Source organism: Triturus cristatus, chromosome 8 (assembly GCF_964204655.1).
Source record: "Triturus cristatus chromosome 8, aTriCri1.1, whole genome shotgun sequence".
NCBI classification, from domain to species: Eukaryota; Metazoa; Chordata; class Amphibia; order Caudata; family Salamandridae; genus Triturus; species Triturus cristatus.
The window spans coordinates 1,236,497,806-1,236,569,894 of NC_140591.1; positions in this window are offsets into that span (position 1 = coordinate 1,236,497,806).

A 72,089-nucleotide genomic window follows, 5' to 3' on the forward strand; every position below is an offset into this window, starting at 1 on the left:
AAGTACCCACATGAAGTAATATTCACAATCTCTGTCAGGGTGAAGCACTGAAGTCCCCAAATAAAACTGAGCCCAACCCCCGGTAGCTTTGGCACAGAGCAGAAGCGCTTAATTTAGAGGCAATGTGTAAAGTATGAATTCAGCACCAAAGCAGTAATGAAGTCAAGAGCCAAACAATAAAAATCCCAATCAAATTTCAGAAAACAAGAGTAAAAATTTATAAACAAAATGGCATCAAAATGATAAAAATCCAATACGTTTTTAAGCAGGAATAGCACCAAAAAGCATGAAGTGCCAATGATAGACTGGGGCCTAAGTGCAATTTGAGGCTGCCCATAATGGTTGGATACACCAACCAGGTTCGTCTTGGCCAAATATTTTACCTTTTGACTTAGGGCTTGATTTAACCATTGACTGTAGGGCTACTCCATCGCAACAGCCTTTAGTCAGGCCCTTAGTCTTTTAAATCACAATCCACTACTTATGTACACTTCTAAAGCTCCCGGGAGCTCAGCGGAGACACTTAGAGACTTACACAGTGTCAGGCAGGGCCCAACAGCAGGGTCCAGTCTAAGTCCAGTTGCCTCAGGTCTACTTAGTGCTCTCAAGAAAAAGCCTCTTGCAGCTTGTTATCTCCCTGTAGCCACACAAGAGATTACCCAACTGACCCTTGGCCTCCACATCCTTGCCCTGGTTACAAGAGTGAGCAAATCCAGTCATTCAGAGACCCTCTCAGGTCACAGACACCAGGCCCAGTACTCTACTGCTCTTCAGCATGTCCAGAAAGTGTTCAGAAGTGGGTGCCTGGATGTGCCAGATTGATGCCTGGCACGAGGTAGTAGGTGGGGACGACTCCTGGCCCTTCCATGACAAATGTGATTAACCCTACCCATTTTTTAATTAGTTCCTGTTTGGCTCACTCCTAATAGGCCCAAAATGCTGTATGCCATGACATTTTCAAGGAGGCGAAAGTCCTCGGCCACTCTGTACCTTAGTTTTGAAGGCAGGATGTGTGGGGGGAGTGTACTATGGTATTCCTGGTGACCTCCCACATCAAAACTCAAATCTAGTTTGAGGCAGACACTGTGCCGACAACAAACTCAGAGACTGAAATTTGGTAGGTCAAAAGCAGGATCCTCTGGCAACAAGACCAGGTACACAAGAATTGTCTTGCCATCCTGTTCTCTCCCTTGAAAGTCCACCCTATGTTTTACACACCTGTCGAGCAGCATTTGACACTGTGTTCCCAAAAGCAGACCCACAGCACCCACCCTGCATATTCTGTGAACTTCAGGGGAGTCATCACTGTTCATTCAGCTCAGCCTATTCTTTGCTCCTGGGATGCATATCATACCTTTTTCACACCTACTGAAGGCTGAAAGACTGAGAGCTTGCAGAGACTTATGCTAATTAGTTCTCCGACAGTTCAGGCAGGTAAAGGGTTACTTTCTAAAGGCTACCTTTCTTATTGTTCACCATTAAAAATACTAGTTTAATAACTTTTGTATGCCAAACACACAAAAGGGGATGGGAGAAATGCTTGCAATTTGTCTAAAGACTGTCAATCGCTTGGGTTAGCCTTCTAACCCATTGTTCTTTTACTCACTAGGCCACCTCAGTTTGGACTTAGCCATATCCAAATCACTTAAGCAAGGGTATGCTCAGACATAGGTCCCATGTTCACTGTGCCACTGGAACTAAGCTCCACCCAATTGACGAGCCCCAATCAGGGCGAAAAAAGGTCTTGGGTTCCTCGCATTCCGCTTCTGGGAGCGCCTGGCATGGCATGTCAGGTTGGACTGCTTCTATTGGAGTAATGTCAAGACTTATTTGCATATGGCTGGGTCCAAACAGAGGCGGCATGGTGGGTAAAGGAACAATGTATTGGAATGCTACCCCAGGCAAATGCCAGTGGTTAGGAAAATTGAAAGCATTCCTCCCATCATCATTTGTGTGTTTGATTTAATTATTTTTCTAGCTGTTTGTTCTCTCAAGATACAATATTGATATTTCTTTTTGATAAACAAGTTTTATTGGAGATTTTAAAAACACAGCAAAAGAAAACATTGCGCCTGACAAACCACCACTGTACAATCACACAGAGTGAGATCACACCCCCTTCCTCCCCACCCGAAGCCCCGTCCCCCGCCCCTTCCCCCCCAAAGCGCCCAATCAAAATACATTGCCCAACCATTTCCCCCATACCCTACGATATTTCTTGGGGCAGCCCCTCGCCAGATAGAGAGTTCGTTCCTGGGCCGCACACCAGTCCACACCAGCACTCCATTTGGCCAAAGTAGGCGGTCGTGGGTGCTTCCATGCCGCTGCAATGTCTCTTTTTGCCACCATAAACGCTGTCATAAGAAACAGCTTCTCTGCGCGGGTGCCATGCAGACCATCTGTGATGCCCAGCAGGGCGTGTCTAGGGTTGTGTGGTACCTCCCAGCCCAACACCTCCGTGAGGTCAGCCTCTATGCCCTTCCAGTAATCTCCTAGGTCCGGACAGGACCACACCATATGGATAAAGTCGGCCGGTGCAAAGCCACAGCGGGGGCAGGATGCGTCAACAGAGAGGCCCGCGCAGTGTAGACGCGCCGGTGTGAGGTATGCAGTGTGGAGATAGTATATTTGAATCAGCCGCAACTTGGCGGAGGCCGTCACCAGCCGGGGGGCCATAAGGGCGTCCCTCCAATCCACCTCATCCAAGGGCCCCACCCAACCCTCCCATCGTTCCCTCAGGCCGTCCTGAACCGCGGGAGTATTGTTAATAAGAGAGCGGTGTATACGGGAAATACCCCCCCTCTCCAGGTTACCCAGCAAGACCTGAGCTTCCGGGGGACTGTGGTCTGGCAATCGAACATCTAGAGGAGTATAGGTGCGAATGGCATGGCGCAGCTGGAGGTACTTATAAAATTGTGACGAGTGAAGGGAGAAGCGTACATGCGCCCCCCCCGCCAGACGTCCCGCAGCTGGGAGATGCCGAGCAGGTCCCATGACCGAAAGCCCTCCTAGGCAGTAACGTCCCGCAACCGCGCCCCGTGCCAAAGGGGAGTGGCGCGAGTCAGCCGTCCGGTCCACCGGGTATGGCGAAGCGCCGCCCGCCAGGCCAAAAAGACCGCCCTAGTGATTCCGGGGCAGGAAGCGGGATGGGAGCCCCGTATAGGCGATCCAAAATGCAGGGGAAACCCAAATCAGCTAGTTCCACCCTGTAGGCCGGGTCAGACCATCCCCCGCCGAACCAATCGTGAATGACGAGAAGGCGAGTGGCCAAGTAGTAGAGGTAGAGGTTGGTCATACCGAACCCTCCATCAAAGGTGGGTAGACGACACGTCGACAAAGCCAGCCGCGGCCTCCCACCGCCCCAGAGGAATCGAGTCGCCAACCCGTCCATCTCGCGGAACCAAGGCCTTGGAAAGGACACGGGGGTATTTTGTAATATATAGAGGAACCGGGGGAGGATCATCATTTTGTAGAGTGCCACCCTCCCCAGCGGATTGAGTGGGAGCGGTTGCCAGCGCGCCAGGTCAGCCTTGGCCTTTTTGACCAGGGGAGCCACGTTAAGGGCCCAGCTCAGTTTCGGGAGCAGGGAGACCCAGATACCGAGGTATTTAAAAGACAGCCGGCGGAGGGGAATCCTGTCCTGCCAGTCAAAGCATTCCCGAGAGGGGTGCAGAGGCACAAGGACCGATTTATGCGGGTTTAAATAGAGGCCAGACGCACGGCCAAAAAGGCCCAAGAGATGGAGGGCGCGGGGACCAGATCGCGCCGGGTCGCCAAGGTACAGCAACACGTCGTCTGCATAGAGGGCTATCCTGTCGGGCGCAAGGCCCGGCCACTCCCAGCCCCGAAGAAGAGGGTCCGCGCGGACCAGGGCAGCAAGGGGTTCCATGGCGAGGGCAAAGAGGAGAGGCGACAATGGGCACCCCTGCCGCGTCCCCCGGCCGATCCGAAACGGCTTCGACAACGCCCCGTTAACTAGCACTCGGGTACGAGGACGCGAGTAGAGGACCCGCACCATTCCGACAAATTTGGGGCCGAAACCCATATGAGTCAAGACCTCAAATAGATAGGGCCACCCAACCGAATCAAACGCCTTTTCGAAGTCGGCGAGTAGGAGCGTGAGATATGGGGATATGCGGTGGCGATGAGCCAGGGCCACGTGAAGTCGACGGAGGCAGTGGCGGGTACCGCGGTCCGGCATGAAGCCACATTGGTCCGGATGCACCAGGCTGGACAGAAAGGGCCGAAGCCTCTGTGCCAGGACCGCCGCGTAGAGTTTGATGTCTGTATTGATGAGGGAGATCGGCCGGTAAGCTGACCTGTCACAAGAGGGCGGCGCGGACTTGGGCAGAACCACAATCGTGGCCACGTCGGCCTCTGGGCGGAAGGAGCCGCACTCAACCGCCTCAGCATAAAGGGCGCTCAACCGAGGGGTCAGAAGGTCCTTGTAGGCGGCGTAAAACTCTTGCGGGAATCCGTCCGGTCCCGGGGTCTTCCCCGCCGATGTGCGCCCGATCGCCTCCCCAATCTCCTCCAGAGAGATGGGCACCTCCAGACTCTCCCAGTCACTGGACCGAAGACAAGGAAGTTGTACATTGTGAGCTGCAAGCAGCGAAGCTAGGGATAAGTCCGACGCCCGGGCCCGGTACAGCCGAGCGTAGTATTGAGCGAAGGCGTTTGCCATGGCCACGGAGGTGGACTGAAGCTGGCCGTGTGAGTCGGTGACCGCCGGGATGATGCGTGACGCCCCGGGGTAGGTGACCAGCCGGTGCAGCAGAGGCCCATTCTTGTCACCCCACCCGTAGACCCTCGCCACCGAGGATTGCCAAAGAAGCTTAGCCGCATCCATTGACTGCTGGCGAATCTCTTCCCGCAGAAGCCGCAGCTGACGATCCACGGGCGGATCCCCGTCCGCGGATAGAGATTGCTCCAGAAGCAACGCCCGGGCCTCGCAGGCAGTGAGTCGCTGAAGCTGCGTCCGGCGGTGTCGCACCACCAACGCCTTGGCGGCCCCCCTGATGGTGGCCTTACCCGCCTCCCAGAGGGTGCCCGCCGAGGAGACTGACCCATCGTTGTCACCAAAGTACTGCGCCAGCGTGGACCCTACCTCCTTGCAGAGTCTTTTATCCCGGAGAAACCAGGCGTTGAAGCGCCACATCTGACGGGCCCCTTGGGGCGGGGGCCCCAGACCCAGGAGGACAGGGGAATGATCGGATATCCCTCTGGGAAGAATGCGAACATCTTGGATGCCCGCACACTCGGTGGACGGGACAAAGATTGCGTCAATCCGCGCATGAGTGTGGTGGGCGGCCGAAGTGTGGGTGTATTGCCGCGCGCGCGGATGCCAGACACGCCAGGCGTCACACAGGCCCTGGGCCTCCGCCCACCCCACCAGCTGTCTAGCCCGTGCGGCGCGTGACGTCGAAACCGGGCCCGAAGAATCAAGCAGCGGGGCAGAGACAGCGTTGAATTCCCCACCCAGAACAACAGCACCCGGCGGGAGAGCAGCCAGCAGGGACGCGGCATGGGATAATGCTTGGGCCAGCCCGATGGGCGGCGCGTATAACAACAGAAAAGTAAGCGGCTGACCTTCCAGCGTGCCACTGACGGCGATCCCCGTCCCCTGGGGGTCACGGGCCACCCGGGTAAAGACAAAGGGTGCAGAACGGCGCAGCAGGACGGCGACCCCCCGAGACCCGCGAGAGAATCCCGAGTGCCACACCCGGTCGTACCCGTATCTGGCCAGGAAGGGACACCTCTCACCCAGCAGGTGGGTCTCCTGAAGAAGAAGCACGTTGATCTCGTTGCGTTGAGCATATTTAAGGACTGCAGTGCGCTTGAGTCTATCCAGTAGACCATTCACGTTCCATGACAAAATGCGCATATGAGCCTTGGAGGGGAGATCAGCCATGGGAGCGATAGGAGTAGAGCACGCCAGAGAGGAAGCGGCCAGAAGAAGCCAGGACCACAGGTCCTGCACCAGGGAGGGGCACTGGACCGCGCATGAGGGCAGGCGGCGGCGGGGCCCGCACGGGTGAGCGCAGGGAGGGCACAGCAGTGTATCAAGTGTGGTGCAGTAACAGACGCTCAGATAAAACCAAATCCAACCCAAACAAAGAAATCCCCCAGGAAGAAACAGCCAACAGGCCCCCAACCCCAGACCCCCACCCCCCACCCTACACTTCAAAATGGAAGCATCTGTCGCTTGAACAACCCAACAGTTACAAGACCCCAAGCCTAGATGCTCAGGTGTAAAGAGCGTAGTGGACCCCTCCAGAAATACGGATTTCAGTGAAACGTCCTAGGTGTTTGCAAGAAAGTGTAGGAGCGCAGAGCCCCTCCTCCCTTCCCTCAAAGAAGGTTGTCACCTCTCCCCGTGGAAACTTGGGTCAGACAACAAGTTACATGGCGGGACTACGGGAGAGGTCAATCAAGTCAGACTGTATAGTGAGGGGGGCGGGAGATCCCCTCGGCCTGGGTGACAGGCAGCGCCGGGGTTCCCCAGCCACATGAGACGATGCCCCAGAGGAGGCCGAGGAGTCTCTCACACGTCTCTCAGGAGCATTGGCAGACCGGGTCCGGGTCGTCGCCCCTCCGTGGCGCAGCCGGGATTGCGTGCGTTTCCTGCGCCGTGGTCGTCGGGTGCCAAGTACCTTCTTGCCCCGGGCCCCCGCAGTGGATGACAGCGCCACGGTTTGGCGCAGAGGCTTTTCCTCCGTGAGCCAGGTCCAGGCTGCCCGAGGGGTATCAAAGAACAAAGTCTTGTCCTGGAAGACAACACGAAGGCGGGCCGGGAATTGGAGCTGGTACTGAAGACCCAGGGAGCGCAGCTTTTGCTTCACCTCTGTGTAGGTGCGGCGCTTCTCCTGGACCTCCCGGGTGTAATCCGGAAAGACCATGATGGTGTGGTTGTTAAAGGTCAAGGGGCCACGCACTCGCGCCTCCCGCAGGATAGCGTCTCTGTCCCTAAAGTTGAGGATCCGCAGGATAAACGGGTGCGGGGGAGCCCCGACAGGAGGCCTGGCCGCTAGAGACCGATGCGCCCTCTCCACCACAAACCAGGTTGACAACCCGGTCTCCGGCATCCAGGACTTGAACCATTGCTCGAGGATGTCGTCGGCGCGGCCAGATTCCACTCCCTCCGGAAAGCCCACCAGGCGAATGTTGTTGCGACGGGCACGATTTTCGGCGTCCTCCGCCCGCCTGTGCAGTTCTTTAGAATGGGTTGTGAGTTCTCTGACCTGGTCCTGCAGCAGGTGAATGTCGTCCTCCGCCATGGATATCCGGGACTCTGCCTCCGTAATGCGGGCCGTGGCGTTGCGGAGATCCTGCCGCAGGAGCGCAACATCGACCTTCACCTCGCCAACCATCCCCTCCAGGGAGGTACGGGAGGCATCAATGGCCTGAAGGATGACGGCCAAGTCTTTGTTTGGGGCCGGAGCCCCCCCCCCCGGAGGGTCCGAGCTGGCAAACTGGTCGATCCTCGTCTGATGGGACGTACCCGGCAGCTTGGGGCCTTTCTCCTTGCCCATGGCGAACCGAGGGAGTATAGGCCCGATCCGTGAGGGGGCCCCGGAGGGCAGCAGGCGACTCCCGCTCTGTGAACGGCGCACTTCCCCGCACCAGGTCAACAAGGGATGAGGTCGAGGATATGGGCACGGGCACCACCCAGCCGCTTCGTCGGGACCGGACCAGGGCGCCGTCGCCGCGGCGGGAGCACCAAGCCAGAACGCCCACCCGGAGTCCAACGATTAGCCGCGGGGGGCCACCGAGGCGTCGTCCGGTCAGGACAGCAGGAGACTTCAGCCCCCCCCCAGATCCAGGGGCAAGATGCGGCACCGGAGAGGGCGCGACGGGGGGGCCCTCTCTCCGCCGGCAATGGTCCCAGGGCAGTGACCCGGGGCCGCGGGGGGTCACCACAGCAGTCCGCACAGGTTGGCACCAAAGAGAGATGAGTGCTCCAAGCACTGCACCCCCCGGTCACCCCACCGGGAGTCCGCCAACAGGGGGGGCCAACAGGGGGGTTCCCACGCAGGCGACCACAACGCGACAGCTCCGTCCCACCAGCCTGGGTCTCTCTGCGCGGGCCGGCCTGCGCGCCGACGAGGGCCTCGCCACCCCCAAGAAGCGCCTCTCCGGCTTCACCCGTCCCAGCTCACCTCGAAATCGCCGCCATCTGGGGCCCGGATCACAGGTCCTCCGGGCGTGGGGCAGCCAACGACAGCTCCTCTCTCCCGTGTCACCCCCGGACTCCGGCAGTCAGGGACTCAGCAGGGGGGCACAGCGGAGCGGTCAGGGCGGTCCACCTCCCAAGAGGTGACAGCAGGGCCAAGCGGCCGAAGATAACGGGGACCAGCAGGCACCGACCCCCAGACGGCCCAGCGCCGCCGATGCGAATGCGGGTCGACCTCCCCGCCGAATAGAGCCCCTCCTCCGCCAGGCGAGCGCCGGTGATCCTCAGCGTGGGCAGGGCAGCCAGCGACAAGCATGGGGCCTGCGCCCCTCGGGTGCGCCGGGGCCTCACGCAGCGGACAGCGCCGCACACAGAACCGGAGGGGACACAGCCAGGCGCCGGCGCGGCTCACGGGCCGTCTAACTCCACCGCGGAGGTGCCGGATTCAGTGAAACTCGGGCTGGGGGTAGGGCTTCGGTTCCCCCACCCGTGCCGGTCTGCAGATGGGACCTAGGACGGCATCCACGGGTAAGGATCAGCGCTGAGGGGTCCGGCAGCCAAGAGCCTCACTCTGTTGCGGCCATCTTGGCCAGCGCCACCTAGCGCTCACAATATTGATATTTTAAACTATACTTTGGTTTTCTACATAGAACAGCTAGGCCTGACACAGTGAAAGTAGCTTTTAGGGCTGATGTAGCAAGGGCTTTGTCACTGTAGGGACATGGTAATGTAAATTTTCTAGTGTCCCACCTTTAAATACCTTTAAATACCTTTAAATACCTTTAAATACCATACACCCTACCTTGTGGGCTACAAGACTCACATAGGGGTGACTTGTTGATATTTAAAAGGGTGTTTTACCTGTCAAAAGGCCTATTTTAACAAGTTGTATGCAGATTTCAACTGCAGCAGGCAGACTACAACGGTAGGCCCATCTTCGTCGCAATAGTAGATGGCACAAAAAGTGCAGCAGTCCACTAGTGGCATTTAACTTCCGGGCCCTAGATACATATTGTACCATATACCTGGGACTTATAAGCAAGGTAAATATGCCAATTTAGGAGTATTCAAATTTGACCATGTTCAAAGGAGGCGCACAGGCACTTTCCTACCGACTAGCTGGTCTAACTCAGCTACGAGCAGACGCCACGCCTGTTCCTGCTCCTGTTTCAAGTTTCTTGCTTTCCTGCCACGGCCGTGCTTCACATCAGCTCCGCACCCAGATTGTTCTCGGGAATCACGGGCGCTAGCGTCTCCAGTCGCGGACGTGCGGCATACGGCTTCATACAGGTCCTAAAACTGGATTGTTCTGGGGGGTGTGGGGGGGCAATTTAGGATAATTCAAGCCGCCAGCCTGCCATAGCCCAATGGCGTGGCGAGTCGTCCACTGTCACTGCTTAGCACTAGCACCCAGCACTGGCCTGGATGTGGAGGCCGAATTGTGAGGAGGCATCGGCTCACCACGGAGAGAATCCAGCAGCAACAAAGCAATGTGCAGCAATGTGGCAGGTTACTGTTGCGGCCACTGCTCTGCCACTGGTAAGAGACGGCCTCCACAATCAAGTAAGCCAAAGCAGCTCATTAATTTTTTACAATACCGCCTACCCTTGTCTCCCCCCACAGCCAGTTTATATTCTTTAGCCCCACGCCAGCACACCTATCCTGCCTAAGACAGCCTGGAGGCTTTCATTTTTTACAAAGGAGGGGAGGAGGGAAGACTGCTCACTGAATCAACCGACCCTCCTCCTGGAGGGTCTACTCAGCGCCTGGAGGTAAAGAGCTAGGAGTGGCGAGGAGGCAAGCAGTGGGGGACTTAGCAGGTACAGGGGAAGGGTCGCACCTAGCCCCTCAAAGTCTGAACCCCACCTTTCGTGGAAGCGGCCCAGCCTGGTCTGGGTGCGGCTAGCTGGAGGGCGTGGTGCGCCGCCACCTACCCAGCCTGTTCTTCCTCGCCTAGCCAACTCAGTCCTACACTGACCTAGCATAATTGTCAACACCTAGCAAATCCGTACGTAATCCGGACCATAAAACCTACAAACTCACAATCTCACAAGCCACAACTTTAAACACAGGGCTAGAAATAACCAAATAAGACACCCTCCCGAGTGCATTCTTGGTACACCAAAACAAAAAAAAATAATAATAAAGGAAAAAAGCGGGAGCGGGGTAGCTCCTTCCCCACAAAACAGGGGGTTCATGAAGATTGCCAGGAGAACACTGCAAGATCACTACAAAGTTGGATGCCTTCGCCCAAAGCCCAGCCCACCCTGGGGAGCCTCTCTCGCCGCTGGGCTACAAAGGCACCAAAGCGGGGCACAATCAGAAGAGCAAACCCTTACCTTCAGGGGGGATACTACCACACAGACTATTCCATCAGCGACGTGCTAACGCCATGGCAAAAAGAAGAAGTCAAAAACCACAAACTCAAGGCTGAGGAAAAAAGTGCACAAAACAGCCGCTGCCTTCATGGCTATCGAGGAGAACCCACAAACACCCCAATTCCAAAGCAACAAAAACATAAACACCTTCAGTGTCGGCCACTGTGCATCCGGGGCCACTGGCCCTGTGCGACTCGAGTCATACCCCCTTGTGGTTCAGACATTGCATGTCTGAGTGCCTGATGACTGTTGGTGTAGTTGCCAGAACCAGCTACTCCCTGAGGACTGGCTTACACTCACCCCACACACAGCCAGCACAGGTGTCACTAAATTTGTGGGCCTGCCATCCCATCCTGCCGAACCAAGTATTGACTCTTTTCTCCTTGCAGTGTCACAGGTGATCAAGGATATACACTCTGCCCTTGGATGATGACACACCTCCGGGACCCAAACACACCCGTCCAGAGGCAGTACAATGCAGCCCAAATACGCACCAGGGGCATCGTTGAACGCACATTTGGCGTGTTGAAGTCACGTTTCAGGTGCCTGGACGGCACAGGTGGAAAGCTCCTGTACAGCTTGGACATCGTGTGCAAGATGATCGTTGCATGTTGTGTGTTGCACAATATCTGTGTTCGCACCAGGGTCCCATGGATCCCAGTTCCAGAGGTACCGGACGATGATGATGATGATGGGGCTGGTGGCCCACATCCCACTGCAGCTGCGGCAAGAATGGCCCGTAGGGACTACATCATTGACACCCACTTCTCATGAGCACGTCACATTGTGTCCGTCCGTGGCAATTATGGGACAGTAGTAGATGTCCAATTGCACTGCATGTGTGAATAAAACATGTTTGCAGGTTACAGGTTGGAATTGTGCATTGTCATGTTATATATCCCTGGGGTTACAGATGTGAATTGCCTGGTTGTGCACATTTGCCAATCCCGTTGTGTCCTGTGTTCAGTTGTGGACGGGTTGTTTGTACCGGGATGTTGCCAATGTCTAGATGCACTTCTGCTTATGTGCGTATGATACACGGTGGGTGTGTCGCTCCTGTGGCTCTGATTTGTCTGCCACTGGTCACTTTCATGCGGTGTGCCTGTCGGTTCTGTCCTTCCACGGTGCTTGGAGGTTGTGGTGTCGATGTTGTCCTCTGCAGTTGGCCAGGGTGCATCCGTGGTACTCCGCTGTTGCTGTAATTTGCTCACTGGCGTTTTCCGTATGCTGTTCTTGTGCTTGTTCACGCATTGCACGTGAGTATTGCTGCCCTCCGGCTGCTTATCCCTGCTTTCCTCATCGTGGAAGGGCACATCGCAGGTTTTCTGGTGTTGTGGTTTGTGTTTTTTCCGTCGGGGTGGTTGTATCACCGACATTGTCCGCGTTTTCGGCAGACTGTCGCATGGTACCTCCGTGTTGTGAATTCCACGTTATTTTCCCGCGATGGGCTGCGATATTGAAAGTTGCGTTACGCTACTCTTGCGGTAGTTATCACACGTTCTTGTGAATATACCCAAAGAGTTTTCAAGACAGATATGATATCTCTCATAACTCCACCTTCAGGAACCAAATGCAGACCCAGCCAAGCATCTCAGCAGTCAGGAAATTGCTCCGCAATAGAAATTCCCTCAGGAAGCCCTCCTGACTTTATGCTTGTAAAAATTGACCAGTCCTCTAATGACCTGTGAAAGGACCAAAGAAGTATGATCATAATCTACTTTAACTGATCTCCCCCCTCAAACCCTATGGACAGCCCACTGTGGACCCAAAATCTATTGAAAATCCATTGAAAGCAAGCTGCAAAAAAAAAGTTGCATCTTTACGATAGCCCAGATCCACAACCCAAGGGGGGTAAAAGAAGGAACTGGCCCCACACCAGAATAAAGGCAACTCAGCAAGCGACAAACAGGACCAATGGAGCCTACACCTAGGACAGGGTCTGAATGTGGTCGCCCCCAAAAGTGGGAAAAAAAAGAAAACCCCAAACACAGAGGAAATTGCGGAACTAGATAACACCCCCATGCAGAGTACAAACTCTTTCAAAATCCAAACCTCTGACACCACTCCCGACAGAGAACAGGAAAACTACTAGCTTCCAGAAGCACTACATTAGCTACCACAGTAAGAGCTCTAACATGGCAGTCAAGTCAGACAAATTAGAAATCCAACTTGATTTTATCCAAGCCCTGGCTATCTCAATACTAAAAATAAAGGGGAAAGTTGATACACTAGCAGAGAGGACAAAGAATGCTGGAAATATCCCGTGCCGCTGGAGTTCCACCTGCTCCTGCCACCAGATTGCAGAAAAACTGTGCACTCTGCCAGAGGCAATAAACTCAAAAATCACAGATATAAAATCAGGCTTACAACTACAGGTAAGAAGCAGCCTAAGGTGGTCCGGTACAAAACCCACAGAGAATGGATCTAGTCAAATTGAGCAAAAAGCTGCCCACAGATGGGAGCCAGCTGATAAAACAACCATTTTAACGCCATCATTACTGGGCAAGACTCCAACACCGAAAGTAGCATCAAATAACCTTCCGCCCCTTGAATCGGCAAACTCAAAAAAGGGGACATTCCAACACTCTGTAGAACAAGAATCTGCCTTAGATGAAAAGGACAAAATCCCCAATGGCCCTTCCAAGGTCAGAACAATTTCTGGTGAAAACCAATGGTCTTTCCCCTTATCAAAAAGAGCACAAAAAAAGGCCAGAGACAAGGTTGAGAAAGAACGACTTTTGAATAAATCTCTCCCCAACTGAAAAAGCAATAGATAAAACTCTCACCAGTGTCTACCCAATGTTTAAAAGAAGCGGGAAGGAGAAGAGCGAACTAAATTCTGCACCAATGACTGGACCGGCAAATTTAGAAAACCTGACTCCTGTATCTATTCACACAAAGCATACAACCAAGCCTAACTTAGCACAAAGGATTGTTGTGTACCTTCAAGAGATGCAGTATCAATGTACTTGAGAACAGACAGAAGCCTTGCCCAGAAAACGCAGCAACATAAAGAAAGACTTAAAACCAGATCAATTACCATCATCATGAATAACTTTATTTCGGTCATAAGACCATAAAAGTACAGTAAAATATATACAAGTACAAGAGTAAGACCATAAATACAAGAAACATTTTTAAGAAATTATTAAACAGTAGGTTATCATGATTATTTAGCAGTGAAAAAAAGATAAAAGATAAAAAGAAGCCATTTCTTTAAATAAAATTCATCCTTCTCCGCCACATACCGTATAAAAAGCAGGAAACTGCATAAACAATAAGAGGATCAGTGTCATACATCAAGACTCTGCAAGCTTGTGCACATTGTCTGAGCCCCAAATGTTTGCACAGGGGAATAAGCCAACATTTTCGAATCATGCTGTAAGCTGGACAGAAAAACATAATATGAGTAATATCTTCATTACAAGTTTTGCAAACTGGGCAAGTGCCCTCCATCAGTTTTTCCCATCTGGATGTTAGTGCCCCAATTGGGAGAGAACCATGTCTCATCTGAATATATAATGTTCTTGCTAGAGGAGGCTGTACTAAATCCAAGAATACCTCCAGCCTAGAGTCAGTTTTCACCATTAAGAACTCAGAGGTCAACCTACCCAAGGTAGTCGAGCAGCATAGAATTTTGAAGTTGTAAAATCTAACAGCCGCCAATATCTCAGACCTTTGAGTCCTCACGCAGCTAGTACCCGGAGAATCCCAAAGATGGGGCAAACCAACTTGATAGAGGGAAGTCTTTATATGGAGTAGCCATGGTATTTTCTTGTAGTTTAACTGTCCCCGGATTGCATTAAATTCCGCTCTGAAAATTGCAAGTTCAGGGACAGACCAAAGCCTTCTCCAATGAAGTAATGGTCGTGCAGCCGCCAATTCACTGACGGATTCCAGATCCATGTCCAGACGCAGTGGTAAAGAGGCGTGCTCTGGGGGAGACCAACCAGACCACGCATAAAGGCTTGTTCTACCTTCCGTAAATTGGATGTATTTGTGTGGCCCCAAAGTTCAGAAGCATACAAGGCTGCTGACCTCACCTGTGTTTTATAGATCTCTAGTACAGGAGTGACAGGTTTAAATATAGAGATTCTATGGAATCTTCCGATACCCCCCGTTATCTGGGATAGCCTCAGGGAAGATTTGGCTACTTGAGCATCCCATACGAAATGCTCAGTCAGCGTGACTCCCAGATATATGAAGGTCTTAACTCTTTCTAGGGGAACACCACCTAGTGCAGGGTTCGGGCGTGTGTGCCTCGGGGGATTGAAGATCATAAACTTAGTTTTCCCCAAATTGATCTCCAATCCCCTCGAGGCACAAAAGGTCATAAACCCGTCCAGAACACGCTGGATGCCCGATGATGTCCGCGACAGCAACAATGTGTCGTCCGCGAACATCAGAGCGGGCACCCGACCAGAAGCCAAAAACGGGGCATCAATATCCCTGAGACTATTTAGTTCGTTAATCAATCCATTTACATATAGGCTGAACAATGTAGGGGCCAGTACACAACCCTGACGTACCCCCCGAGTTACAGGAAAGCGAGCTGATAGCTCCCCATTCTTCCCACACCTCACCTGTGCAAAGTTCCCTGTATGGAGACGAACCAGCACATCAAGTAGGTAGGGTGGGAGACCGAGTTCCTTCAGCACTATCCAAAGTTTCTCCCTGGGGACCAGATCAAATGCGGCCCGCAAGTCCACAAAAACAAGGTAGAGGCTGCCACCCTCCACTCTTGCGGTTTTCCAATACAGGACCTGGAGCCGGAAGATCTGGTCCAGGGTAGAAATACCCGTTCTAAAACCGGCTTGTAAGGGAGTCAGTATTTTGTTCACCTCCATCCAGTCTAATAATCTGTTCAGAAGAATTTGGCCCAGCAGTTTTTGAGTGGTGTCCAGTAAACTGATGGGTCTGTAATTGGATGGGGCTAATGGACAACCCTTCTTAAAAATTGGAACAATCTCGGCTCCAAGCCATGTGTCCGGCAGCGCGGAACCTTACCATCTTGTCCACCCCATGGCATTGACACACTAGTTCTCTCAGCAATCTTATAAAACGCATGTCCTACAATAACCCAAAGCTCATCGGCTCCAATCATAGACCCCAGTAGCCACATATAGAGTGTGTTGCATCCGCCAGGCTGGGCCTTGACATCAGACCCACAGGAAGCTACATGCTCAGCAAACAATCACGATTTTCTACAAGGAGCACTGACCCCACCTGTTAGGATTAGATCAGCCCCTCCTGACCACTTTATTTATGCCCGAGATCTCAATAAAAGCCAATCCCGCACATGCCCAAGTGGGATAAACCAACAAAGCCGGTACTCACTCCACATTATCCATCAGAAGGGACCCATGATGTCCTGATCCACTCAAATCTAATAAGGCTGTTCCCCGCTACTCCAAGTCAACTCATAATTAACTATGAAGATATCCTGAGTGTCAAGTTCATAACCACGACGGAGATGGAAGGGAAGCTACAGTCATAACCCTAAAACATACCAATTGTCTGAAGCAATTTTAGAGCAAAGGCCAGCCTTTGAGGACTGAGGCATTTGAATCTCAAAACTTCAAGCACCAAAATACCCAGCGCCCCTAAAAAGCCAAAAGACCAACCAAAACAAAAAACCTACCCCCACAGCATTTTACGAGGGAACTAGTCACTCTTGCAACCACTCTAGAAAACATACACATAGCTGCTCCTATTCTCCAACAAGGGGAGTCATCAAGAAAGTCCCCATAGGAAAAACCTCTGGAGAACACACAACAGACCGTAGCTGGGTTCCATTCACCCTCTCCAGGGAGACAAAGAGTTGCTCCTAGCATTGAGCCAAGCCCAGCTAGGACACAACAACATTTAAAGCTCCTGACTTGGAATGTCACCGGACTAGCAAAATCACTAAAATCTGAACCCGCAAAAAAGCTGCTGATTGCAAAAAACGTTCTCTGTTTACAAGAAACATGGACCCTCACCCCACAAACAATTACTGGTTTCCAAGGGGTGCATCAGATACCAAGAAAGAACAACATCTTCGGGAGGTCATCGGAGGGACTATCAACCTATGTGAATCTCAATTTGAAATTAACAGTAACAGAAACACCGTACCAAGATGAGATGCTCCAAATGATCGCACTGGAAAGAACTATCACAGCATCCTGCCGAACCAGGATACTCCTCATCAACATCTATTTCAACAGCCCTGGCATCACGCGAGCGAAAAGGCTACGTCAGCCAATCAAAAACTTGTATCAAATCCTTTTGAATCATGTAAATCATGACATAATACTCTGTGGGAATTTTAACATGCAAGGACTGGGATGGGATCACACTGGACGCTTATTGACAAATCACTTAAGTAAACAACTTGACAAAATACTAGAAAAACATGGATTGCAGTCGATACAGACAATATTTGAAACTGTTAACCCATCCTTTCAGGTTCCCAAAACTTAAGGGGGCACAAGTACCATTGATTACGTGTTTGCCGCAGTTAAATTCATGGGGGTTGGGGGTGCCGCCAAGCTCTTTGCCAGGGCCGGTTTTCAGCCGATGGGGGAAAATCACACAAAAAAAGGTAATCTCCTATACTGACCATCATAAAAAATATATATTTTTGAAAAGATGCTTGAGATGGCTCCCAGGTTGCGGAAAAAAAATATCTTTGTTCCTGAATGCTGAAAACTTCAATCAGGATGTCTGCACCAAATCTGACAACCACCTGTTTACAAACGCTTTTAAATATTTCCATTAAACTTCTATTGGTTAGAGACCTGTTAAAGATGCCCATCTCATATGTCCATACAAACCATTTTCAGTGAGTAAATGTTTCTGGGATAATGTCCCGTGTAGATTCATCCCTTAGGATGTTGCCCACTTCGTCACCACTGGTGATTCATTGGCAGTGTTGCCTACAAGCATTTTCTCCTTAATACATGTTGCTTTTCCACCTGTTCTTCCTACATGGCCTTTTAATTACTGCCACCCAAAAATTCTGTGTGTCTAGGCGTTGAGGTAAATCTATATTTGACTAACACCTGCCAAGTGTATTTTGTCATTCTTCTACTCAACTTCAAGTCTGCACTGGATATGTGATTCAAATATATTTAATTGTACTAATAAAACTCCCAAACCGCAGTTAATTTTCAGGATCCACTGGACATAAACCGCCCAAGGTCTCTTGACTCTACTCTCAGGTCACTTTGAGGCTTACATAAACTTTGTTTCAGAGCTCTACATCGTTTCAGACACTGACATGCATCAACCTGACTAAATGACGAGTTTCCCCCCCTCTGCCCTCATTTCCGTTGCAAAGTTGCACAGTGTGTCCCATTAGCCTTTTACGTGTCCAATGATTGTTGCTGTATTTTACCACTGTAGGAGTCAATGCACCAGGTCTACTTTAATATGTACTGCAATGCACTGGCAACTAAATGACTGTCAGGCCTGTTAACATGTTTGAGTCAAGACAGTTTAATTGTTCGAAGATAGATCATGTCTAGAAATGGGGCTAAATTAGTTTACTATGGCTTAAAGTAAGAAGTTTTTTTCCCCTACCTAGGCCACTGGCATTGTCTGGGCAATTGCCTAGTACATCTTTGGGTTAGCTTGGATTCAATCTGCACTTTGACATAGGGCCTAAGGTGGCAAGCTTTATGTAATCATAGCACCGGATCTTTCTAGGTCTTCCAAAGTCACCTTCTTTCAGTGCTCATTTCTGCATGCATCTCTTCGTTGCAAACAATGGATCCCTTCATCCGTGAAAAATGCTAATGTGCATTCCTGTATTAAACCAATACAACAAGATATTAGACTCAGGATTAAGGAGACTATGTAAATCGGTGCTGGTTTTAAGTTGGACAGATCATTGTGCGGCAGCAGCGGCGTGTGCAGGTAAAAGTGGGGGGGTGGATTTTGACAGATGACTACTGGGGAACACTAATTATTTATTTAATTTTCCCTCTTGGTCGTCTGTCGAAATAACCCCCCCACTTAGCTCCGCCCCACCGCTCTTACCTGCATGGGCCGCTGCTGTTGTGTGGTTACTTCTAGGGGCCGTGCAGGAGAACACAACCCACCCATCCTCTCTGGAGATGTAAATTCCAGGCGAGATTCATACAAATTGGGCCTTTTTGCGGTGGATTAAATAATTCACCCAGGAAACGTTTTGGAAGAAGTATCCATCATTGTAAAAAATCACAGATGCATGACTTAACCTGGTGGTTAAGTCATGCATCTGTGGCAGAGAAGCCCTTACAAACCTGGCCCACCTCTAAAGCATTGTCTACTGGCAATAAACACCCATGCTGGAATAGGACATACATTGGCCAGGTTCATTCACGTTATCCTAGATGGGCTAGCCACATACCATTGATATGATGAATGAACTCAATCCCTTAAATGCCTCATATGGCAACCTTTCTTTTCCGAAGAGCTCTAGCCTGTTGCAGGCTCCTATGATGATTCAGTGTATGAGATTGACCTGGGATATTGCTAATGTCCTAGATGGCAGATGCAGAGCATTGGAATTAAGCTTGCTTGAAGAAGACAACAGAATATGTATTTCTAAACATGTATCACAAGTTCTAGATATAATTTTGGAACAACAGCCAGCCAGTATCCTGAACAGGCCTGGCAATGCGGCTCCTCCCTCCGGGGTGCTAATGGCATTCACACAAGCGGGATGCAGAAGACCTTTACGAAGCAGTCTAATCTATCCATAAATTTACACATTTTATGAGCATCACTACACAGCTTGAACAGTTAGAATGACCCAAATAACACAGCACCACGCCCATGACACGCAGCGTGCGTAATTATATGTTTAGGAGATTTATAACATAGCAATATGTCTTTTTAGTCTTGCTACAGGCAGGTGGATTTCACCTTTTGTAGAACATAACTTCAACATGGATGTATGCTTGGGAGGTTTTCCATTTCTTCTCAGGGGTGAATGTCTCTAAATTAACACCTTTGGTTCCTCAGAACGTCTTCTGTAGGGCCTCTGCTTCCATTGTTTCTTTTTCTGGCTTCTTCTATTGGTCTACTTTTCCTGACTTTCTCTATTGGTTGTTCCTCTTGATTTTCCAACTAGCTGCCTGTTCACAATTCCATTCAGTCCAGTTACCTACTCTACTTGACTCCGTTTTGTATGTTCCCATAAGAGATCAATGAAGAACACCAGACAAAAGTAAGAATGTGCTAGATAGCGGTCCATGATCTGGATCGCCTACGATCCCAGAATCAAATGGGAACTTTTGACCTGACCTTACATACAGGGTAGCTTTTCAGCATCAGACCTGGAGCTGTATACGTAAGTTCACAGGTGCAATACGAACAACATTGTTACTGCCACCTTCCATATATGTCACACCTGGCTATTGAAAATGGCAATGTGGCAGCACTACCACTGTACGTGATCCTCCACCAGAAACTAGCTGGGCTCTAGGACCCAGATGGATTCAATGGACTCCTCAGAGCTCCCATTCCTACAGCATCCTAAATTCACCCCACCATGCGAAGAGAAGTCGCTGCAACGGCTGCACAAATTAAATCTGAAGAAATTTGGCAGCGTATTCTGGGAAGGCAACTTCATAACACTCCAAGATATACTTAAGATACGTACGGATACACCACTAATTGTTTTTTATTCTATAGGTTACCATGGCCTGCAGGGTCACCTTTGCCATATACCCACAGGAACAACCTCATTTTAAATCTTTAACATTACTTCTCACCGCAAAATCTCCCAGGAGCTTGTCGCATGTCTCTGTACCCCTATACAGGCTGAGCCCTGACCGTCAAGGCCCCCCCCCCCAACCTGGGAGAAATGGAAAAGAGACATGGACACCCAACTATTAGAGGCTAACTTGACTTATTTGCTCCTTGCTAACAAGCGCTCTGTCCATTTACGCCAATTCAGCAAAATGCCAGGGTTAGTGGATGTGACATCATATGCCATTTAACCTTTACTTTTACTCACACACACACACATGTTTACATATACTCCCAGATTCACACATACACACACTCGCTCTCACTCAAACACGCCCACAAGCATGCAGACAACATATGTTTAAAATCATTTTTTACTTACCTCAGCTGCCAGGGAGAGTCATAATCCAGCAAATTGTAATTGCTTCTTTATTACACTAACAATGATTTTATTATTCACTATCAGTGTGATAAAAAAATTGACAGGAAACAAGGGAAGTGGAGCTGTCCCTGTGTTCCTGGCAGTGATTTTGCAGCCTCTGAGGCCAAGGTTTGCACAGGCTGTGCCAAGGGTCACAAGGATCAAGCGAGGGGTCGCAGCTGTGACCCCTGACGAACCCTAAAGGACTTCCATGGCCCTCTCGCCGATTATTCGATTGCACACCATGCATGCATGTCAGGTTTCTTCACAGACTATAGCATACTCCATATCGTTTAATGATGAGTGGGCTGCGGGGGGACGCTAAATGTGGGGCCCGGATGCACATTCTCTGCAGCTTGCATGGGGACGTCTCCGGATTCTTGATTATTGGTGTGTGTCTATTGAAACACTAACTAAAATGGCCGAGTGTCCCATTAAGCAAGATCACAGAGTGTGTCTCCTGGGATTGGTGAGAAATGTTTTTGCTAGCAAAAGGAGATTCATTCTATGGCAGACCCCCTTTTTAGGTCTCGGCTAGCGAAGGCTGCGCTTGCGCAGTCTCGCTCGTGAGATTTAATGACTTTGAGAAGTGGGGCTTCAACCCCCCCCTCTTCTCTCCTCTTCTCCATTGGCTGGCCTCTTAAATGCTGGTCAGCCATTGGAGAAGAGCTTTGTCTCTCCAAACAAGCCCCGTCTCTTTCGGATTCGTGGGCGTGTTTTTTTCGATTCTTTCTCTTTTTTTTCACACGCCCATAAGACAGCGAGTCTACGGCATGTCTTGCTCACGCTGCCTACACGCGCCTGTCGGCTCTCTGATTGGTTGGCAACTACCAAATAAGCACTGTGATTGGTGGACCTGGTCAACCAATCAGAGAGCCTACTGGCGCGTGCCGGCAGCATGAGCAAGACACTCCTGCCTCTGATAAGCCCTGGGCTTCCTTCCCGCCAGGACCGGCCTTCAGGTACCTCCTTCTGCTTCTTCCTCTGTGTTCTGCTGCTCTGCCGGCTGTATTCCCCTCTGCGTGTCCTGACTTGCCTCAACCGGGGCACCTCCTGGGCTCTGAGCGATCTCGACCTTTAGTCCTGTTAGGGCCGGCTGCTTCTCACCACGCGGCCAGGGGTCCCACGTATGAGGTCTGCAGTGGACCAGACTCGCCCGTGGGCTCCAAAGAGGTGGGGGCGGCCCGGGGTGCCTCTCGGGTCCACCTGCTGCTTCTCCCCTGGTCCCTGCACGCCATCTCTACCTCCGTGCATCTTGGTGGGGGTCTTCATCGGACGGTCCTCCGGGCCCGGATCCGTCCCAACTGCCAAGCTGCTTTCGGGCCGGAGTCAGTCGCAGCTCTCTGTACGCCTCGTCACTTTGGGGCCTTGGAGTGCTTCATCCCCCGCACCCCACCTCAGTCTCCCCTGCACTCGCATAAAACCAGCACAAAACGAGCGTCGTAGCTGGTTCGCGTTCTCCACACATCCACCGCCGCCTCGGCGCTCTCTCAGGAGTGAGTCACCCTCGTCCCAGCCTCGCATTTATACAGCACTTCTCCACAGCACTCGCACTTCAGAGAGCGATGAAAAACGCCGTCAGAGGAGCAGGTGGACTGCCAAGCAGCCCCCTCCCGGTCTGCGGTCGGGACTGCGGTGCCCTTGGGAGAGGTGAGGGGTAATTGCCGTGAAATGCGAACGCCCCCTGGTACTTTCTCGCAGCGGTGGCTTCGCAGCTCTCTTGCCTCCAAAAGGCAAAAAAACTCCTTGGATGTGAACATTCCTCGCGCGCAGAAAACAATTCACGACGTGTGACCTTCTAAGCGAGGAACCACCTGCCAATTATTGCAGACGCGATATTTGGGATAAATGACACACCGGCTGCGAGGCTTCTGAAACCTGGTATGGTAGCTCAGTGAGCTAATACGCTTGCTGCGGAGACCTACATTTAAATGCAGGCCTGCGAGATTGGATCTCAGTTTGGTGACTAAGCCCTTCACCCTTTTGGATAGAAAAAGCACCAGTGCGCTTGGTAACATTAGCACCTGTAGTACAAGATTTGGACACCTCAGTGTTTGAGTGCAACAAAAAAACTTGGGGCAGACAAGACCCTTGCGCCTCTTTTGCGTCACTTTTAATATGGGAAAAGTGACGCAAAAGTTGCGCAAGGGGCTTGTAAATCTGTCCCCATGTATTCAATTTCGTGGGATGCTTGTTCGTTAAAGAAAATCTCAGTGCTCCAGTATGTGGGTGATACCCATTTAAATCTTTAGGTCTTAAGAATGTGGAATATCCGAATGTTCTAATTCTACCTAGAGCTGTGCCTAATTTGAGCCAGTGGTTTCTGGTGTTCGGCACAAGGTTGCACTGACTGGCTTATTTAGACATTAACACAACAACATTCATTTATTAATGCAATATACATTAAAAATTACTATCACCTGCCACCTAAGCCATTCTTATAGCTTTGGGGGCCTGAAATAGTCCGAATTGTCTCATTTGTAGGAGTGTGATTGTTAGTAGTTGTGTTGTTATGATCTTTAGCAGCATGTCAGGGACAATGTGTGGTGCAAGTTGCAATGGCCTTCTGTCAAGAGCCCTGGCACTTTTTTTTTTTTATACAAAGTAAGCACTGCCCTAGAGTGCACTGGCTGGCTGTGTGGGTGGCTCTGTGGGTGGGTGGCTCTGTGGGTGGCTCTGTGGGTGGGTGGGTGGCTCTGTGTGTGTGTGGGTGGGTGGCTCTGTGGGTGGGTGGCTCTGTGTGTGTGTGGGTGGGTGGCTCTGTGTGGTTGCAAATGCAATAGGTCTCGCATTTGAGTGATTAAGCTATTGACATTGTAAATAACAATGCAGTTTCTTTAAATGTTTTAAAGACAAAAACATAAACAAAATTAATGTCAGGAGCAATGCCAATAGCTCTAAATTTAACAATGCCGAGACCATTGCATTATAAATGCTTGTTATTGGGACCAGGGGTCTGTCCACCGATGTCAGATGGATTACACATCTAATATACTATAATGAGCAGCTTGAGGCACACTGAGAAACACTTTCCTGCTTCTCCCGCCCCAAACACATATGGCTCCCTCTAAAAAAACTCCCTCTTCAACTACAGCAGGGCCATGGTGCCCTCCTATGGCATCACCTGTTATGGAATGGGTGGGTTACATTGGCAAACGCCCACGCAGAGCCACTTAGACTAGTTATTAGAACATTGGAATGTTGAGCGCTCAGTGGGCTTGGGCCTTTAATGCTGGAGCGGGCCTTTATTGACCGGTAGAACCTGCTACGGCGCACTCTAAGGCTATATCATAGTCTGTACACAGGAAAATATAAACAAGGCAATGTACTTTACTAATGTGCTTGGAATATACATCTGTGCTGCCACATGTACCATTATAGTGTATTTCACAGAACTGTATCTACAAATGGTTGTTTTCAAGTATTGTAATGTGCATGTGTTGCTTTTGTTCTTTCTCTGTTTTGTTAAAAATAAAAAAGGTATTTCAATGAATATGACACGTACAACTTAATTGAAATACTTTGCCAAAGGTGTGGTTAGGATCTATAACATTACCAGTGGCCTGCTTTAGCTATATACACACCTCGCCTGTTTAGGGGTCAACAGAATGTATTTGGAAGCAGAGAGGTATTGACTGAGATGATAATGATTTATAGGCATTTAAGACATAAGGCCTTGTTCACAAAGGTAACTTACACTTTTGAGAAACTTTACTATTTTTGGCTATTCACGAAGGGTCTGGTTCACAAAGACAACTTATGCTGTTGAGTAAGATCACACTTTTTGCTTATTCACAAAATCTGAATGTAAGTTACTGCTACAAAAAAAAATATATATATATATATATATTTTTTAAAACAGTAGGTATTTTAGCATCACACATGGCTAACCACTGGTACTGCAACACCCTCCTATAGAAAATAATGGAGATTGGGAAATAAATAAAAAAAAACTATAGGAAGTAATGTAAAATTAAAAGAAATTATTTACAGTAGTTTAAAATATAAATAAATATAATTTAAAATTAAAAAATATATAATTTATATTTATTGTTTCATTATAACATAATTGAATACCTTAATTAGAATTTAAAAAAATAATAAAACAATGCTTTATAAAATAATGAAATCAATTGTAATTAAATCTATACATCACTTTTAGTAAGTATTAATATGCATTAATTTCTTTTGTTCTTTAGGTTGGAATATTTTTTTTTAATTTAAGCTGTGTGAAAAATAATTTTAATTTAATTTATTATAACATATTTCCAATTATTAAAGTTTTAATTCAAAATTAAGTTAATAGTGCTTAACATGTTTCATGTTATTCTATATTTAAAATAAATATATGCAATTAATTTACATTAATATTTAACATAAAAATATTTGTAAAATTTATGTTTGAGTTATGTAACCTTTTTATTTTTCCCTATACTTTGCTATGGGGAGACTCAGCAGTCTGGGTGGAGCTCTGCACAAGGTAAAGTACAGGGAACAATATAAAAGGTTAAGTCTGTTTTGTTTTTGAATGGTCACTGGCCATGCAGTCCTACTTTTATGTCCATGTCCTCAGTTTTTAAGCTCTTGTCAGTTTGTGGTGGAAGGTTGGGTGAAGGAGGGATTGACAAGGCAGCGTAAAATGGGGACAGTAACATCTTCGGTCTAATTGGAGTTGGCAGATGGTTGGGAGGCGGCACGATGTTGTTGGTCGCCTGTTTAGCGCTTAGAGACCAGTGGTGATAAGCGCTCTATAAGAACCATGTAACATAACATAACATAACTAGCTGTAGACTGGCCATAATGACTGACTCGGTGTGGCTTCCAATCATAGTTCGTCCACTGCTACCCCTCATGGCCTCAGTAAGAGATCCCACTGCAACCAATGAACTCTTTAAAAAAACATCTTTACAAGCTTCATACATTGCCAAACTTGCATGCTTTTTAAAAAATATTGCAAAGATGTGAGTCATTCCCCTTTGCAACTTCACGCATGCCTAGGCCTGATGTGAGTGTGGTTGGTCAGAGAAATGATGATCAGTTTGTCTTTTAAGGTAATTTGATAATTGTAGACACTGTACGTGAGTTAGTGTGCCTAAGGGCTTGGTAATTAATAGGCAAAGGAGCTACACTGGGAACTGTCAGTATGCAAGACGTAGGTGGATATTAGGTGCACTAAAAATGCCTTGTCAACATTCTTTTTTTTTTTCGTAACAACCTTTGTGTGAGGGTTTCCTTTGTTCAGGTGTAACACAATATAGTGAAGCATCTTCTGGGTAAAGTTCACCAATTGCCATCATTTAAAACCTATAACCTGTGATTCCTGCTCCCTGTTACTCTTAGGCTAAATGGTTATGTACTGATGGTTCTTGATGGTTTGAATTCCTTGCATACATGTTGCTCAATATAAAGATGATCATATTAATGTTCACATTCAGCAGCAGTAATTAAAAGTCTGTTATTGAGCCCAGTCATGCGAACAACTCGTGCACCGATTTTCTCGTTAGCTCACGCAAGTATAAATTCTCACGCTGTTGCCTGATGTGCGTTTAGGGAGGTGAAAAGGACCTTTCTCATATTTCTAAGGGAACTGTGTATAAAACCTCCAAGGGCTAGTCACTCAGGGAAGAGGGTTTGATTCTAAGGGGCATATTTACAATGAAATGTAGGAGTGCAGAGCTGGAACAAATTTGGCACTGCAGTGCACCAACATTTCCAAAAACGCAAGGATGCGCCGTATTTAAAATAATATGGTGCATCCCTGAGTTTCTCCCTGCTTCAGCACTAAATTCAGCTGCCTAGCGCCAACGCCGGAATCCTTGCGCCATAGTGTGAGGGTGCCTGCATTGCAGGGAATGATTGTTTATGTACAGAGAGGGGACCCTTCCTGCACAGAAACAATTGATAATGGCGATTTGTTGCTTCTATGTGTGCTGCAGAATGCAGCGAACATAGAAGTAGCAAATTGTCATTATTTAATGATTATTTATGTGGAGGAAGGGGCACCTTCCTGCACATAAACAATCATTAAAGGCATTTTGCTCTTTCTATGTGTGCTGTCGAATGCAGCACACATAGATAAGCAAAAACAAGGAGAAATAAAAGTATTTCTCTCCGTTTTGCATTTTAACTCCTGCTGTTGCATGGCGTTAGTTTTTGGCGCTGTGACAGATGTACAGATCCTTGTAAATCTGGAGCAGCGTTAAAAAACAATGGGTGTTGCGGCAGGATGCCCAGAGCAACTCCCACTGCATGCCCCCTTCATGCTAAGTGATGCGTGTAAAAGGGGCTGCATTTACAATGCGGCGTTAAGCCACCAAGGGGCATATCAACAACAACCGGCGATAATTATCGCTCAGCGCTCTTAGCGTGAGGATAATTATCGCCGGCTAGCGTGAATTTTTATCGCCGAGATAGCGTGCTATTAGCAACGCTTATCTCAATAGCGATAAAAATCTACACGCTAACAGGCTAACGTGAGATTATCGCTGGAAACCCAGCGATAATCACACGTTACCTTTTTGATAGGGACAGGCAAACTTAGCCATGATATCCTCCTTCCATAGGATATCATGGCTAAGTCTGAAAATTAGCAGACGTAAAAAAGCAGCGTTAACCGCGGTTAGCGCTGCTTTTTTTGTCTCTAACAGGGTTAGCGACATTCTTGATAATAGGAGAAATGTCGCTTAGCGACATTTCTCGTATTATTTTACTCTGGAACGCCCCCTTTGCATCTCAGATGCAGGGGGAAGCGTAGAGTAAAAGGGTGCTAACATGCAAATTTGCGTGTTAGCACCCTGTTGTTGATAGGGTGCTAGTTTTAGCTCTGCTTTTTTGGCTTTTAAAGCCAAAAAAGCAGAGATAAAGCCCTTGTTGATATGCCCCCAAGTGTCTTAACGCCACTTTGGAAATGGAAACGCTAAAAGTGATGTTCTGGTGGTGCTATCCCCTTGTAAATATAACCCTCAGTACCTTCCTCATTAACTCTGAGCACCGACCCATGAAGGGTGAGCTCGCCATTGCTGATCTGAGATAAGGTATGAGGAGATAGGAAGTTTTACCATTCTAGCAGATCAGCAGACAAATACATGTAGGCTTCAGCTATCTTCTAATGACATTTTAGGAATATACTGTGTTTTGATTTCTAATATTTGCTTGTGCTAATATCTGACTTGTTTTCGAAATAACAGCATCGCATCTCTTATGGTCTATGCAAGAGTCAAACAAATATTTGAAAATAAAAATAAATGTGGCTGTCTGACTTCTCAGAACAAAGCAGGGGATTCTTCGCATCTCAGTTTATCCTTCAGAGTCCCTGGCAGGTAGGCTTCATCTGACTCCATCCTTAAGACCCATGGTCAGGGGAGGGTTAGCATGATCCCTGTGTATTTTCCACTTTCTTTATAGCCACAGATTAGATGAACGGCTGCATGTGCAAGGGGAAATTTAATGGGAGGGGGACAAAAATCTTTTGTCTCACGTCGCTTCAAAAGTGTGACATCATTGTTACACAAATTCGACAATGCAAACTTGAAATGTCTTCTTATTTGATATCATTCAATGAATGAGGCTATGGAGGTACCAGGTGGCAGATTCCTCCCACAGGTTGTTGAAGCCACGCCTTGAGTGGTTGCCATGTTTGCACTGTAAACAAAGATACATTGGTCCTGATTTTAAAATGCTTTGTGTCGGGTTTGCATTACTTTCCTAACGCAAACCTGACGTATGTGTTCAGGTGGGATTTACAATCCAATGCAAATTGCCCTTTATGTTGGATTGTACCCTAAAGTAGTGCAAAGATGTGCTGCCTTGTGTTACTTTGCATCAAGGTGACGTTCCAGGGGTGGTGTATGAAATGTTTTAATTTCTCCTCATTTTTCCCACATTGCATTTGTGTGCTGCATTGTACAGCACACATAGGAAGTGGGGAAAGCCTTTCAGTATACACATTATGTTTCAGAAAAGAACACAACCTTTGCACTATGGCTTAAGGGTGTCTGCGTTGGTGCATTACTGCCTAAAGGGCATCAGCGCATAGCGAGAAGAACAGCACCACATCTTAGTAGATATCGCCTTGTTCTGCTCTCTCCCATTCACGCAATGCAGCACAGCACAGCAGCTTTACTTGCTGCCCTACATTGCTTAACTTCTATGTACATCTGGACCCAAGTGCTAATCTGAATGCATGCACCGCATTGTGTCCAGGAGAACCATGTTTAATGCTGTGTAGCGTAATGATTACATGTTAAAATGTGTCACTGACCTCCAAACCTGCAGGAGGTAACACTCTCAATTTTCAAATTTCGAGCCAGACCCTCCCCTCATTTGCTGAAGTAAATCTCTTACCATTTCCAGTGAAGGAACCTTGATCCGTGGGGTTTTGGCCACAGAAGGTCAATGTGTCCTCTTCCTGTTACAAAGTGGAAGCTGTATTGTGTTTAGCTTTTGAAAGGCTGCGGAGAGCACAATGTAGTATGCAGATGCAGTTGAGTGCCTTTCTTGAGCAACTGTTTATCCTCTTGCTCCAGCCTCCCCATCTCCAGTCACAATTTAATCACCGAGCTTCTGGGACTACCACTGAGGCTCTGCTCAATGCTGCTGTAGTCTGTCAGGCCATCTGTTGCTTTAAAGAACCGTATTTGAAGCCCTTCGGTGAATTGCATCCTAGATTAAGCACTCCACCATCACTTGAGAGCGCTGGCAGGTCACAGCGATTAGAGCTGGTAATGCCAGACTGCCTGCAGGGTAAGTTGTTTTTTTTGGTTTTTTTACAGAGTTTTACATAGCGCCAACTTCACCCGAATCGGGTATCAGAGCGCTTTACATAGCACCAGTTGCATTACATTAGTTTCCCAAGCCATCTTTTACCTACTTTCAACAATTGCTTAATTTGTTAAAAAACATAAGTGCCAGGGCCCTTGTCAGGAGGCCACTGCAGCTGGCACCACACATTGCCCCTGCCAGCGCTGCCAATGATAGTACTAGCGCAACTACTAACCATCACACTCCTACTAGTGTGATAATTCAGACTATTCCAGGCCCCCAAAGCTATAAGAATGGCTTGGGCGACAGGTAATAGTAATTTTTAATGCATATTGTATTAATAAACAACTGTTGTGGTGCTCATCTCTAAATTAGACCAACAGTGCCACCATGTGGCAGACTGTTGCAACCACTCGCGTTGACAATTAAGTGCCAGTGCCGAGCACCTGAAACCACAGGCACAAATTAAGCACTGCTTTCAACACTAGCCAAGTGCAAATGGAAAATCATGGTGCTCTGTAAGCCACACTTTGCTGCAGGACCGGACTGGAGCCTAAAATCATCCCTGGAAAAAGTGTTCAAACCAGCCCCACCCTGCAGGAAGCTACCTCTGTATAGGGGCACCTGGGGCATAGATGGGTCATGACATATATTCTAGTGTTTAAGAAACCTCTCTAGCCTGCAGCTAAACAGGGAAATGCCAGGATGGCAAAATAGCCAGTCCGGCCCTGCTGTGATGTGGTCACTATATGCCATTTAAATTGCTTCTTTTGGGGCCATTAATGGCATTGCTTTTAGCATGTCTGCCTGAAAAAAGAAGCCTCCACATATTTATTTTTGAATTGGATTTATTTTTTACATTTTCTATGCAATTTTCTATAGGTCAAATGTAGGCAGGGGCATAAGAGTGCTTTACAAAGGAACAGAAATAATGTACATGGAATAATAAAGAAGATCAGTTAACTAATCAAACTGTTAGAACTGGGGATTTCTGGTTGGCTAGGGCTTGCGCCAAAGCCAGGCAGAAACCACCACTCTAGTCAGGGCAAGGAAGTTACATGCCAAAGATAACCCCTGCTCACCCCCTTGGTAGCTTGGCACGAGCAGTCAGGCTTATCTCTGAGGCGATGTGTAAAGCGTTTGCGCGCGCACCCAGCAACAACACCCAAGGCCCACCACAAAGGAAACTCCACACAAGGTATTCTATAAAAATAACCTTTGTATTATAAAACACATTAGATAAAAACACACACTTCACAATGTGCCAACAGGCACGGGCAGAATTTACAAGGGATTATATGTACAGGGGACAGGGCCACATGGACCACTGTCGGGAATTAGCACTTTTTAGAAATAACACTTAGAACATAGAAATAAAATTGTAGTACAAAAACATATATAGCACACAACCAGTACTTACTGGTATCAGGTAAGTACCACCTAAGCAACCCTAACCACCTTAGGAGAATGTCACGCAGGGAACTAGAACCTCACTAGCACCACCTGTACTAGGAGACCACAAACAACCACCTAAGTATCACAATACCTGTAGGGGTAATAGAACGTTACACATGATGCATCACATTCAGAGGTGTAGGGAAGGAAAACACATGATGCATAAAATACATTCAGCGGTGTAAAGCAAGGCACATGACGCATCAAAAGACATTCAGAGGTGTAAAGCAATGGCACATGACGCATAAAAACACATTCAGAGGTGCAGGTTAGGAACATTAGCGAGGAACTCACATGAGCCACCACCTGTGGCAGTCCCTAGGCCAACTGGCCTTGTCTGTGCTAGGACGCTCTGTCCCAGTCAAGCTGCACCAGCTGCGCAAGCCAAAAGCGTAAAGACCCCCAACCTAAACGTGGCAGCTGCCCACTAAGTGCTGGGCAGCTGTAGGAATGAGCGTGGGCACCACTGTGCCCCTCAAGACAAATCTGCTGCTCTTGTGGAGCCTCTCCTGGGCTCTGCCAAAAGAATACCCCCTAGAGCCTTCGTGGCTCTGAACAAATATTTGCCCCATCGTTGGAGCGCTCCGAGCGCTCTGCTCAACCACTGCTGGCCTCGTTGGAGCCTCGTGGGCTCGGAACCACTGTCAGCACGTTGGAGCGTCTCGCGCTCAGACACCAAGAACAATATCCCCCACGTTGGAGCGCCACGCGCCCAGAAACTACAATGTCCCCCACGTTGGAGCCTCGGGGCTCTGCGCACCAGACAATGCCCCCTCAACACATGCGCGGAGTCCCCCAGCCCTTTGCACTTACCGGGCTGCCTCTGGGGACTCCCGCGTCGTCTTCTCTCTCCGCTCCGGGGGGGGGGGGGAAGGCTTCCTCTTAACGCGGAGGGGCAGGCACCGACAATGTGCCTCGCGCCCCCTCCGCACCAGCTCCTCCCGCACTCCTCTCTTGGGCCGAGCGCCCCGGGGCGCAGGGTAGGCTCCTGCCTGCTCCGGGGCCCTGAGCAGCCGCGACACTTCGTAGGAGGCGGGGTAGGCTCCCGCCCTCCTATTCTCAGTTCCGGTTGTCCCGGAGGGCCGCCCCCGGCCCGCCTGACTTCCGGTCCGGGCTGCAGCGGTGATCCTCGGCCGTCAGAGGGGTAGGCTCCCTCGCAAGCAAAACGAATAAGCGGGGTGGGCACCCGCCAACGAAATAAACCAATAAGCGGGGTGGCCACCCGCCAACGACCACGGCAATGCGGGGTGGGCACCCGCTTCAAATCGGCAAGCGGGGGAATCCCTACTTCGGGGTTCCCCTGGCAGGGATCGCAGCTCAGCGCTGCTGGGGCCACAAATGGAGCGCTCCTAGCGCTATATGTAAAAAGCGCTTCCAGGCCCTTGGGCAAGAAAGCAAGTCCAGCCAAAGTCTTCAAAGAGCAGGGGGGCAAAGACTGGGCCCAGAGCCAGCTCACAGGGCCCTCCAGCAGGGAGGCAGTCCCCAGTGGCGGTCTCTCCTGGCGCCCAGCAGCAGCAGGCCCCCCCTCAAGTGGATCCTGCAAGAGAACAAATTGTAAGGGGACACAGCCCCTTTTTATACAGTAAAAGTCTTTGTCTGAAGGTGCAGGGAAGGGGCGAACCAGTTACAACAGGTTCCTGAGCACTTTGTTTTGCTCAGCCCCTCTCCCTATTCACTGGCAGGGCTAGGGTCATTAGACGCACCACAGGGGCCGGAGCCAGCATTGTGTGGGGAAAGCCCTGTCCTATTCAGGACCCAGGTGTACTCCTCCCCAGCCATCAGTATGCTAAACTCCCCATTCACCACTGGGTGACTCCTCCTGACTCTGGGGATTTCCCTAGTCCGTCACATGACCTCCACCAGCCAATCGCCAGACAAGCCACACATTTCATACTGCACACCGAAGTGCCCACTTCTAGAAGTGAGAGAGAAAAAGAGAGAGAAAATACTCAAAAGCACTTTTGTATCCCCTATGTCACACAAAGTGCTGGACACTTTTGAGTCACTGGTGAAACACGATCTATTACATCTTAGCACACCTTCAAAAAAACACCAGAATCTGTTACTCAAGGACAAGATAGCACTCAAAAGCCTGAGGACTAACTCGTCCCTCACATTCCTTCCAGCTGATAAAGGCGGTGCATTGGTCATAATGGACATGAGTTTTTATGAATCTGCAATCAGCGAAATGTTGTCTGATGAGTCCACTTACGTACCATTGCAACAGGATCCAACAGTAGAGTTCCAAGACATTTTGACCACTATCCGTAAGCATGCTAAAGACATGGATTGGATCAATTCCAAAACACACGATTTCCTGTACAACAAACATCCACGCAGACCACTCATTTATGCATTACCTAAGATACACAAACGCCTTTCCAATCCACCATTTCGCCCTATAGTATCAGGGTGTGACTCCATCCATGACCCTCTTGGTCAATACTTAGATTACTTTCTGCAACCGTTTGTTCAGGCAGGGTCCACGTACGTACAAGACACCACACATTTCTTGAAACTACTCAACAATCTCAATCTCCAGAGTCACGATGATATATGGTTACTGACAGTAGATGTCGTTGCCTTATACACCTCAATCCCACACTCTGAAGGTATCGAAGCAATCGAGTGGGCATTGCTTCAAATGGATACCATCCCAGCCAACAAAATTTTTCTTTTAGAACTTTTGCATTTTTGTTTATTTCACAGTTATTTCAAATGGAAAGACAGTTTTTTCTTACAAACTCACGGAACATCTATGGGTTTTGCGGGAGCTCCCAGCTACGCAAATATCTATATGATGAAATTCGAACAGGAGAACATCCTGAATGACAGGGAATGGACGGACAACCTCATCATATATCGTCGATACATCGACGATATTTTCATCATGTGGCAAGGCAACAGGCAGATTTTGGAATCGAAACTCTCAGCGCTCAATGATTTCAATCCCAGAATTCAGTTCACACATACATTGGACAAACACTCGATCTCGTACCTTGATGTACATATTGAACTATCGTCCAATAACATCGTCACTTCTCTGTTTAAAAAATCCACAGACCGTAACAACATGCTTCTTTATGATAGCTTCCACCCACAATCCCTGAAAAGACATCTTCCCTATTCTCAATTCCTGAGAATTAAACGCATCACTTCTGACACCTCACAACTGCATACCACCCTTGAAGATACCAAAGCTCAGTTCTTGGCACGTGGCTACCCCAAAAAACTCATTGAATCTTCGGTTGAACGTCTTAATCAGGTATCTAGGTCAACACTACTTGATAAACACATAAAACCAGTTCAAACAAGGGAAGTTTATGTATCTAAATTCTCGACCCTCTCTCCTGCTATCAAAAAAACCATCCTCAATAGATGGGATCTACTACAGACTGAACCAGATTTTGGGAATCTGTTTAAAAACCCACCGATTTTTGCGTACAAACGCTCCAATAACTTGAAGGAACTCCTCAAGAGACGAGAACCCACCACTGATTTGGCACCCAAGGGTATGACTAAATGCTACAACTGTTCCCACTGTAATAATGTTATTACAGGCGCATCTATGGCTCACCCCTGGTCGGGTAAGCCGGTTAAATTTCATTTCACTGCCAATTGTAACACCTCAAATGTTATATACATTATCCGGTGTCCCTGTGGCCTATATTATGTAGGCAAAACTGAGAGATATTTACGTACCCGCATCACGGAACATAAAAGTCGCATTCGCACTAGATCTACATCTTCACCACTTGCCAGTCATTGGTGTGATTCACACCACACGATTGCTCAACTTAAATTCAGTGTGATTGAAGTCATCAAATCCCATAATGATCGTGACATGAGCAAATTCATTGTTCAAAGGGAATCATTCTGGATTCGGTATCTCAATACCTTAAGTCCCAAGGGCCTCAATGACAAAATTGAGTTTGCATGTTTCTTGTAATTCCCACTCTCCCTCTTAACATAGAATAGAAGGGGGTTAGGGTCGTCCTACAGAGCACCAGAGCTTTAATCCTGATTTATGCCTGACTTTAGTTTATTTCTTTACTTAATTTGTAAATATTGCTCTTGTCAACAGTTTTATGTCCCATGTCACTCCCACCATACCACAAGACAGATTGGTCTCATCATGCACCACCTTCCACTTGTATTCACCAGTATTCACACTCACATCGTGGTAATTGTCAGGACAACACTTTTCCATTGAGCCTAAAGAGGTCAAGGTTTAGTAGCAGTTTCGTATACATTACACTTGTGAATCTCTAAAGTCATATTTTTCTTCTTCCTTTAAAGCACTTATACCAGCAGCGTGTTGTATTTGTTTTACGCCCTCACCTTATTGTTATAGACATGATGTCTGAACGTTTATCCAACAAAGATTGTAAATAGGCAGGACGTCATTTGGTGACTATTACCACTTATTAGAATGTAAATAGGCAGAATACTGTTCATTTGACATGAACGACATAAAGTTTTTTGTATTCAGTTTTTTGCATTCTGTTATTTCGCAATATAGGTGTGATTCACTTTTGGAGCACTACCGGTGTTCAGACCGTACAAGCTGGTCCTTTCACTCTGTCACTTACTCACGATTTCTTTCGTGCACCTCTCGATTTGCTCATTACTTCATTCTGTTCGATAGAGCTCATTTCCCAACACAAGATGGCCATCTCCGGTCACACCTAACATTCTTTGCGAGTCCGTCTTTCATTTCTTATCATTGAGACCTCCCCACGTAAACGCGACCCGGACACCGCCGATATTTTTGGGCGGGAGCTCGATTCAGCACCTCACACAACTTTCGGACTCAGAGCGCGGAGACAGAGAGGACTTTCTCAGGTACCCTGCTTTACATGTTCCAATCGCCAGGTCTATCCGTACGCACTACACATCCTCTAATTCTCTGTATTCACATATTTCCCGCAGGTTTTCACCTCCTCACCACACTGCCTCGCCCTCCTGCTTGTGTACCACACATTTAACTGTTGTTCTCCAGTAAAGTGATCCTCAGCGTTCTGCGAACGCTCGGTGAGTTTTTTTAGCATGTTTCTCCTTGCACGCCCGAACATAGTCGGAGCACCTACATTGCTCCTTAGAGTCTTTTCCAACACCTTACGGGACACGTACCATTCTTTGTATTTCTGCAGGTAACCTCATTCTATCGTTTTTATTCTTAAGCAGAAACCAGCCTTGCTAGCTTTCTCAGGTATTATTGTCTCAACCATCTAGATATGCCCTGGGTCCAACCTATTGCACACGATGATCTTTGATCTTCTGCACACGGTGATTTTTCTTTCCTTTTTTTTTGCTCTCATGCTCTGGACCACCCTTTTTCCTCCTCAGACGCGCAACAGTGTTTTCTCAGAATTCTTGGTGACGTGCTTTCATGTTTCAATTCAATTGTTCAATTTCAGTTGTTTTAACCTTTGATCTTGCCTGAATCACTGTGTGACGCCGTAAAGCCTTCCTATCTTCTACTTTGTTATTAGCTCAATTTAGACCATTGAATGTAATTGTTTGATGTTTCACTTATAGATATCCCCTGAAGAAGGGCGAACACTACGCCCGAAATGCATTGGGAAAATCAAGCTATGCTTCATTTGTTATAACACTTTGTATTACGAATTTTTTCATCACGAAAGGAGTGTGATTAAACAACACTTCAACATGAAGAAGTTTCGATTCGTCTTTCATATTCGTGAATGTCTTATGATGGTTCAGATATAAACATTGATTTTGATGATGATTACAATTTTCTGTTATTCTAAGTAGATGATAAACTTTGCTTAACTTGTTACATACTCATTTTTGAGTGTCCAACGGTAGTGCAGTCCCTGTCTAGAGCATTTTGCTCCAGTTACTCACGCACTTCTAGAAGTGGCACTTCCACACTAGGTACATGCACGCCGTACACATCATCGCGCAGCATTCAATCACACGAGTCCGCACATACCAAACTCGGGCCTGCACACCCCACGCATCAGGAACTACCAGGACACATACATTCCCCCATGCATTCCTATGGGAGGGCAGGCCAACCTCACAACACGCACGCACTTTACCCTGGGACACAGCGGTAAAGTGCGCAGAAACCAAAAAGCACTACACCAAGTCACCAATAAAAAGCAAAAAGTCTCGGGGGTGAACCTGCCAGAAGGGCCAAGTCCAACACAACCCCCTTCCAGCCAAAACGCAGGGCAGACCAATCACCACTGTGATGGTCTTCCCTGCTTTGGGCGATAAAACACGGACGCAGGCCCGCAACGGTAGGGACACTCTCCGGTTTTACGCCACTCTGAACCCACGTGGTTCCCTCTGGAAAAACCCGGCTGACCAACTGGGCTACCCCACTGGTACTCCTCAGCTGTCCGCGGCCAGGACCAGGCCCTAGGCCATCTAGGCGCCACTGGTCCTTGCCTAACCACAGAATGGGGGGTAGTAACCCCTGGCACATAGTGACCATTTTCCACTCTTCCCCTCATCAGGGCTGTTCTAAACATCCACTGATCTTCCAGCCCAGGGTCCGTACCCTCAAGCTGACCAACAGTCACGGGTGAGGCTCTCCTCCCCCTACCTCTTCTTCTAGGGTTCCGTCCTCTCCTCCTCTGAGAGGCACCCTCAGAAATCAACTTTCCCACCAGCTCAGGACCTCTCCCTGAGAACTGGTCTTCCAACCTAGGGTTTAACCCCTCAGGTTGCACCGGGGTCAGAGGTGGGCTCTCCCACCCTCTGCACCCCCTTCCAGAGTCCTGTTCCCTACCAACTGGGGCGGTACCTCTGGAAGAAGAACCGGTCAGGACACTGGTTACAGTCGTCCTACCCTTCAGGTCAGGCTGACCCTGAACCTGGCCTCCCAACCTCTGGTCTAGAACCTTTGGTGGAGTACTTGCCTGGCACTGCAGGACTTCTGGGGCTCACACAGTATCCCCCCAAGAGTAACATATGCCTCATATGTTGCATGACAGTCTGCCTGGCGCAGATCTCCCGCCCCCTGTCCACCTGACAGTGCGCGAAGATCCCCCAGGACAGACGTGTAGTCGCCATGGTCACCTCTAGGAGACCCAGCCCTCCCGGCTGGTCCCTGACCCAATGGCTCCTCCACCGGGGAACACAGCCCCATGCCACTCCTCTCGCTGGACTTCTGTACCCTCCCTACTGGAGCGGTACTGCCTGACACCAGAACCACTGGAGCTCTACTTACAGAGACTCCAGGTTCTCCATACACTGGGCGATCCTCCTCAAGTGGCCTAACAGGACAGCCTAGGCCCCCAACCTGGTGTTCCCTGAAGAAACCATCCAGGTTCTGAGACTGTGTTTCGGGCCTCTGGGGACTCAAAGTCACCCGCTCACTCCTACTCCACTGAGATAGGCCGTGAGCCTCTACACCCCTCTCACTACTCTGGGACCTAGCTGGGCTACTCGGAACCTCTACCCCCATCCAGGACGGGAAGATCCCTGAGCCACTGCTGTTGGAAGCACTCTCCCATACCTCATCAGAACCTTGGGCCCTTTCCCAACGGTCCGCTTCTTTTGCAAGGTCCCCTGGACTAGCAAACCCACACTCCAACAGGTGTTGGCGCAACTCGGGACAACAACTCCTGAGCACCTGCTCTTTGAGAACCAGATTAAACAGATTCCTACAATCACGTTTCCTGTTAACCCACTCCCACTCGCACAGTGCATCATCACATTCATCCACAAAATCCCCCCAATCCTGGTGAGGCAGCTTCCTACTGCCCCTGAACTTCAACCTATACTCCTCTTCTTGGGAAACAGGTACCAGACTGGGGGAACTGGGAATGGAACTCTCTGCACTGGCCTCTCTATCGCTGCCACCACTGGACTCCACCCAACCTGGTGAATCCAGAAAACTACCACTGCGCTCTGGGGACAACTTACCCTCCAGAGCTAATCTCTCCCTGGCGAGGGCCCTCTCAGCCTCCGCCATCTGTTTCTGAGCTAAGACCCTCTCGGTCTCAATCTTTTTCTCCTCCACCCACAGCTGCGCCATTGCCCTGGCATGCTCTAACCTGAGCTTCTCCATGGCCAGCTGATGCTCCCTCTCTTCCCTCCTATCTATCCACTCCTCTGGGGACAGGGAAAGGGATGGGGTGCTGCTCCCGACACTGGACCCAGCAAGGGACTCCCTATCTATGGGGTCTTCACTGTCTACTGGCGTCCCTGTCAGGTAACCTTCCTCCTCTTCTGAATCTTCAGGGCTCCCCACAGACCCACCACCCTCTTGGCGTGCGGCCCGGGCCCTATCTTCCTCACTGCGCTCTCGCTCCCACTCATCCTTTTGCCATAGGATCAGGTTGTCCCTCAGTTTGGACTGGGTATCTGACTCACCCACCTCTATGTCTCTCTCTTCACAGAACCTTACCAACTCCAACCTACTGTATCTAAACAGACCACAGAAATTAAAAGCAGGCTCCATTTTGGCGGACGTTCTCGAGAAGAGTTTAACACAAGGAACCTGAGTGTCTGAGCTAACCCAGGAGTACATAATTCACAAAGGACACCTTTAGGAGAAGAAATACTGGAACTCAAAAACAATAATCCCCAAAATGTGATTATCTAAATGCAGAGTTTTGTGGTGTAGCCAGTCGCTGCTGCGGTACAGCGCAAACGCAAGTCCAAATCCCACCGCTGCCACCAATGTTAGAACTGGGGATTTCTGGTTGGCTAGGGCTTGCGCCAAAGCCAGGCAGAAACCACCACTCTAGTCAGGGCAAGGAAGTTACACGCCAAAGATAACCCCTGCTCACCCCCTTGGTAGCTTGGCACGAGCAGTCAGGCTTATCTCTGAGGCGATGTGTAAAGCGTTTGCGCGCGCACCCAGCAACAACACCCAAGGCCCACCACAAAGGAAACTCCACACAAGGTATTCTATAAAAATAACCTTTGTATTATAAAACACATTAGATAAAAACACACACTTCACAATGTGCCAACAGGCACGGGCAGAATTTACAAGGGATTATATGTACAGGGGACAGGGCCACATGGACCACTGTCGGGAATTAGCACTTTTTAGAAATAACACTTAGAACATAGGAATAAAATTGTAGTACAAAAACATATATAGCACACAACCAGTACTTACTGGTATCCGGTAAGTACCACCTACGCAACCCTAACCACCTTAGGAGAATGTCACGCAGGGAACTAGAACCTCACTAGCACCACCTGTACTAGGAGACCACAAACAACCACCTAAGTATCACAATACCTGTAGGGGTAATAGAACGTTTCACATGATGCATCACATTCAGAGGTGTAGGGAAGGAAAACACATGATGCATAAAATACATTCAGCGGTGTAAAGCAAGGCACATGACGCATCAAAAGACATTCAGAGGTGTAAAGCAATGGCACATGATGCTTAAAAACACATTCAGAGGTGCAGGTTAGGAACATTAGCGAGGAACTCACATGAGCCACCACCTGTGGCAGTCCCTAGGCCAACTGGCCTTGTCTGTGCTAGGACGCTCTGTCCCAGTCAAGCTGCGCCAGCTGCGCAAGCCAAAAGCGTAAAGACCCCCAACCTAAACGTGGCAGCTGCCTACTAAGTGCTGAGCAGCTGTAGGAATGAGCGTGGGCACCACTGTGCCCCTCAAGACAAATCTGCTGCTCTCGTGGAGCCTCTCCTGGGCTCTGCCACAAGAATACCCCCTAGAGCCTTCGTGGCTCTGAACAAATATTTGCCCCGTCGTTGGAGCGCTCCGAGCGCTCTGCGCAACCACTGCTGGCCTCGTTGGAGCCTCGTGGGCTCGGAACCACTGTCAGCACGTTGGAGCGTCTCGCGCTCAGAAACCAAGAACAATATCCCCCACGTTGGAGCGCCACGCGCCCAGAAACTACAATGTCCCCCACGTTGGAGCCACGGGGCTCTGCGCACCAGACAATGCCCCCTCAACACATGCGCGGAGTCCCCCAGCCCTTTGCACTTACCGGGCTGCCTCTGGGGACTCCCGCGTCGTCTTCTCTCTCCGCTCCAGGGGGGGGGGAAGGCTTCCTCTTAACGTGGAGGGGCAGGCACCGACAATGTGCCTCGCGCCCCCTACGCACCAGCTCCTCCCGCACTCCTCTCTTGGGCCGAGCGCCCCGGGGCACAGGGTAGGCTCCTACCTGCTCCGGGGCCCTGAGCAGCCGCGACACTTCGTAGGAGGCGGGGTAGGCTCCCGCCCTCCTATTCTCAGTTCCGGTTGTCCCGGAGGGCCGCCCCCGGCCCGCCTGACTTCCAGTCCGGGCTGCAGCGGTGATCCTCGGCCGTCAGAGGGGTAGGCTCCCTCGCAAGCAAAACGAATATGCGGGTGGGCACCCGCCAACGTAATAAACCAATAAGCGGGGTGGCCACCCGCCAACGACCACGGCAATGCGGGGTGGGCACCCGCTTCAAATCGGCAAGCGGGGGAATCCCTACGTCGGGGTTCCCCTGGCAGGGATCGCAGCTCAGCGCTGCTGGGGCCACAAATGGAGCGCGCCTAGCGCTATATGTAAAAAGCGCTTCCAGGCCCTTGGGCAAGAAAGCAAGTCCAGCCAAAGTATTCAAAGAGCAGGGGGGCAAAGACTGGGCCCAGAGCCAGCTCACAGGGCCCTCCAGCAGGGAGGCAGTCCCCAGTGGCGGTCTCTCCTGGCGCCCAGCAGCAGCAGGCCCCCCCTCAAGTGGATCCTGCAAGAGAACAAATTGTAAGGGGACACAGCCCCTTTTTATACAGTAAAAGTCTTTGTCTGAAGGTGCAGGGAAGGGGCGAACCAGTTACAACAGGTTCCTGAGCACTTTGTTTTGCTCAGCCCCTCTCCCTATTCACTGGCAGGGCTAGGGTCATTAGACGCACCACAGGGGCCGGAGCCAGCATTGTGTGGGGAAAGCCCTGTCCTATTCAGGACCCAGGTGTACTCCTCCCCAGCCATCAGTATGCTAAACTCCCCATTCACCACTGGGTGACTCCTCCTGACTCTGGGGATTTCCCTAGTCCGTCACATGACCTCTACCAGCCAATCGCCAGACAAGCCACACATTTCATACTGCACACCGAAGTGCCCACTTCTAGAAGTGGCACTTCCACACTAGGTACATGCACGCCGCACACATCATCGCGCAGCATTCAATCACACGAGTCCGCACATACCAAACTCGGGCCTGCACACCCCACGCATCAGGAACTACCAGGACACATACATTCCCCCATGCATTCCTATGGGAGGGCAGGCCAACCTCACAACACGCACGCACTTTACCCTGGGACACAGCGGTAAAGTGCGCAGAAACCAAAAAGCACTACACCAAGTCACCAATAAAAAGCAAAAAGTCTCGGGGGTGAACCTGCCAGAAGGGCCAAGTCCAACACAAACAAAGCCAGTAATGGAGGCAAGAGGGTAACCAACAAGATATAGGCAACAGTAGAAAAAATAGGCATCAGATTCAAAAGGCGAAATCATGAACATCATCAAAGACAAAATTAAATAGGATGGAAACATTCAGAAGGCAGGGAGGCAAGTTGGGACCGCAAGCTGCAGAGTTATTGCATGGGGCCTATTTGGGGTAAGGCGATAGGGCGATAGGGCTTTGACATCAAAAGAGTAGATCATTTTCTTAGTCTCAATCACAGTTTCTTTGGAATAGGAGGATTTTTAGTTCCTTTTTAACAGTTGCATGGCATTTGGTGGTGGTAGGTAGAGCTGGTGAAAGTGAATTTAAAATTCTTTTGGCACTGCCAGAGAAAGACTGCTTTATACAATGCTCTTTTTTAGGTCTCGCCTGAGCCGGCGCATGCGCTGTCTGCGAGACATTTAGATAGGGCTTTTAAAAGTGCTGCCACACGACCTAGCGCTTGCGTTCACGCTCCCCTTCTTTCGCACGCACCACTCGTGTGTTTTTTTTTTGCGCGTGCACGCACACACAACTCCCGGGCTTGTTTTCTTTTGCTTCTCCGCCTCCTCCCCCACCCCCGGCCAATGCTTGTTGATATCTGAGATAGCATTTGAGACATTTTTCTGTTGTTTTTTCGAAGTAATTTGCACAGTCACGCAGGATATTTTTTGTAAAATTTCGTCAATCGATGGATATAAATGTATATTGCGAGTGGCATCGGCGATTTTATTCTAATGACAGACCTTGACATATATATTTACTGCCTTCTTGAAAAAAGTAATTCAGATTGTGTTTTTTGCAATGTTTACCCCTGCTGTCTGTTGCCAAGTGCTGGGCCAGGACATGCTATCTGAATGGCTGGCGAGAAAAGGCCCATGTGTGCGCAGAGCGGGGCGGGGCGTGTGAACAGTGTGCTCTGGGTGGCAGATGTTGTCAGTGGGCAGTTTGCATGTGAAGAGAACAACAGCTGTCGTAAATAATCCAGATTCCGGCATTCTTTTGGGCAGCTGCGGCATAATGCATTAACCTAACAGAATGACACGGAATAAAACGTGTCAACATGGCACCTCAGGATTCCCAAGGCAAGCTGCTCTTTTAATTATTGCCTAAGAAATCATCCACTCCAGTTTCTTTCCCAGCCACCCTTCAAAACCAGGGTTCTTTCTTGTGCCCGCGACAATATAGGCATTTGTAGTTTCCACCTAACTGGGTAATAATCTAACCTGATCGTGGCAAAGCATTTGTAAAAAGAGGACCTACTCCGTGTACAAAAATGTGTGTAGAATCAAACACACACAATAAAAGAACTACATGCGCATTCCTGCGCATTCCTGGTTATTATACATCCCCGAAACAATTGAATAAGTTAAGTATTGCATTTTTAAAAATTATTTGTGTTATTTTGGCTCGCAGAGCCGTTCTAGCAAAGTGTTATATATTGTGGCATCAATACATAAGGCTATACCTATTGTCGGTTAATGAGTAATGATGACTTCACAATGCTCTTCCCCTAATTTAATGGTAATAATACTTTGGGCATTGCATATATAGTTTATGTCATGCTGTCTGTTTCTTATGTATTTGTTTTAAAGAAAGCTATTTAACAAAAACCAAAATTAATGGGGTTTAATTTTCTCTTGCGCCCCTAGTACAGAACGTAGGACATGGTTCACGTGTTCTTAAAATAAAAATCAAAGGCCATATAAAGGAACAGGATGCAAACAAAGCACACACCTAATGCGGTGCTCATTACATTAGCTTTATTATAACAGAGGCAATTACAATTGTCATCAATGATGTCATTTTAATTCCAATCAGTGACAATTGTAAACTGTGCATTTAAGAGACCAACTTCAACAATTTCTAATTTCTATATATAAAATGTGGTTTTAACAATGCAAAGGATATATCTCTTTAAAATCGTACATTTTAACTGTATAATTAAGCAGCCTTTATTTAATGCAAACAACCAAACAATAGATATCAGTGTTTTATTTTTTTCAATTACTGTTCTTTGTTTGATAAAACACTGTGTTAACTACTACAAATAAATGTAATAACAAGTTCCATGTGTAGTATGGTCAGATATTGCCATCTTTATATTCTAGGGACATGCGCAAACCTCCTGACTTTCAGCCTTATGGCTTACGATATCACAGTCGGCAATAGTGGCTATGAAGTTCTTATGACTCAGGGTCAATTGAGGTGGCATGTTTTTAGTTTGCTTATAACTTTGGCACTGTTTGACCAACTTGCATGAGACTTGTGACTAAAATAGTTCAAGTGGCTAAGTATTGGTGTGTACATTTTCATGTAGGTTCATTAAGATGGTTTTATAAAGCGGAGGTCAAATAAGCTGTTTTACATTGTAAATTACATACAAATCTTTGCTTTTCACATCAGTAAAGAAATTCTCAAGAAGGTTACCACAAACTTATCATGACATTAGAGCTTTACTAAAAAGAGTGCCTTTGCTTGGTTTAATGTAAAACTATTCATTAGTTTTGCAGATATTTGTGTTACAAAAAGTTGCCAGGCTCACTTCAAAAAGTTGCCATGCTGCTCACTTCAAAAAGTTATGGTTGGGGTTATCTGGACTGTTAATTTGTGAATCTCGATCCACAAAACATGCAATACTTCAAGGATACAATTAAAAGAGGAAGCATGTTTTCTTTTTGTCCTATGCAAGATTCACTAATCCTCAGAGGATTCAAGGATTAAGGTAATTGAATTGACCAGAAGCAACTAAAATGTTTTGTTGAGGTGGTAATTGCAATACCAGGTACCAAAGCCAGCACACTGAAAAAAGCATCTCCTGACCTTGGTGAGGATGGCAGAAGGTCCCAGCGAGGCAGATACTGCCCTCAAAAGCAGAACAAGCAGTGGCATACCCAATAGGTCTCACTTTTGGGACCTTATAAGTATTTAGTTATGCAGCACAATATCCTTGGTGCAACAACATAAACTGTTGCATGGCTAAACACTTATAAGGTCCCAAAGGCGAGTTCTATTGGCTGTGTCAATGCTTGTTTGGATTGAGGAGGCTCAAGGAGAAGGCTGACCACCAGAGGTTTTCAGTTTCTTAGCCAAACAGGAGGGTATAGATGTGTAGTACCCTGTGAGTGATGCAGGCCATCTAAAATTAATCTCTTGCTTCCATGGGAAGCATTGTAGTGTGTTAAGAACAGTAGCTATGTAGTGAAATGTCTTGCGCCCAGAGACGATCCAGCACAACTCTAAGGGAGGGCTAGATGGACTTTTGGTATGCCAGTGTAAGTGAATTCCCATAAAACAGCCTTTTGAATGCATGGGCTGAATTTGATAATGCAACTGAATGCATTGGCTTGTTTCATAGTCCGACCTCTAGTGATCTTTAGATGGACCGCAGCAAGATATAAAGACATCACAATACTGCAATAGCTGAAACAGAAGAAAATTAAGGTGATCAACCAAAGATGTTTTTCAATGACTAATGGCCTATCCACAAAGAATACTCCTATATCTACATCCGTACACATACTCCCACATACAGATGTCGGTTTACAAGTCATAGGAATTCACATACATTTTAAGCAGTTCACCTAGAAAGCTGTTCAAGTCGCAGCTTTCCAGGTGTACTACAGGGCTTTTCATATGATATTTCCCCAGGTTGCTTTTTCCCTACTGCACTGTTTTCACCCTCTACAAATCACCACTGTGAAAAGGTAAACTGCTGTGCAGATATGCATTTTTGTCTCTTTGTTTTTCCCTGTGGAGAGATTCCATCAGGCGGTTTGGGAAGGGGTGGTCCTTTGACTTTCCCACCCTGGAACGTCAGTCACTCCGGACATTGCTGGGTAAATCTCTGACTGTTTCCATGGTGAAAAACTGCTGGCAAGAAGAGTGTAAATGCCCCAAAAAATCCCAGGTTTGTGGCCATTCACCAACTCTCATGCAAACCACTTTTTGATCCACACACTCGCAAACCCTTGTGTGGGTTTCAATACTGCACAATTGTAGGTAATTATGGCACACAATTATGCATTTTTAAAATCATTACCACCTGTAAGGATCAGGGCCCTAGGTCCTCATGCAGTTGCATTAATGACACAGACAATTGGTTAAAGTATCTAGAACTGGCTAAGGTCACATGCGCCCACCCCCTTTTATTAGCAGGGTCACCTGTGATGGGTGGATGGGTGTGGGGTGAGTGTTGAAGCCAGCTTTTGAAGACTGGCTGATGGAAACACATATTTTACAAAGACTAGAACATGACCAACCAGTCACTACATCCCTCCCAAACTTTATTGAAAATGGGACAAGTCCAACATGTGGAAGAGAACAAAATGCAAAACAAAACTCCACTGAGTCTATTCAGGTTGCATGCAGGACAGGATGAGTGGACAGGTGCAGCTGGGAGCACCAGGCATCATGGCACTCCTCCATAGTTTAACCAAACTACTCTGGTCACGAATGGCAGTGTGGATGAAGTCTGGTTTTCTCACTCACCCGTCCAAGTTCTCACAGTCCACCTGGGCAGTGTTGGTCCTGTGAGGGTGCATTTGGAGCAATAATGGAGTCTGCTGCTGAAATGTCTTCAAAGGCTCCCTGGCTCCATGGATAACAAGCCTCCAAAGAAAAATGATGTCAATGCTACTGTTGAAAAGTGTTCTGTGGATGCTGCAGTGCTCCCAGCTGCCTGATGGTGGAGCAACTTCAGGCTTCTCACTCTTGCCAGGATTCCCCGCTCACGGAAATCCCCTGAGGCCCTTTTCATCGGACTTCCACGGGACTGTGTGATCTGCGCAGTATCCCTCCCATACCACACCATAGGGCCACGGAGGAATCACCAACAGCACCACCTCCAAGTCACTCACTGTGCCTCAAGGGTGGTTGTTTCAGGGTCGGCGTACTCTTGCCATCCAGACTCTGGTGCACAGGCATCTACAGGATAGTCTTTGGGGTGTTCCAGTCTCCATACTCACTTTCTGTGCTTCCTGATACCTGTTGTGGAGTGGCTGCAGACACATTGCGCTTGACGGGACTCCCCTCTCATGGGAATCCCTTGAGGCCCTTGCCCCTGGATTGTCACAGCCATGCCAAGGGGTCACTGATGAATTACTAATAGGGCCATGTCCAAGCCTCACATGCAGTCCCAAGGGTGGATGGTCCAATGGTTGAGAGTGCTCTCACCAGCAGGCGTCAGGTTCACCGGGGCATGCAGATGGATCCTGGCCGACCAGCCTCCCATGGCACCAAAGATGTCTCATTGACCTCTGGGTGTTTCATAGGCACAGGGCTCCACTCTAGATGTCCAGTGCTCCTTTGATCTTTTCAGTGAAGCACTTGATAATGATGACACTCACAGTTATCAGTCTATAATTTGCGGTGTGACAGGTGTTTACTGTACACCTTCCTCTTCTTCGCACTTTAGTGCTGTGGCCTCGTGCCATACTGTTCTTCTCCCTTCCCATCTTCTTTCCTTCGCTTCTTCTCTTCTTCCTTTTGACCAGGACTCTCCATGTGATGTGCACTTCACTTGGACCTTCCTGGTCACGTCCTACTCCTAGGACTGACTCTCTTCTCCTCTCTCTCCTGAACAGGCCTCATGCTGTGATCTTCTTTTCACAGAAGCCCCCTGGTCATATCCTCTCTGTTGGGCTCAACTCTTCTCGTTGACCTCTCACAGGACTTCCTTCTTCATGGACCTCTCGCAGATCTTCTCGTCATGTACCTCTCACAGGGCTTCCTTCTTTGTGGACCTCTCACAGGTCTTCTCATCATGGACCTCTCACTGGTCTTCTCGTTCATAGACCTCTCATAGGTCCCTTCACTGAGGGATCTGCTTGGTGCTCCACTCAACTTATTGGAGGGATACCTTTCCTCCTTTGCCTCTTTGTCTTCACTCGAGGACGCACTCCTTCCATCTAGATGCTACGCCATCATAACGTTCGCTCCTCTCCTGCCTCCACTCAGGCAGGCTTTGCAGGGTCTGTCACACCTTGTGATGACATAGTTCATCTTCATTGCAGGGCTCTCTCACCCCCGGGCTCCTGACTCTACTGTCCGATCTTCAGATGCTGCCCTCTGCGCACCTCTGATCCTACGGTCTCAATCTTTCTCTTCATAGGTGGTGTCCACTGCGCCTTACGCGCCCGGTCCTTTCTCTTCGGGAACAACTTCTCTCCTCATCCCTTCCTAAGGCACTTGCTACTGCGCATTACTGGCTTACACTGAAGTCTACCCCTGGGGGACTGAATGTTCTCTACTGGGGCAGCCTTAAGCTACTTGGGCTTCTCTGCAGTGGGGGCACATAGTCTCTCACCCCTTACCAGTTAATGTCCCTGGGTGCTGCCACTGCTGTACCTGGGGTCCAGCCAGCCTTCTACTCGCTGTGAGGGCTATATTGCTGTATAAGATGTCCTTGATGGCTGCAGTAACCACCCATGGCCATTAGGTGTCACCGCAGTCATCTCCATAAGCCCATCTACTTTTCTCCTTGAGGCTCCTTCAGCAGCCCACTCGTGACAGCTGCCCTCTTTGCAGGCACGGGATCGAGGAGAGAAGGGTATTGCATGCATGGCTGCCGCTTGCACTCAGCAGCTGTGCCATTTACCTTGCTGCCTTTTCTGACTGGCTCTGTCCAAGTAGCTGCAGGGGGTGACACTCACTATGGAAACAGCGCGGGTCAATCCACGTTCTCACCCCACTGCTGCAGACACCATCGTTACTATAATGCAGGTGCACTTCCCCTAATAAATGTGGGCCGCAGCAGCCGTCCCTGTGCTGCGGTCTGTCTCCCTGTGCGCTGCTCCTTTTGTTTTGTTTTTTTTCTTCACTGCAGGATGCAGGGCCTCCTGTGACCTCTAGGAGGTGCTGCCACTGCTCCCCACTCTCGACTGGCAGGCCACTGCCTCCGCCTAGCTGGCCTGCTGTCTGAGTCCTTCCCTTCCCCAGCGGCAGTCTCTCAATCCTCACGGGCCACGCTGGGGCCTCACACCATGCTGGCTCGACCCTGCATCCAGCCCTGCACCTCTTACTTGTGATGAGACAGCCACTGACAACAGGCCTACTTCGCAGGACGTCCTCCGCTGCTGACAGCTCTGTTTCCTCACTTGGCCGACACAGCACTCTGGTGCGCATACAGCAGGAAGCTTTAAATGAGCTGAAGCACCTCATTACCCACACTGTGCAGTGTGCAGTAGGGAGTTGGGCGTGCAATGCACTCTTCACTCGCTGGGTGTCTTTGCTCCTACCCAGTCTGGCGTCGGGTGCTGGCAGCATTTTTATGGCTTGTAACTGCAGGCTGTCTCTGGTGGTGGAGCGCACAAAGCGGGCGGGTGGCAGCCTTCACCTGCAGAGGGCTGCCACATTCACTTCACCCCTTAGAGCCTCGGCTGCTTCACTCATTCTGTGGGCATTGCGTCCCCCATGGGTGCAGCCGGGCTGTGAAAGATTGCAGGAATCTGTTAGCATGAGCTGAAAGCCATTTTGTACTTGGTAGCCATTTTAGTTAGTCATGTGCTTTCTCCCTCTTCCAGAGCCTTGCACATGCTCAGAAGAACCTGTAGCTGCCAGAATGCACCTGCTCCTAGTATAGAACTGTCAGGCTGTTCTAACTGATGTCAGCAACTCATTACTCCTCCTACTTGTTGACTGTGCATTTTCTGTATGACCATCTATGTGTGTAACTCTTCTCATGTGTACTTGTACCGCCTTCTTTTGAGCCCCTGTGTTGGTATATAAGGCCCCTGTTCTCTGTACTCCTTAGAATGCCTCCTACAGTGACTTGAGGGTACTGTGTGACGCAATCTCCCTCATGTGAGGTTTAATAAATGCATTGTTTTTATATTACAGCTTCTGTGCCAATCTCTTCTTTGTTGGTTTAAAAGGACCAGGTGTATCAGTGAAACCCCTGAGAAGGTTTATATTTCTTCAGGGCCTGGTGCCTGGAATGGCCTCTCTTTGTCCTCTTCACTTGGGGGAAAGGCCAACGGGCAGCGCGGGATCGAGGATGCTGGTATAGACTTCCCTCACACTGGGAAAGGCTCGATCATGTCTCCCTGCAGGGGATGTCCCACATGCCAGACATGGCAGAGCTCCCTCTCACCGGTGGGCAGTGTTCTCCCTCACAGTGCTGGTCAGCAGTATGCAGGCACCACGGACATGCTGCTCTCCTGCTGTATAGCAATCTACCCAAGGCTCACCTCATGCCCATCGGATAACCAGTCACAACTTACAACTGCTGGCAGGGGATGCCCTAAGCGTGGGCTACACTCTCCCAATCGCCAAACTTCAGGACTGCTGCTGCACGCTCATCGCCATTGTAAGGGTCAGGGTCCTAGGCCCTCATGCAGTTGCATTAATGACATGGACACATTGTTAAAGTATCTGAAACTGGCACAGGTCACGTGCAGCTGGCCCCTTTTACTAGAAGGGCCAACTGACCAGTGATACCTGTGATGGATGGGTATGGGGTGAGTGTTGATGCTGCAGATCGGCGCATATAAATTCTCCCTACTTCCACGGACAGAGTAAATCCACAGTCACACGCACATACACTCATCATACGCTAGGGCCCATCACACTAAATTCACACTATTACTCTATCCACACTGAATACAGGAGAGAAACCTAAACCAATCTGCATCTAAAATGAGGTCAATGCGACCACAAAGATACTGTCCTGAGTCATGATTTTAAACATAGGAAATACATCTGGAATTCAATAAATGACAAAGAAATAACCACCCGACACTGGAATTCAAACAAATAGTTGTTTATCTAAATTAGTTCAAATGAAAGTCAATCAATAGCAAAATCATTATTCTCATAGTTACCTATTCTAGCTAAATGGGTCAGGACAGGTCTCTCAGTAAAGTCTCTCGAGCTGCCGTCCTCAGCATAGGTTCAGGAAGAAGTGGCCTCAAAAATCCAAAATGCAATGACACAGACCCTCTCTAGTCTAGTATATTTATAACAAAACTAGCGAAAATACAAACAAATTCTGACTATCCGTTGAGCCGCTGAGCAGAGCGAGCAGGAAAGGATGTCACTTGGTAACATTTAGAAAACCTCCGCTCAGGAAAAATCACAAAAATAAAAACACGGAAGAAGGAAACTCGAGTTTGCAAGCGATACATTTATGAATGCTCTTCCTTGGTACCATAGCAGAGCCACCGCAGATTTATCATTGTTCATTGTGGCTTTATTCTTTTCCAAGGGCAATTGGAAGCATGCCCGGAGCTGCTGTCCTCACGGAAACTTTTAAATCAGACAGAGGCTGTGGTCAGGTGACTTTCAACCATGTTCAGCAAGGCCTCTCGTCACCTCAATTACTCGAGCGCAGGCTGTAAATAGCAGCCATCTTTGTTTAGGCCAAAACGGACCATCTTAATTAAAAGAAACACAAAACATCGTTACCACATCATAATGATTATACAGTGTTAATCCCCACTAATACCCTTATGTGTATGTAATTACCTAGCTGTCTGCAACACAAAGAAGCATTAGCTCACGTTATTTTTAAAGCGCAAACTCGAAACAAATAGCACTTTTGCGATACTCATTTAAGTAAATTGCACATATTATTAAGCAACATATATGCATTCCCACGTGTAGTTTTCTCTCATTAGTAATGTTGGTTAATTAAGACTTTAACAAAACTAATAATTAGTGATTATAAATTAGTAATTTTAATCATAACATATAAACAAAACTGGAGCTTAAAACTCAATAAATTTCAACAGGAAACTCTGCTCCAGCATTGAAACCAACCCTCAAGGAGTGACTGGTGGAAACACATATTTTACAAAGACTAGAACGTGACCAGCCGGTCACTACACCACCTGTCAAGAATCCTATTCTGAGTAACTGGCAGGTATAGAGGGAGGCATGTTCAGCTGTACATGGTGATGCTCTGCCATGAAAGGTCTGACAACTGTGCCCCTGGTGTTTCAAAATTGCACATCATTCTATGCTGCATACACCTGCGACACTAAGGGTTTGAAGCCCCAAAAAAGCTGTTTGAATCACAGCACCAATGCATTTTGCATTCCACTGAGACAAAGGCTCTCTTTCCAGGGCTGACAAAAGCACAAAGGCCTTGCACTGAAAAGAGTCTTTAAAAAAAATCACCATCTGCACACCTCATCTACATTACTGAGGCAGAAATCGAATTCTGACTCCTTGTGAAAAGCAGCAAATAATGGAATGGAGACCTGCATGGGACATCTGACTTCAGCTCAGAATCCAAGTCACAATGTGCCTACATTTGGAGCCCTGTCACCTATAAGCATTTCATAACATAACATAACATGTATTTGTAAGGCCAAAAACATGTTATCTTGGCGCTGAATAACGGGGAAATACCCAGGGCAGTCATGGCGGTCTTGAACAGCAGTCTCTAGACAACCTTCTCTACGCATGCGTCTGATTGCATGCGCATGGCTGTATCCCTGTGCGTGTGGCATCTCCCCATCACACGGCACTGAAGGTTGTACCTGCAGGTGGTCGAACCCATTGACCAGCACAGCCAGCGATGTGAAAGCAGTGGCTCGTGGCCAGCCTACTTTCATTGCATGTGCTTCTGCTGCAGTTCCACCTGCCCCATGTCTTGTGGACCACCAACAGCCAGGAAGATATACATTTTATACTTTTAGACTACTCGTAAACATTGCAGCGTGTACATCAGCCAAATATGCCTAAACATGGCAAAAATACACTTAGAAATATATGGGGCCTCATTTACAAGGAATTGACGCATCTGCATAGATGCGTCAGTTTCCTTGCACTAGCACTACATGTCTTTGCGCCACCATGGATGCGTTGTATTTACAATAGAGTGCTCCATGGTGCAAGGATTAACAGATGCATCATAAATTCTGACGCATCTGTTGGCACAAAAGTGACTCATTGCTGGAGTTGCTCATGAAAGTGACGTAACTCCAGCACTGCACCACAACAGATTGGTGAGTCCTATTCAAAAAGCCCTGCGTCATTCCTTACGCCTGGACTTAGCAGGGGCAGGGATTTTGACGCAGTGAAGGCGTAGAGTGACACAGTTAAATATTGTAAACTTCACTGTGTCAGTTCTACATGGCTTTTTGCATGGGAACGCCCACCCTGCATACATTATACCTGACGCGGGTATAATGTGGCGCAGGGTTTTACAACGTGACACATCTCCCTAGATGCGTCACATTGTAAATGGGCCACTATGTGGTACATTATTTACGCCACCGCTGCGTCACAAAAAGTGACGCAACGGTGGCAAAAAAGTGTCACAAGGGCTTGTAAATCTGCCCCATGGTGTTTACGAAGGTTAACTTCCACAGATTATTTTACCACTACTCCGGAGTAAGTGCAATCGAAATCTACAGAAAATTAAGCCAAACTTTGCATTAAATGTGTAACATTTTGGAGCAAATGTCAAAATCTGCAAGGATATTCAGAAAATCTGTGCACTCACTGGTGAATCATGTTGATTCCAAATTCTCTATTTTGCACGCCAAATAGTAATAAAGGGCCATATGTAGAAAGCAAAATTGCGATCGCAAACGCCGAAATTCGCCGAATTTCGGCGTTTGCGATCGCAATTTTGCTAAGTGGGATGTAGGAAGGCAAATCTGCATGCAAAATAAGGAATCGCAAAATTTGCGATTCCTTATTTTGCAAATGCATTTAAGGAATCCCAAATAGCGATCCCTTAAATGCAATGTAGAAAGCACCCAAGTTGTGCTATTTTGGCTTAAGGAATCGCAAATTACCACCAACTTCAGGTTGATGGTAATTTGCGATTTCTATCAATAATGCAGTTTTTTGCATTATTCAAAGTGCCATGTGGCACACATACATGCCCTTAGGGCATGTATGTGCGCCACATGTGCACCCATGCTCATTACAGGGGTGCAAAAGGTGTGTCCTTTAGACACCCTTGCACCCTTGAAATTGCATTCTCAATTTGCGATTCTCTAATTGAGAATCGCAAATTGAGAATGTCTTCCTATTCATTCCTATGGGCCTTTTAGCCCATAGGAATGAATGGCAAGGTATTCCTTATTTGCGATTCTCAATTAGAGAATCGCAAATAAGGAATAGGTGGGATTCGCAAACAAAATTGCTAATCCTACCTACATAGCGTTTTGCTATTCTCTAATTGCGATTCCCTAAAAATTGCAATTTGAGAATCGCAAAACACAGCCTACCTACATATGGCCCAAAATCCTTTAAACAGGCCCCCCTCTACACATCTTTCCACATTCTTGCTCATTTAGACATAGTTACCAGATGGCACCATGACGTGTGTGGTAACTGCAGTCAGTCCTTTGTATGCTGAAGTTGTGGAGCTCATAACTACAAAGCTAAAAGAAAAACTGCCAGTCCCAGAGTGCAACTGGAGGAGCAGAGAGAAGCAACAGAGCACACTGAGAGACAGCATGCTGCTGGCTGTAGCCTGCTTCTCGGAAGGTGAGTCCCAGAGCGCCGCAGACGGCTGACTGTTCTTGGGCACATTCAGCTAGCTCACATACCCCTCCCTGGGAGAGGGAGTTTAAAAGCACATCCATGGGAGTTTGTGTCATTGTTCACCCCAGGTGGGGCTGTGGACTTGGTAAGGAGTCAGTGTGTATGTCTTTTGCTGTTCTTATCACAACCCTCACTGAGCTCGCAGCTGGTGTCGCATTATCCGTATTTAGGACCAGATGTACGTCCATTCAATTTTGCAAGTTGCAAATTGCGATTTTTTACGACTCCTAAAATGGAATGTAATGAAGTGTCTGAGACACTGTTTGCAATTCCCAAATGGGTCGCAAGGGATCGCAATTTGCATCCCAGTGAGAATGGCTGGCACTGACAGGGATGGTGGCCTGCTGGGGTCAGCAGACCACCATGTCTGTGACTGCTTTTTCTATAAACCAGTTTTTTTTTAAATGTCGCCCATTTTCCTTAAAGGAAAATGAAATGTGTGTTCCATAAAGAAAAATGAAACGTTTAAGCTTCATTTTTTAATAACAGGCAGTGGTTCGTGGGACCACTGCCTGCTCTTAAAAAACAATTTGCGCTCACATTCGCAAAGGGGAAGGGGTCCTTTGTGAACCCCTGCCGCTTTGCGACTGGTTTACAACCAACTTTCCATTGGGAGTAAAATGTGAATGTTTTTCGACCGCATTTCGGTCGCAACACATTCGTACATGGCTCTGCGAGTCGCTATTAGGAAGGGACGTCCATGGCACACCCCGTCCACAATCCCTATTTTGTGAGTTGGTGATGGGTTCCTGACTCGCAAAATGGGGTTTGTACTTGCCACAGAACTATTTAGCGGTTGCAAACTGCCTGATTTCCCATTTGTGACCACTAAAACTGGTCGGACATGTGGCCCTTAGTTTCTAGAAAGGTGCACCATGCCTTTGAGTTTGTTTCTTTTGACAGAAAATGTAACCCAACATGTAGCGATTTAAAGCGCAGTGAGCAGAGCCATACAAAGGGTAAACGGGCAAAAATGTGGTTTTCTGTTTAGCAGAATATTTGGGAAAACCATATGGAAGGTTCAGCCATCTGTTGCATGTCAGTCTTGAAAGAGAAACAGGAGGAAAAGTGCAATTTTGGACGACAGAGGATTTGGGAGAAACAAAAGAACAGACTTTCTCTTTCAATCCTGGCATGTGGTGTATATTTTCAGAGTGAAATTTTGGGTTGGATGTATTTATTTAGAAACTGATATAAATAATATAAAAGTTATTCTGGGGGAAAAATGCACTTAGAAACCTCGGGGTATATTTCCCAAAACATGTCGAGCGCAGATCTGTGCCAAAATCAGCAGCGCCACGCTCTGACATTTTTTAAATGCAGGGATGCGCCATAATAACAAGTATACGGCGCACTCCTGTGTTTCACCTAGCGCTGGAGCAAAAAAAGCTGCCTAGCGCCAGCGCAGGTTCCCTGCCACCATGTTGCAAGGGACACCCTCCTGAACATAAACAATCTTTCATGGCAATTTGCTCTTTCTATGTGTGCTGCAGAAAAACTAGGAGAAATTAATGGTTTCTCCTTGTATCACCATTCTAACGCCTGGTAATCCATGGCGTTAAAATGGCGCTGTTTTTAGTGCTGCCTCAGCCTTGTAAATCTAGGACAGCGTCAAAAAGCAATGGGTGTTGCAGTGGAATGCCCACAGCAACACTCCTTGCACGCCCCACATTAAGTAGCTTAGCACCACTTTGTAAATATGGAAAATGGTGCTACGCCACCGAAGCATCAAAAAAGTGATGTTCCGGTGGCGAAAGGGGCTTGCAGCAATGTCCCCTCGTGTTTTAGAAACCAGGCACTCGTACGAGAACCCTGCTCCAGGGAAGGTGAGAGCTGCTGCTAGTAGTAAGCCGTAGCTAGGTCTCTGTATCCAGGTTAAGTCTGTGTTCTGATGGGGCTGTCTTTCTCACTTTAATCCTAGGTTCTCGAAGTAAGGGTGCCAGGGGAGGGAGGAGGGCTGCGGCACCCCAAAAATAACAATGCTGGAGCTGGTGTTCGGAAGGTGAATGGGCAAGAGGTCTTTACATTTTGTTTCTATCTTGTACAGTTATTCTTTCCACAGGGAGAATGATGTTTTCTTTCTCTGACTTCAGAGTTGGAGGATTTTATTAAGTGAATTATGTGGCAATCTTACTGGGGTACAGGAAGTTTGGAAGGAAAGGCAGAAGGGTGTCAATTTTAATCTAACATACAACATTTAAATACCTGTAAATAAACTGTACAAATATTTCAAAATATATGACCCATTAGGAAATCACACATAAGGTACATTTTTCCTGTAAGTATCAATTGTGATGTACAAAAGGACATAGGAAACATAGGATCAAAACAAATCAAGATACTTTTCTTGGTGACGCGCAAATGGTAAATATTTGCAATACCTGATTTCCGAAAATTATTGTATGTGCACTTTATAGTTGTATGAGTCAAACTGCATGTCTGTGCAAATGTAGAGGCCTATTCAATATAAAATGTGCTGTCTGCAAATGAGAGTGTGCTACCACACCATGCTTTAGTAATATATTTGCAACAGTGTACTTCAAAATGCACCAGAAGCTACATACTACACCCTTACCACTCTCATGCTAAATGGACGTTGCTCATTTGCTATACTTATTTTTTGCGTGATGCTTTGATTTTTCACAATTACTATGACTTCAGTGATGTAACATTAAGGGTAGTGCCCCCACTCTGAAAATTGTTCCAGCACCACTGCTTTAAGTAGTCGCATAGTTTCAATGCACGCAGCATTGGTGCTACGCACAGGCAGCGGACTGTGTACTACGATTGTGGTATGCATGAAGTGTGCGCTGAGGCAGTTGCCTCTTTATAAATCACACCCATAATGCATGCTGGGGCCATTGAGAGCCAGGATTTAGTACATCAGCAGCGATAACTCGGTCACCTTCCAGTTGGCGATCGAGGACTGCGGCAATACTTTACAGGTCAGTTGCTGTAGCATGACGCAGTCACGTGCTAGGTGTAGGAAGGTCAATCAATTGTCTTCTTAGAGGCTCTATTCTCAGGGATCTCAAAATTCCAATTTCTTGGTCTTATTGGCTCGTAATGTTCTTTAACGTTTACATTCTGCACCTTGTAATTCAGATTTTTATAAGAAGATAAACAGGGACTACAAATCACAGCACAATGAAAGGCAAAACTCTGGATCGGATTAGCTTGGGCGGATGTCCCTGGGGGAATTGAGAGGTCTGTACTGTGCAGTCTGTTTTTGAGGACACTGTTAATGCACATTTAAACTGCACCCCTCCTACAGAATGTGAAGTAGTTTGTAAGGTCTGGTGGCTTAGCTGGGTTTGGTGGCTCAATGGACTAATGGATCCACTATTGGGGCCTACGCTCAACCCCTTGGTCACAGGTTCAAATACTGGCAGGTCCACTTATCGTTCTGAGGTCAATAAAATGAGTACCTTTGAGTTGGGCAACAATAACATCTGTTATTCAGTGACAAGATACCCTTGGGTTAACATGTGCTTTACAAATACACATGTTATGTTTAAACAGAATTACGAGGTAGATATTGGGCACATGCATAGCTGGTAAGTTTGCCAGGTCCATGCGTGATCAGGCACGAGTTTACATGACATACACAAGATTACAAGTCCCAGAATCCAAAGAATGCACCTTGACTGGAGCAGCACATCACGCATGGACCTGAGAAACTTGGCAGGGCTGCACCTGTCGCGGGAACTGTGACTGAAGTGGTGATGGGATAGTTGGAATTGATGCCTCTGCTCTTGGGCATAAAAGTGACTACATTTTTGTTTAGTTAAGTATCAATGGGGTACGCCGTAATGCTACCGGACCTGAGTAATAATAGCAGTACAATACGAAGTTGGTCACAAATATCAATAGGAAATTCCTTAAATAAAAGCATTCACAAGGACATAATCATATGTCTGCAATTGATGCAATTTATTCTTAAAAAAATCTGAATCAATTGTCAAAGACATCACAATTGTCTGAATGGTGCTCAGGTTGAACGGAGGGTGACAGTAAGGAGTGCATTTGGTAATGGAAGAACAGAAGTCAACGTTTTGACTTCTTCCCAAAATCAAGGTCCTTTTTGACGCTGACGGCGAACGGAGAGTGATCTTGTCGCCATAAGTTCACACTAGGTTTTGATCCTAGAGATTGTAGGATCGTCTGATCCATTTTCCTGTGTGTATTTTGACGGTCAGGTGACTAACTGCATCTGCCTCCACAACTTTCAATTACCAATCCTTTGGACGGCCTGCGCCAAGGTGACTCATTGCTCCCTTGCCCATATTCCTAGAGCTTTTAGGAGCCCACCAAAATCTCAACCAAGCCTGAGATCCCTTGCTTGGATTTGGTGCTCTATTTTTCTGTCCTGATGAAGACCCCATGCTAAGGATTCAACAACCTTCATTTTGGGAAGAGGTCGAAACGTTGACTTCGGTTTTTCCATTACCAAGCATTAACAACCGAGATTTGTTTTTAGCGCTTACAGATTGCTATGTTTTGGTTGTAACGATTGTCCTTATTTAGGCCGGACAGGTTTCTACTATGTATATATGATGTTTATATGGCACATTACCTTTAATTTTCTTTCAACCCTCACAAACGCACTCCTTACTGTCACCCTCCGTTCAACCTGAGCACCATTCAGACAATTGTGATGTCTTTAACAATTGATTTACATTTTTCTTTAAGCATATGAGCACCTTTAAAATACGTTTGGTTGGGTGTATGAGCATTTAAGCAATGAGGGTCTAGCTGCTTGTATAAAACCAAAAACTGCTTTTAGGAGAACAGGTTTTAACTACCAGTACTTTAATGTATAAGGGAGTGTACCATCACTGGAAAATTATGCTGCGTGAGTATGTATCTGCACTTCTCAGTAACTAACATGCATGGATAGTGTGATCCTGCGCCTCTCCATTTTTTGAGGCCCTAAATAGTAAAACGGGTGAATATCGTTTTCTGGTCGTTCCCTTCCACTAGGCACTCTACTGGGCTTATTTACAAGTCCCTTGTGTCGCAGGTGCGTCATTTTTAATATTGGCAAAAGTGACGCACTGGGGGTGTAAGGGGCTTGTAAATAAGTCCCTACATGTTTGCTGCATATTGAACCTGGCCCTGGTGCATCTGTGTTATTTGCCTATTAAACAACTATTGTAGAGGGTGTATTGTATTTGCTGCTGGTGTTTAGTTTTTGTAGCAGCGCTGGCTTTCTGAAGGGGCATATGGTAGTGCTCCAGTACTAGGGAGAGGGTTATTTAGATCTGGAGTTACAGCAGCCTATCCACAATGGATCAGAGTTTGCTCAATGTTCCATTCTGTTCTTGTGGGGAGAATCTGGCATATTACCAGAGTGGTTGGTTTCCCATGGATGCTTTCAACCTGCACATTCTGAAATATCTATGTTGGGCCAGAGAGGGTGTGAGGAATGGATTCTAATGACATAATCTCTGTGACAAATGTTTCTAAAGGCCATTTGGCTGCACTGCACTGAGTCACTTTCAAAGCACAGGGATGCGACATATTTACAACGGTATGTCGCATCTCTCTGCTTCCCCCTGTGCAGGCGCACAAACTGCTGCCATGCGCCGGCGCAGGCAGCCTTGCACCATGGTGCAAGGATGCCTGCATCGTGAGGAGATTGTTTTTGTTCAGGAAGGGTTTCCTTCCTATACAAAAACAATCTGAAATGCAGTTTTTCAACTTCTATGTGTGCCGCATTAGCACACATAGAAGTTGAAAAACTCATTGTTTCAATGATTGTTTATGTGCATGAAGCGAACCCTTCCTGTACATAAACAATCATTAGAGGTGATTTCCTCTTTCTATGTGTGCTGCAGAATGCAGCACACATAGAAAGAGCAAAAGAAAATGAGGAGAAATGAATACAGTTCTCCTTGTTGCGCCACCCTACACCTCCACTGGGGAGGTGTAGCATTCACACGCATTTCCAGATTTACGATTCCTCGTGAGTCTGAAAATGTGTCTGGTTCCATGGGTGTTGCGTGGGAACACCCACAGCAACACCCATGAAACACCCCTTTCACGCAAAGTGCTGCGCGCACAGGGGCCATATTTACAAGAACAGGAAAAGTCACGCAGGGTGGCTTTCCCTGTCCTTGTAAATATGGAGCAGTAAAATGCGCCACCGGTACAACAGAAAAAGTGATGCAGCGGTGGTGCAAAGGTCTTGTAAATCTTACCCCCTTTGTGTAGTGATGTCCCTCACAGTAGGGTAGTCTCCATACTAGAGCACCTACAACAGAAGCATAAAGAGGTTTGAGGTGTCTGCACTTCTGTCATAAACTTCGTCTAAATATTCTCTTTCACCTTCCACAACAGAATCTGCAGTTCCACCCCTCACCCAAACAGTGCTTCTAGAAATCTAATCAGCAGCCCCTTGCTATCAAAGTCTTCTTTGAATTGTAATGTCTGGATATCCAGCCACTGGTATACAGGCAATAAACTCACACTGACTATTATTTCCCTCTTTCATTTCATATTTCAGAATTTTGCTATTACTTGCCCTCACTATACCACTAGTAAAAGCACAATATATTGCCTTTTTGTACATAAACAAGTCATACCACTTTAACAGACTTTCTGTAACTTATATTGTACAGCTAGCTGCAACTTACAATAAAAAAGAGCCTATTATTATTCACACAGGTGAAACCTAACACATTTACCAATGATTGTGTTAACTTGTGTTTCTAGCCACAATGTGCAACCATGGCACCAACCACCAGGGGGCCCTGCCTTCCAGCCGATGAACTGTTCCAGCTCGGAGTGCTTTAAAAAATATAGCTATCCTGGGGTCATGAATTCAATGACCCAGGAGACTTACTTTTTATTTAATGTTGCTATGAGGCTGCTGCACTCCTAGCAGCCCTAAACAACATTAAAATAAAAAGATTAGTGGTGCCCTGCCCGTTCTAGAGGCACCACCAGCAAGAAAATGTATTCTTTAACAAAGAGCATTACGGTGTGCTCATTTCCAGAGAAGTGAATAATAAATTAGTGGCTCCTGTCGCTCATTTATTATTCATTTAAAAACAAAATATAGATTTTTGGGGTTCGCCACCTGAGGCACTCACAGGCACAATAACATAGGGGGCTGCGGGAGGGCCCGATGTCCCCCACGGCTCCAGCTGGCTCACTTTGTGGGATCTGACCACATACTCTTTTGGTGGGTGCCCCTGTGCCCACCCAGGCACCCACAATGTCTCTTTCGCTGGGGCTCTTCCCATGGTCCCTGCCAGATCCCCTGGCGGGAGCTGGCCACTTTTTTAATTATGGTTTATGACCCGGTACCCACCCAGTGTACCCACGTACCCAATTTTGTTGGGAGCGGCAGGGGCAGCTCCAGGGCCCTCACGAATCCCCTGATGGGAGCCGGACCCTTTTTTGCATTTATGGTGGGTGTCCCAGGACCCACCCAGGGAACCCATGTAACAGATCTCTTAGGAGGGCTGCGGGGAGTCACAGGGCCCACATTGCCGTCCAGCTCCACAGCCAGCTCCATACTGGGTGCTAGCAGGAGCCAGCTCCATGAGTTTGCTCCCAGCCTGGCAGGAGTAGCATTTTTCACTGCTCACACAGGGGTTGGAGGATAGTTGTGCCTGGGAGAGAGCAGGCAGAGAACCACAGTCTCCCAGAGGGTGGGGTCCCTGGGGCACTACTGGACTATGCTCTGGGTGTGGGGTCCCCAGAGCCAGTGTATGGCTCGGGGAGAGCGGCCCCATGCCCCTTTCACTAAAAATTAACTGGGCTCGGTGAATGGGGTCCCCAAGGCCCCGCAGTGGCTCTGGTGGGGGGGCTGCATGCCCCCTCCCCTTTATGTTGCAAACAGCTCTGTGTGATGAGGTCCCCGAGGCCTCTAAGATTCACAGAGAGGGGGGACACATGCCCCCCCCCCCCGCAAATTGATTTTGAGGGGACCTGGCCCACCCAGGGGTAAGGGGAGGTTTAAAGCGCGGGAACAAATGCTTTTTTTCTTCTTTTTTCTTTGCTTTACTGTAGATTTGCTGTGTAACCTACAAAAATTGACAAATTGACAAAGCCCATTGAGCTTACATAGGTGAAACCTTTTGGCTTTGCCAGTGCTTGTTCTGTAGTGTTTCCTGTCTGGTAAAGTTTCCCCAGTGGGAATGGTGGAGGATTCAACCTGGAAAGTCAAGCCTAAAGTGAAACAGGTTTATGAAGTAGTCCCTCTATGGTACCATATGTCAAATAGTATAGGGACGATGGGGACTTCTAAATGGGGTGAGGTAGAGCTTGAAGTGCAAAGCTGTTTCCAGGAAGTAGTTTCTAGTGGATGTTCTGCATGCAGTGGATTCTAGCGTAACAGCTGCTCCTGGGAGATAATGCTTGGTTGCAGAGGTGGCACATTAGGCCATTTTGAACGTATGCACCATGCACGAAGCCGAGTCAAACAGGAGGGGGCACAGTTGCTTCTCTGAAGAAGTTCCCCTGCTGTAGTATTTGCCCAAAGGAATTGGCAGGAAATGTTCCCATTTAGCAAAGCTCAGCTTTAAGTGGAACAGTTTCGCTTGAAATGTAAACCCTTCTGTGATCCAAAACCTGAAAGGTAAAACAAAACCCACATTGAACAATATATGACATGTCATGATTTAGATACACTTATGCTATTGCTTAATACGACTGATTGGTTCTTTGCAGTTTTCTTTCATTCATTGATTGTTTTAGTCGAGAAAAAGAGAAACTGAATGCAACATCAACAGCTCTCCTTTCCAAGGTAAATGACCATGATTTACAATAACACCTACTTTCGCAACCTTGGAGTTTCAGATGTGTTGGTGCAGGCAGGCACAGGCACTGTGGAAAAATACGACACTAACCAACATTATGAGCTCATTCAGCTCAGCACTGCTGGTCATTTGGCAGACTATTCTGGCAGCTGGGTGATGTCTCTACCCCTGCGATTTGTAACCATTAAACTAGAACCCACATACCCAAAGAACTACTGTCGGAAGCACTGTAGACAAGCTCCCAGCATTCGACAACAGGCATGATATCTTAAGGTCCCTCCTATTTAGGGCGGGTCTTCCAACACCAGGTCCACCATATTTGTTCCAACCTGGGACCGCCATACATAGCAGTCATATGGAGTAAACAAATTCCCAGTTATTGGAGGAAGGTCCCAGTTTTGCAACCATAACATGGTAAACCTTGTCAGCGGTGGGGGAGTGGGGGGGCTGCTGAATGGGGACAGCTTTTTACTATTTCACAGGATGCTCTTGCCCTGTCAACGTGTGGGCTTGAACCTCCAAATCTAGTGAGCAGGCTGTTCTCCAGGAAACAAATTCCTGATTTGTAAAGCGTGACTTATCACTCCTAAGGGTAGCCAGGCGCTGGGGCCATTGGGGAGATTAAGTGAGCTATTGCTTAGAGTCAGATGATGTTGAACTGAGCTGCCACCGGCGATCGAACCGTGAGCCCCGTGCCTCAAGCACCCCACCCACTTGCTAGCCCGGTTGCGGAACTCTAAATGAGGTCCTCGGCCTTCGTTGAGGCTCTAGAAAGCACTGTGTGTACAAGCAGGAACCCAGCATGCACTTCGCTTCTGCTTGTGTTGGGGCTCACAGTAGAATGAAAGCACATTCCATCCGCCCCCATCAAAATGTCTAAGCCTCATTGGTAAATCAAGCCGTTGTGTATTTGGTGGTAATTCCATCAATCTTCCACTGGGATTAATATGTGTGGTCCCTTGTTAATACTGTGCTTTGCTGGTTTTATAAATGCTTTGGGGGCTAGAGGTTGACCTGGCTGCAAATGCATGACAATTCATACTAGTATGGTTACAAATATATAGATTTTACTTGAATCATTAAAGAAAAAATTATGAAATAATTGCTATGTCAGCATAATTTATTTTCCTCATCTTCTTTTCTTTTACGTTGTGGACACCACGACGCTGTCTGGTGAGCCTCTTTTTTTTGATAATCAAATGTATTGGTTTTTTCAGAACAAAAATACATCGGTAGCAAATCAAGCACATTATTGAGATGAATTACATTCGAGAGAAGCCGACAGAAAGGCACAGGTGGAATGAGTACGTCATTTGCTTACAGATATACATGTACTCGACACAAGCAAACCCCTCAAGCGGGTAATAAGTTGAACCATTTGTCCCACACTTTGCCAAAAAGTTCGGGGCAACCCTGGGCCTCGAAGAGGGGCTCCTCCTGGGTGCCACACCAGTCCACTCCCCGCCTCCATTGCCTCACAGTGGGTGATTTGGCCTGGGACCAGAGTGTTGCTATATCCTGCTTCGCCACCGCCGTTCCCAGGAAGCGTTTATCGGCCCGGGATCCATCGAGCCTCTTACACTCCTTCCCGGCTTACTATTTTCAGAGTTTACTGTCGAAAATTCGTGACAACAAGCCATAGGTGATGGTGCGGCTTTCTCAGATTCTAGTGTAGCACAGTGAAATAATTTGTAAGGATGCTGGTAGCAGGCAAAGGTATTGAGTCATTTAATAAAAGCTGCTTTCCGAAAGCCAAGCGCGATTTAGGAGGCAAAGCCGCATTAAAGTGCCACTTGGCTCACCCAGGAGTTCTTTGTAAGAGCAAGAAAGGGAGAACACAGGGCTTTGGTCTTTATTCCAGGGCTTAATGGATAATGAAGTGGCATGTTGCAAAGCTCGTCAAAAAAACTCCAGAAATAAGAATTTGGATAGGACAATAGATCAACAAAGGTTTCGCTTAAGGGAAGCACTATTTAAAATGGGCAGAAATACCTTACAGTCTGAAATTAAAATCTATCAATTCTTTTTCATTCTCCTCGTTTTTTATTTTAGTTAAAAAAAAGTGTATTTGAGGAGTTTTGCATATGCAAAGTTTTTTAAAGCAGAATGCTCTTTCAAGAAATGACCAATCGAAAATTAAGCATCCTACTTCTTCGAGTATACTGTTTAAAATGATATTTGTGTAACATTTCCCCAAAGAAGAATACATCAATAAAAGAAAAGAACGAGTGAAAGCTATATTGGTGCACGAGCTAACTGCTGGTTCTAGGATTCACACCTCGACCAATGACCAGGGACATTTGCAGAAACTGCTCCTCTTGCAGTACCATCAAGCAACATTTTTCAAACCAACATGCATGGAATTAGTGGTCGATTATGGGTAATGCAGGTACACTGCATAGGTATTCCTACTTTAGAACCACTGATACCATGAGAATCCGAGCATAGCATGCTATAATAAGGTTTCCCCTCAAAACTTGGGACTAATTTGCAGAGATCAGTGTTCGGCACTGAACCCCATGTGTAATTCCACATTTGCAGGCATTTTGTCACCCAGACATTCCATTTGCATTCAGCAGGTGAAATCTCCAGGTAAAAACTTGCGAGCTGCGGTGTTCCAGTCATCCCCTGCATTGCTTGTAATCTTGATGTGACTGCTAACTCCTGTTACCCATGGCATCTGGGTTAATGGACCAATCATAATTGGACCCTCAATGAGCGCAAAGTTTCTGAGAATGATTCTAAGTGCAGTGATTTCCATTTTGAGACCCATAGAAATATTTGCTCTTTGCTACTGCAAAACTTTTTAACGGAATTAGACCAAACAGCTTTAGCTTCATCGTCAGCTCCATTTAATGAGAAAAAAATCATTAATAAAAAAAATACATCAATGGATCAGCCCTCACGATCCATTGGTCTCCCCAAATGTCACTCACATTTCGCTTCCGCCCCCTACAGTAATTGGCAGGGTGTCATCCTTCTTTGCCATTGTATTTTAAGCACTATAAGAGACAAAAGTTTTCTTGATCACATGTGCACGTCCCTCTAAAAAGTACAGCACTTTAATACCAGGGCTGGTACCAGTACTTTGCCAAGGTTTTTTCCTTCCATTCTTTTTCCAATTTAATTTTTTGTAGTCACTCCTGGGTTTAAACTCCATCTTCAGGTTACAGTAATTCAAACAATATGACAGAATAGACCCAATCTGATGCCACATCGATTCTTTGTATTTACTTTGAGAGTGGGAATGGAAGTTTATTTTCTTCCTAAACAATCTCCCTTTGCTGGGTTTGGAGAATTGTCCCTCCTCACAGTAGCCGTGTATTTTATTTTAAAACAAGAACCAGACCCAAGGTCAACAGTCACTGGGCTCCCCAAACATATACCCCATACAATAGCAGGTGTATATACCACAAACATGTGTGAAAAAGTGAAAAAAGTGCAAAAACAAGGTAGCACCTCACGTGCGCACCACCGTAGTGAGCTTGCTGGTTAAATATCACCAGTTATGCCCACGTTTATCATCATAGGTCGCTACCTTGTAAAAGAAAAAAAAAAAAAAAGGTGTCCAGAAAACCAGTGAACTTGGTGAAAATATGTGACAGCATCACACACTTCAACCCCGTATAGTTAAAATTGAAATAAACCCACAGCAAACCACTTTATTCACAACTCGTGGGCTTATTCAAACTAAAAACATACTGCATGTTAGCAGACCAAATTATGTTGGGCCGACATGTTTCATTGCCTGTCTATTGTAGTGGCAATTTCTTCAGGGCACGAGGACTTCGTCCACCTTATCTTTACCCTTGATGAGGACAACCAGTGACCGGTAATAGCCAAGGCCCCTCGTACCAGCCATACACCGCGTTACACAGGCGCTACCCCGTCTGAGTAGCCCTGTTTCTTGAAAAGACACTTATGTTGTCATTCTTCGCGTAATTTCAACGTGGTGAGCCTTGTCGCGCTACAGTAATTCAAAGCTAATAGTACAATGTTGTTGCGTTAATAAGAATCATATTTTCCTGTGAGGTGCACTAAAACTGAAAAAGTATAAACTTTATGTGATGGTTAACTTTTGCTAAATTTAAATTGTTACTGCAAGTATTTGGCAACAAGTTTTGGTAGCATTTTTCATTTTATTCTTTTTTTTTACTTCTTTTTAGTGTTGTGGCATGTGCTTGCCAATAAATAACCACTGCACCGTCTTACGAATACCAGATCTATTTGAATTACCAGTGCTTATTTGTGGATTGATGTAAATGCATTTAGTAGTATTTCAGATATTTGTGTTACAAAACGGCATGGGTGGACTTCAAAGTGTTAATCTTTTGTTTATTTTTAGTGGCTACTTGAAACAATCCACAATTGAGATCAGAAGGGACTGAAAGTGAAAACGTAAAAAAAAAATCGATAAAATCTGATTTGTTTCACGTCTTGTGCAGATTAATGTTAATGAGTTTACAAAGCACGCGAATACCGTATGACGTCTTAGAGTTCGTGTCAATTGAACCAAAAAGGAAACTGTGCGAAAAAGGGGGTTAGTAACTAAGCCTGGGAACCGAGCCTAAAAAAGATAAAGACCCTTAGGAAATAAAGGCGATTTAGACTAGAGAGCTAAAAAGCCAGGTTTTCAAATCCTTCCTAAACTTCAAAAGATTGGGCTGAGTTCTTAGATGATTGGGCAGAGAGTTCCACCATTTAGAGGTGGAGTAAGAAAAACGTCTTCTTACCAGATGTTATTATTTATTCTGGGGTCAAGTACTTTCTTAGCGGTGCTAGACCATAAGGTACGAGAAAGAAAGTACAATTTAAAGATGCCCTGAAGAAAGCGAGGACCGACCTGATGTAGGGCCTTATGGACCAAGCACAGGGCCTTAAACTTTATTCATGCCTTAATAGGGAGCCAAGGCAGTTCTTTGATGGCTTTGGAGGCTGAATAGAATTTTGGAAGATTCATCAGCACTCTGTCAGCCACATTTTGAAGTGTCTGTAATTTGTTAAGAAGGCGTATTTGAGAGCCTACATATAGCACATTACAATAGTCTATCTATTTGATAAATTACCAGAGCCAAGAGAACTGTTTTCTTTATCTCTAATGGTAGAATATCTTCTTCAGAATTCTAAACATAAGAAAGCAGCAAGATGAAAACTGCCTTGAATGTTCTGTGAAGGCTAATTTGCTGTCAAAAATGACCCCCAAATTTCTTGCCTTCTGCACTGGAAATTGAAGGGGCCCAAGATTTGGTGGACAACAGAAGTTGTTCCAGAAAGAGGTGTTGTTACCAAATAGCAACACTTCAGTTTTCTCCTGAGTTGAGCTTCCAACAGTTCATCTGCATCCAATGAGCGATGCTACTCACACATGTATTGAACTGTGAAGCCACTTTTTCTGGGTCTGAAGAGATAGATATCACTAATTGGGTATCATTGGCATAGGAAAAGACAGAGAACCCACAGGATCGAATAAGTTCAATTAATGGAGTGATGTAGGCACTAAACAGAGTTGGACTTAATGATGATCCCTTAGGGACCCCGCACGGAAGCTTAAAGGGGACAGATGTAAAATCCTCCAATGCCCCTACTTGCTCTCTATTAGATAGAGAGGACCTGATCAATTTGAGAACTTTCCCTTTAATACCTATCCTTTCAAGACAGTTGACCAGAGAAGAGTGGTCAAACGTGTCATATGTGCCTGACAAATCCAACAGGATTACGGCCTCATTGTCACCTCTATCAATGATGGTTCTGATCTCTTTGGTAGCTACCAAACAGTCAGATTCTGTACAATGTTTGGAGTCTGGTCCCATACTGTGTCCCGGATCAAGACAGTTGGTCTTGGTTGAAAAAAAAGAAATATTCTCCTGATTCATGACTTTTTCTCAAATTTTGGCAGGAAGAGGAAGGCGGGAGATGGGTCTATAATTTTTCACCTCTAAAGGGTTGAGTGAGGGTTTCTGTGCAAGCGACAAGATAGAGCCTTTCTTCCAGAAGACCAGAAAGTAGACTGAAGCAAGAATTTTGTTTAATATCAAGGTAAGATGAGCAGCAATGGTTTCTGAAACTGGATGAAGTACCTGCGGAGGGCACGGATCCACCAGAGATACTGATTTTGTTTTTATGAGAGAGGCCACCTTCTCTCCAGTAAGAGGAGTAAATGAGCTGAGAATCGGGGGGCAGTCAGTGAGTTTATTGGCTAAATGTTCCTCAACCTTAACTGTCTTTGGGGAAGAAATAATATTCTTTGCTATTGTGTTGAATTCATGGAATGTTATGGTTACCTTAGTGAAGAAGAAATCAGCTAGTTTATCACAAAACGTTTGGTTGGGAGTGACTGTGTTTCTATTACCAAAGAATGATACTGACTACACTCTTTTTAGTAACTCCTTAGAGGAGTTGTCAGCTGCTCTAGTATCTGTGAAAAACTTAGTTTAAGTTGTCTTAGTTTGTGTTTTATATTCTTTTATCAGATTTTTATATTTTAGTTTTTCCTCTAGGTCATAGTTCATCCTCCAGCTATGTTCTTGGTGCCTACATTTTCTTTTAAGTTCTCTAAGCTTTTGAGAAAACCATGGTGCAGAAGACGTCATCTGAAGGTGTCCCTTCCTACACATAAACAATCCTAAAATGCGATTTTGTAACTTTAATGTGTGCTGCTTCATGCAACACACATGAAAGTTACAAAATGGCATTTTTAAAAACGTACAGGCTTACAGAGCTTGTTACATTGAAAAACAAGCATTGGCATAGCCAATAGGTCTCGCCTTTGGGACCTTATGAGTGTTTAGTTATCCAGCACAATATCCTTGGTGCAACAACCTCAAGTGTTGCATGGCTAAACACTTATAAGGTCCCAAAGTAGAGACCTATTGGCTATGCCAATGCTTTTTTGAGTGAGTGGCACGTGCAGTATGCCACTGTGAGGCAGAGATGCTGCGAGTGCTTTCACAGGAGCCCCTGTGACATTGCGGCGCTTCAAAATGTATCTTGGGTCTGATGTAATACTTCTAGCCCCTATTCCCATCTTCTCGAGCCCAATGCATCCTTAAATGTCCCATGTACAGCCGGGGTTGACACTCCTATTACCCCTGCCCTCTAGTGACACTTTACCTGTCACGGGTGCTGGTGGTTGTGGAGGTGGTGGAGGTGGTGGACGTGGTGGTGGACATGGTGGTGGTGGGGAACATGGTGGTGGTGGTGGACATGGTGGTGGTGGTGGACATGGTGGTGGTGGACGTGGTGGTGGTGGTGGACATGGTGGTGGACGTGGTGGTGGTTATGGACGTGGTGGTGGACGTGGTGGTGGTAGACGTGGTGGTGGACATGGTGGTGGTGGATATGGTGATGGTGGATGTGGTGGTGTTGGATGTGGTGGTGGTGGATATGGTGGTGGTGGATATGGTGGTGGTGGTGGATATGGTGGTGGTGGTGGTGGTTGTGGTGGTGGACGTGGTGGTGGTGGACATGGTGGTGGTGGACGTGATGGTGGTGGACGTGGTGGTGGACATAGTGGTGGTGGTGGACTTGGTGGTGGTGGGCGTGGTGGTGGTGGGCGTGGTGGTTGTGGTGGTGGATATGGTGTTGGTGGTGGACATGCTGGTGGATGTGGTGGTGATGGTGGACATGGTGGTGGACGTGGTGGTGGACGTGGTGGTGGACGTGGTGGTGGATGTAGTGGTGGTGGTGGCTGTGGACGTGGTGGTGGTGGTGGATGTGGTGGTGAACATGCTGGTGGACGTGGTGGATGTGGAGGTGCTGGACATGATGGTGGGTGTGGTGGTGGTGGATGTGGTGGTGGTGGATATGGTGGTAGTGGTGGGCTTCTTGGTGGTGGCCTTGTTGGTGGTGGACATGGTGGTGGATGTGGTGGTGGATGTGGTGGTGGTGGACGTGGTGGTGGTGGACGCGGTGGTGGTAAAGGACGTGCTGGTGGATGTGGTGGTGGTAGTGGTGGACATGGTGGTGGACGTGGTGGTGGACATGGTGGTGGACATGGTGGTTGTGGACGTGGTGGTGGTGGATATGGTGGTAGTGGTGGCGTTCTTGGTGGTGGCCTTGCTGGTGGTGGACATGGTGCTGGATGTGGTGGTGGTGGTGGATGTGGTGGTGGTGGTGGATGTGGTGGTGGTGGACATGGTTGTGGTGGTGTACATGGTGGTGGATGTGGTGGTGGATGTGGTTGACATGGTGGTGGTGGTGGATGTGGTGGTGGTGGGTGTGGTGGTGGGTCTGGTGGTGGTGGTGGACATGGTGTTGGTGGTGGATGTGGTGTTGGATGTGGTGGTGGTGCACATGGTGGATGTGGTGGACGTGGTAGATGTGGTGGATTTGGTGGTGGTGGACATGGTGGTGGTGATGGATGTGGTGGTGGTGGACATGGTAGTGGAGGATGTGGTAGTGGTGGATCTGGTGGTGGACCTGGTGGTGGTGGTGGTGGAAGTGGTGGTGGTGGACATGGTGGTGATGGACTTGGTGGTGGTGGACATGGTGGTGGAGGTGGTGTTGGTGGTGGACATGGTGTTGG